Source organism: Populus nigra, chromosome 2 (assembly GCF_951802175.1).
Source record: "Populus nigra chromosome 2, ddPopNigr1.1, whole genome shotgun sequence".
In the NCBI taxonomy this organism is placed as follows: domain Eukaryota; kingdom Viridiplantae; phylum Streptophyta; class Magnoliopsida; order Malpighiales; family Salicaceae; genus Populus; species Populus nigra.
The window spans coordinates 35,254,038-35,326,126 of NC_084853.1; the positions used below are offsets into that span (position 1 = coordinate 35,254,038).

At 33.2% G+C, this 72,089-nt stretch overlaps 5 protein-coding genes across 6 annotated transcripts; 1 reads left to right on the forward strand and 4 right to left on the reverse strand.

The window, feature by feature from the left end:
• The first annotated feature begins 27,157 nt into the window (after positions 1 to 27,157).
• LOC133681923 (uncharacterized) lies at positions 27,158 to 28,786 on the forward strand. Of its 2 annotated transcripts, XM_062105123.1 has the most exons (5): positions 27,158 to 27,574; positions 27,749 to 27,964; positions 28,053 to 28,167; positions 28,275 to 28,329; positions 28,448 to 28,786. In XM_062105123.1, the coding sequence occupies exons 2-5, from the start codon at positions 27,779 to 27,781 to the stop codon at positions 28,650 to 28,652; spliced, it is 561 nt and encodes a 186-aa protein (XP_061961107.1). In that variant the 5' UTR covers positions 27,158 to 27,574; positions 27,749 to 27,778; the 3' UTR covers positions 28,653 to 28,786. The 2 variants fall into 2 exon arrangements, with proteins under 2 accessions (XP_061961107.1, XP_061961108.1); XM_062105124.1 differs by lacking the exon at positions 27,158 to 27,574 and having other exon boundaries at positions 27,586 to 27,964; positions 28,053 to 28,149.
• Positions 28,787 to 29,106: 320 nt separating this feature from the next.
• Positions 29,107 to 31,735, reverse strand: LOC133681921 (WD-40 repeat-containing protein MSI1). Its single transcript, XM_062105121.1, has 6 exons — positions 31,130 to 31,735; positions 30,719 to 31,045; positions 30,436 to 30,588; positions 29,920 to 30,044; positions 29,697 to 29,792; positions 29,107 to 29,531 (listed from the first exon to the last, which is right to left on the reverse strand). The coding sequence occupies exons 1-6, from the start codon at positions 31,472 to 31,474 to the stop codon at positions 29,303 to 29,305; spliced, it is 1,275 nt and encodes a 424-aa protein (XP_061961105.1). The 5' UTR covers positions 31,475 to 31,735; the 3' UTR covers positions 29,107 to 29,302.
• Positions 31,736 to 32,312: 577 nt separating this feature from the next.
• LOC133681922 (ribose-phosphate pyrophosphokinase 1-like) lies at positions 32,313 to 36,629 on the reverse strand. Its single transcript, XM_062105122.1, has 9 exons — positions 36,400 to 36,629; positions 36,036 to 36,221; positions 35,696 to 35,944; positions 35,467 to 35,610; positions 35,094 to 35,261; positions 34,691 to 34,760; positions 33,772 to 33,853; positions 33,082 to 33,241; positions 32,313 to 32,626 (listed from the first exon to the last, which is right to left on the reverse strand). The coding sequence occupies exons 1-9, from the start codon at positions 36,502 to 36,504 to the stop codon at positions 32,588 to 32,590; spliced, it is 1,203 nt and encodes a 400-aa protein (XP_061961106.1). The 5' UTR covers positions 36,505 to 36,629; the 3' UTR covers positions 32,313 to 32,587.
• Positions 36,630 to 41,530: 4,901 nt separating this feature from the next.
• LOC133681505 (uncharacterized) lies at positions 41,531 to 48,385 on the reverse strand. The gene is made up of 5 exons (XM_062104556.1): positions 48,104 to 48,385; positions 47,901 to 48,017; positions 47,555 to 47,589; positions 42,230 to 42,330; positions 41,531 to 41,884 (listed from the first exon to the last, which is right to left on the reverse strand). Exons 1-5 carry the CDS (start codon positions 48,280 to 48,282, stop codon positions 41,798 to 41,800), a joined length of 519 nt encoding a protein of 172 aa, XP_061960540.1. The 5' UTR covers positions 48,283 to 48,385; the 3' UTR covers positions 41,531 to 41,797.
• A 13,673-nt stretch (positions 48,386 to 62,058) lies between these two features.
• On the reverse strand, positions 62,059 to 65,110 carry LOC133682249 (protein NRT1/ PTR FAMILY 7.2-like). Its single transcript, XM_062105536.1, has 5 exons — positions 64,881 to 65,110; positions 64,417 to 64,549; positions 64,067 to 64,284; positions 63,376 to 63,944; positions 62,059 to 63,292 (listed from the first exon to the last, which is right to left on the reverse strand). The coding sequence occupies exons 1-5, from the start codon at positions 64,905 to 64,907 to the stop codon at positions 62,419 to 62,421; spliced, it is 1,821 nt and encodes a 606-aa protein (XP_061961520.1). The 5' UTR covers positions 64,908 to 65,110; the 3' UTR covers positions 62,059 to 62,418.
• Between the last annotated feature and the right edge of the window lie 6,979 nt (positions 65,111 to 72,089).

Here is a 72,089-nt window from a genome sequence, read left to right on the forward strand (position 1 = left end):
ATGAACTTGTGAAGCAACTGAGTTTAATAATTGTGGCGGATCTACGTTATTAATCTTAGGGAGAACATTCAATCAAATCAAACATAGACTGCGGACAATTATGTTTTCTTGATTAATCAACTTATCTAGTTCTTAAGGCTGCCATTGAATTAAATTACTAGTGCGGACACTGTGGTTGTTTGATGGTTAGGGCTAGTTATACGGCGGATCCGTTAACTAACCAATGTTAAGAAGAGATAAATATTCAGAATATAAATTGATGTTTCGTTTATAGTTATACGGCGACCGCGACATCGCAACATCCATTTGGTACTTTTGCATATCGAAGGATGCCTCTAGATTATGTAATGCACCAGCCACGTTTTAAAGAAGCATGCTTAGCATATTCAGTGATATGGTTGAACGTTTTCTTGAGATTTTTATGGATGATTTTTTTGTTTTTGGTGATTCATTTGATGATTATTTAACTAACTTGGAAAAAGTTTTGAACAGGTGTGAAGAGAAGAATCTTATGCTGAATTGGGAAAAATATCATTTTATGGTAATAAACGACATTGTACTTGGTCACATTGTTTCATCAACAGGAATTGAGGTTGACAAATCTAAAATCAAGTTAATTGCCAACTTACTAACACCAAAATCTGTTAAAGATGTTAGATCATTTTTAGGACATGCTAGTTTTTATAAAAGGTTCATCAAAGATTTTAGTGTAATATCTAAGCCATTGAGTAACCTTCTAATAAAATATAATATTTTTGAATGGACTGAACATTGTGAAGAATCATTTGTTAAACTTAAAAACTTGCTTACTTCTATTCATGTCATTCAACATCCAGATTGGTCATTACCTTTTGAAATAATGTGTGACGCTAGTGATTATGCCGTGGGTGCTGTCTTGGGACAAAGAAAAGATAAGAAACCTTATGTGATTTACTATGCAAGTAAAATAGTTCTCAAGTGAATTACACTACCACTGAAAAAGAATTACTTGCAGTGGTATTTGCATGTGAAAAATTCAGGTCTTATCTTGTTGGCTCACCTGTTGTTCTTTTCAGTGATCATGCAGCATTAAAATATCTTCTTTCTAAGAAGGATTCTAAGGCTAGATTGGTGCGGTGGATTTTGTTACTTCAAGAATTTGATATCACAATTAAGGACAAGAAAGGCACCGAAAATGTTGTCGCGAATCATTTGTCAAGATTGACAATAGATTCCACATCTGACATCACACAAATCAATAATTACTTTCCTGACAAATCTTTACTTTCTATCTCTACAATGCCTTGGTTTGCTAACATTGTCAATTTTCTTGCAACAAGAGATTTGCCAGCTCATTAGAGTACCCAAGAAAAAAGAAAGTTTTTGAACGAAGTGAAGAACTTTAATTGGGATGACCCTTACTTATTCAAATATTATCCTAATCAAATATTTTGAAGATGCATTCTCGACAATGAGGTAAGTAGTGTCATAAACGTTTTCATTCTAAGGCATGTGGGGGTCATTTCTCATCAAAGAAGACGACTTCAAAAATCTTACAATATGGATTTTATTGGCCCACCATGTTTAAGGACACGCATGTAACCTGCAAAACTTGTGAAAATTATCAAAAGTTAGGATCTATTTCAAAACATCATATAATGCCTTTAAATCCTATTCTTGTGATTGAAATCTTTAACTGTTGGGGTATAGATTTCATGGGTCCATTTCCTCCATCATTTGGTTTTGTGTACATACTAGTCGCAGTGGATTATGTTTCAAAATAGATAGAGGCAATTCCAAGTCAAAACAATGATCATAAAACAGTGATCAAGTTTTTGAAAGAAAATATTTTGAGTTGGTTTGGAATCCCTCGAGCAATGATAAGTGATGGAGGAACACATTTCTGCAACAATCCATTTAAGTCTTTAATGAAAAAATATGGAATCACACACAAAGTTGCCACCCCTTATCACCCTCAGACAATTGGATAAGTAGAACTTGCTAATAGGGAGATCAAACAAATCTTGGAAAAAATAATGAACCCTAATAGGAAGGACTGGTCTTTAAGACTTAATGATGCACTTTGGGCTTATCGTATTGCTTTTAAAACATCATTAGTTATGTCACCTTATAGGTTGGTTTATGGAAAAACTTGTCACTTGCCTGTAGAACTTGAACATAAAGCTTATTGGGCTATCAAAGCTTTCAATTCAAACCTTGATGATGCTAGCTAGCTGCGTAACTTACAAATAAATGAGCTTGAGGAAATAAGAAATAATGCATATGAGAATTCAAAAATTCATAAAGCAAGAATCAAAGAGTTTCATGACAAAAGAATCTTGAGAAAAACATTTGATGTTGGTCAAAAAGTTTTGCTTTATAATTCTCGTCTCCATTTATTTTCTAGAAAGCTAAGATTAAGATGGAGCGGTCCATTTATTGTGAAACATGTGTATCCTTATAGGGCCTTTGATATTGAGAATCCAAAGAATGATAATGTTTTTAAGGTAAATGGACATCGTTTGAAAGCTTACTTTGATAATTTTCCTAGTGAAAATGAATCCATTGGTTTGAATGATCATGTATATAAAGGTTGATTATTTTGTTTTTCTTACATTGTTTTTGTGTTTCTTTTTTGTATGACTCGTTTTGCTAGTCTTTCTCTAACCCTGGTCAAATAGCGGATAACGGTACTCTGTGACTCTTAAGTCAGTTCTTTCAGTTTCCCATGATAACTGATATTTGTGTATATATTTGTTCAATTCTTTGTTCCTTTCTCTTTTCTTCGCATTTCTTTTCCACTTCTCATCTAAAAAATGGACACCACTCTTGAAAAATTGAAAAAGTATTTTCTCGTTTTGCCTCCAAATGTGATTGCAAAAATTTATTGTGTAGGTGTGAAAGATTAAGGTTGTTAATGAACATGGAATTCCTGAAGATATTCATTGGATGATTGAAGCAAAGGTCCAATTATCAGGTGAGTCTTCCAATTCTTTTATTTCATACATGCCTAGGACAGGTAAAAGCACTTTTGCAAAGAAACATCGTGCAAAATGATTGAAAGTCTGTCACCAATGTGCCGGATTGACTTGTAATGCATAATGTTATTTTTTAGGAATGGTATCTATAAACCGTGAGGATAAAATACAATTCATTAAGGATGGCCTGAGTAAGGAGTCTTTAGATAATCTTCTATTAACTCTTAAGACGCATCCTAGTAGAGATGTGCATTGTGTTATTCATGATTTATGGCCTCATTTTCATAAAAAAAAACATGATCAACTTAGTCTTGGGAATCTGACTAAAAAAGACCTTGTTTGTCATTTTTTAAGAAAACTAGATGGGAAGCTTATCCCCGACCCATAGAGGGCGTTTAAGCTGTTCTTGGACGTAAAACCACGGGAAGATGTGAGCCACAATCACAACTACTTGTACATACACATGTTCTCAAAATAAACGAGAGAGAAAGAGAGAAAGTGCAACTCTAGCTGGCCTACATATAGGTGGTATGATTGCATTTTTAATTTCTCATCTATAAAATCTTCTCTTCCCTCCCTTCATTTCTACTCAACCCATACATTCAACAGATATAGAAGAGTGTAGAAATGGCAGGTTCCTCAAGTCATCAAATAAGAAATATTTGTGTTTTTGGTGGATCCAATCCTGGGAAAGAAAGGGAGTTTTTAGAATCAGCAAATCATCTTGGTCAGGTACTAGCTGAGAGAAAGATGCATTTAGTGTATGGGGGAGGTAACCTTAGGTTAATAGGATGTGTGTCAATAACTGCATTTTTAGGAGGCAGTCAAGTTTTGGGGGTCGTCCTCAAAGCTTTAGCAAAAGGGGACTTCATTGGAAAAACAATTGGAGAGGAACTATAGGTCTCCACAATGTTTGATCAAATGAATGCAATGTTTAACCATGCTGACGCCTTCATTGCCTTACCAGGTGGTCTGGGCACATTGGAAGAGATCTTTCATATTTCCTCTTAGGCTCAACTTCACATTCACCATAAACCTATAAGTTTGTTAAATGTTAATGGTTTTTATGATAATTTATTGTCTTTTCTTGATCAAGCTATGGAACAGAAATTTCTAACATCTTCGACACGACAAATCATAATCTTTGCTGCTGCTACTGAACAACTACTTGATCAACTACAGTCTTTCATCCCTGTAATTGATCCCTCCATGAGTCGCATAAATTGGTCAACTATGGAAAGCCGTAAAAAGCTTAGATTGGATTTGAGCCTTCGTTTGTGAAACCTTGTGTCTTTTGGTTTTATTAATAGCATATTATTTTGTTTTGTTATTTCTTATATTTGTTTAAGTGTGTTCCAGGTTTGTCAATGTTCGTTGTTTCAGGTGATGTCTTATATACTCTACCTTTCTATCTTAGAACATTGAGGACAATGTCTCATTTTGGTTGGGGGGAGAGAGTAGTAGTCCTAAGTTAAAAAAAAACTAACTTTTGTTGTTATTAAAACCATTTGACAAAACTGTTATTGTTATGATGGTAGAGTAAAGAGGAATTTTATTGACTCTTGAGACGCATCTTAGTAAACATTTTTATCAAGGTCTATCATAACACTTCTTGAAATATTCAGGTTTACAAACTCTTACATTTTTATCACTTGATTATGCTCATATACTCTTTTAACAAGTATGCTTAAACCTTCATTTTCACACACACACTTTAACATATGATTGTGGGTTGCACATTGGATTATTACATTAATTATGTTCATTTGTTACAGGTAACAACTAAGGGAAAGGGATAAGATATAATTCGTAAAAAAAAATTACATATAATATTGATGATAATAAAAACGTAGATAAGTTTGGTTTCGTAGTCTCCCTAACCTAAGCAATTAAGCCTGAAGGGGTGTTTTAACACCCAATACCCTAAAGTCAACTGATTTGGGAGCTATTGGCCCATTGCTTGTTACATGGGTTGAGAAGAAAAGCTTAAGGGAATCAAACATTGCACTATCTACGTATCAGTATCTGCAACCCGAGTTACTAAGCTCGTAGGGGTGTCTCAACACCTCATGCCCTAAGACCAACTGGTCTAGGAGTCATTAGCCTAAAACTCGTTACATGGGTTAAAGATGCATTGTGTTTTAAGTTATATGTATATATATTAAAAAAACATAACAAAAAAAAGGAAAAAAGGAAAAATAAAAGAAAATAAAAGAAGATAAATCACAACCCAAGGAAGTTAACCTTAGAAAAACATTAGAACAAAATTGTTTTTTCATCCAAGCAAAGCCCTATAACTATGTGTTGATATATTAAGCACAAAAGGAAGGTTTATTAATATCTTGTTTAAGAATTATGAAGCAGATAAATAAATCTAATGAGAGTTTATTTATTTGGATGGATTAATGGAAGTTGAATGATGAATGCCTTGTTTTTTGGATTTTTTACATTGTTTTTCTATTTTAACGCTTTAATTACTAGGGACTAGTAATAAACTGATTGGGGGGTGATTAGTACTTAAAAGTGCATTTTTATTAAGGTTTTATATCATCATATTGCACTTAAAGTATCATTAAATTCCTTAACTTAAGCACGTTTTATAATAACAAGTCTGATAGTATAAGATATCTTTAACTTATGGTAAATGCTCATTTCAAATGCAGGCATGTTTCACAATTCAAAGGATTGATTCATTTGTTTAACTATTGAAATTGAGAAGATAAAGAGAGGGCTAAGCTTGGAGAAGAGATGTTGGTTCAATTCAAATTGAAACATCATTCGGTTATTGGATCATAACTAGATCTATAGAACTTGGATTTAGGTCTGGTTTATATAGATGGAAAGCTAAGACACAGGCCTAAAACTTTCATGGAGAGCCCAAGATTCAAAACAGTCGTTTTCAAGCTCAAATTGTAGCAACAAAAGATATGTCGGAATCTGTCCTGCAACCCAGACACTGTTCAGTATTCAGCCCATATCTCGATTTCTAGAAGTCCAAATGAGCTCATTCTTGTTTTGTTGGAAAGCTGAGACAAATGCCCAGAACGTTCAGAGGACTATTTGTTCCAATTCTGACGTTACCAATGACATTTTGTTTAGACAAGAAGATAATGGTTGTCACCAAGTCAAAAGGTGACACCCACTCAATAATTAGTCATCAAATCAATAATTCCGAATTTTAGCCTATAAAAGGAGGCATTTACCATACATTTAGACATCTTGGTGTTCAGATCAAGATCACTCTCTCTCTTTGTATTTTGTAATGTTCAAGTTTTATGTTATGTTATATTAATCTCTTGTTTATGCTTTTCATTTTCTTTACTATAGTTAGTTAACTTATATCATGTTTATGTTCTTATATTGTTTATTTATGTTTTTCTTCTTCATGATGTTTAGCTAAGTTAATTTTGTCGAAGTGAAAAAGGTACAGTAATGGTGTAAAAATAAGTATAATATAAACTCCACATGGACTTTAATGTTTGATACTAACATGTTTTGTATTTGTTATCTTACTCAATTTTAATACCTTACTTGTTAAATGGTTAATCTAGATTTGTGTTATACAACCCTTGGTACAACAAATACTTGGCACTTTCATAGCTAACTGTATGGTATAACCGACACCTGAGCTATGAAAGGAACTTGATTTGTTGTTAACATAAGTTATCACCATTAATACCTGATAATATTTACAAGTATTGACATTACTCGAATAAGATAATTAATGTAATCATGTTAACAATTTATAATCCGATTGGAACCTCCTTTGTGTGTGATTTCCAGTCAAACAATAAAAAGAGTTTATACTATACTTGTTTGAAATACTATTAGTGGATCCTCTAACCTTGACAATTATTTTATCCTTGTTTAATCCTTACATCAATATCACATCTCAAAAGTTCTATTCAACTCCTTTTCATTTATTGTTTATAATTTTATATAGTTCACCTCCCTGCGGTTCGACCCCGATCTTATCAGGTTATTTATTACTTCGACACTCCTGCACTTGGGATAAGACATCAATCTTTTGATCATGTTAGTGTCAAAGGATTAAAACCATATACAATCTCAAATGGTGAATAGTTAGTGGTAGAATGCACACACTACGATTATATTCAAATTCAATAAATGATAAACAATCTTTCTAATTTTTAAGATTCTTTTGAATGATTGCCCTTAACAATTGAGTTAAAGTTCGGTTAACAACTTCAGTTTGGCCATCTATTTATGGATGACAAGTAGTAGAATATAAAAACTTAGTCTTTAACTTACCACACAAAACCTTCCAAAAATTACGTAAAAACTTATCTCAATTAGACACAATGCTCCAAGGAACACCATGTAGCCAGATGACCTCTCTAAAGAATAGGTCAGCTATATTTGTTGCATCATCAGTTTTATAGTAAGCAATGAAATATCTCATCTTAAAAAACAACAACAAATATAGAGTCTTTTCCTTTCATAAACTTAGGTAGACTTAAAATAAAATCCATAGAAACATTAACCCAAGGTTTCTTAGGAACATGTAAAGGTGTGTATAACCCATGAGACATTACTATAGACTTACCTTGACAACATGTTATGCACCTATCACAAATTCTTTGCACATCTCTTCTCATGTTAGGCCAATAAAAGTTTTCATGGTTGAGATAGGGGTGAGGGCTCCAAGGCGCACTCGAAAGGATGCATTATACTCCTTTTAATTGAGATAGGGGTGTTTGGGTGCTGGTCATGGTTGTTCTTATCGTTACCACCCCACAATTCCCACCTAGGATAGACTAGTTTTCCTCCACACTTTCCACCTAGAGTAGGTCGGTTTGTTTCCTTTAATTCTTTCCTAGCATAGGCCGGCTTAATACTATCTTTTTTTTGGGTTTTACATTCTCCCCTCCTAATATAAATTTCATCCTCATAATTACAGGGCCTCGTATTTTATACCTGACTGTTTGAATAGTTCGAGATACTTTTTTCTCATTTCGGACTCCTTTTTCCCAAGTTTCCTCTTCTATTTGAGTACTCCACCATAAGACCCTGATGATGGAAATCTTCTTATTTTGTAGTTCTTTCACTCCCCAATCTAGAATCCTTATGGGCCTCACTTCAAGCGTTAAGTCTTCCTTGACTTCTACTGAAACTTGGGATAGAACTCGAGTGGGATCCACGTCAGTGTTTCATAGCAAAAAGACATGGAACACATCGTGGACCTTGGCTAACTACGGGGGCAAGTCTACTTTATAAGCAACCAACCTAATTCGCCGCAAGATTTTAAAGAGCCCTATGAAACGGGGAGCTAGCTTCCCTTTCGATCCAAACCTTAACATGTTCTTCATAGGGCTACATTCAGAAATACTTGATCACCCACACTAAACTTGAAAGGCCTCCTTCTTTTATCTATATATTTCTTATATTTGTCTTGTGCGGCTTTTATCTGATCCTTGATGGTTCTTACTTTCTCAGTGGGGACCTGAACCAATTCCATGCCATATAACCTCTTGTACCCGATTTCTTCTTAACATAAAGGAGTTGTGTACCTCCTACCATACAAGGCTTCATACGGGGCCATTTTTATTGTGGCTTGGTGACTATTGTTGTATGTGAACTTCACCAGTGCTATGTGCTCCTCCCAGTTTCCTCCAAACTCCAACACACACGTCTTTAATAAGTCCTCCAAAACTTGGATGACTCTTTTTGATTGGCCATCAGTCTGGGGATGAAATGTAGTACTCATCCAATCTTATCCCTAAGGTGTGTTGTACGCTAGGCCAAAGACAGGGATAAACCTAGGATCCCAATACAAGATAATAGATACAAGCATCTTATAGAGCCGCATTACCTCATTTATGTATATCTTGGCAAGTTTGTCTACCGGACGGTCATCTTTATTGGCAGGAATAACGCAGATTTCGTCAAGTGATCTACGATCACTCATATTGCATCATTCCCTTTCTTTCCTTTAGGAAATCCCGACACAAAATCCATGGTGATTGTTATAACCCAATTCTGGGTTATTACTTAAAATTCACTTTTTTTTCAAAATAAAAATCAAAAAATAAAATAAAGGTTGGCAACGTGGAGAAAACAGGTTAGGGAATACAGCTTCAATTTTGGAGGAAATTCAAGGCCTAATCGTGCCGCATTATGCTAAAAAATAAATAAACAACGCAAATTCAAGGTCAAATTAAATGATTATTGGACGTATTTGCGATTTCTAATCCTACCTCTCTTCGAGTGCATTTTCGAGCCCTCACGCCTCAAGTAGTGTGTTTTCTAACCCTGCCTTCTTTCAAGTGCGCCTTCAAGCGCGCCTTCAAGCCCTCACCCCTCAAGTAGTGTGTTTTCTAACCTTACCTCCCTTCGAGTGCGCCTCTAAGCCCTCACCTCTTAGGTAGTGTGTTTTTTAACCCTACCTCTTTTCAAGTGCGCCTTTGAGTCCTCACCCCTTGGATAGTGTATTTTCTAACCCTACCTCCTTTCGAGTGCGTTTTCGAGCCCTCACCCCTAAGGTAGTGTGTTTTTTAACCATGCATCTTTTTTAGTGTGCCTTCGAGCCCTCACCCCTCAAGTAGTACATTTTCTAACCTTACCTCCCTTCGAGCGCACCTCTAAGCCCTCACCTCTTGGGTAGTGTGTTTTCTAACCCTACCTCTTTTCAAGTACGCCTTTGAGCCCTCACCCCTTGGACAGTGTGTTTTCTAACCCTACCTCCCTTTGAGTGCGCTTTCGAGCCCTCACGCCTCAAGTAGTGTGTTTTATAACCCTGCCTTCTTTCGAGTAATGCTCCTTTGAGCTTCCATCTCTTGAATAGTGTGCCTACGAGCCCTATCATGTCATCCCTTCAAGACATTTCATTTTTTTTGCCTAGGTAGGTCACCCATCACAATCAAACCTCTTTGAAAACTCTTTTCATCTTCCATTTGGGTCGGTGGCCCGTTACAATGAAACCATTTTGAAAAATCTTCACATTTCTTATCACTTCCAAAATCTTCCATCTGGACTGATTGCCCATTACAATGAAATCATTTTGAGAAGTCGTCGCATTTCTCACTAACTTCAGAATCTTCCATTTTGGTCGGTTGCTTAATTCAATGAAACCATTTCGAAAAGTTCTCTCATTTTTCACCTCTTTAAAAACTCATTTCATTTTTCACCTGGACTCGTCACCCATTACAACAAGACCACTTTAAAAAATCTTCATACTTTTCACCTCTTTGAAAAATCTTTGTGCTTTTCACCTAAGCAAGTCGCCCATTATAACAAGACCATTTTGAAAAATCTTCGCATTTTTCACCACCTTGAAAACTCTTTTTCATTTTTTCCTGGGTAAGTCACCCATGACAATTCGACCATTTTAAAATATTTGAAAAACCTTTCTGTTTGTTCTCTGAGAGTGCTTCCTAGCCTTCACTTCAAATACTTTCAGAAGGATTCATCATTTCTTGATATGGTGAGTTTGTTATCTCTCTTTCTTTTTCTTCTTAACAAAGCTTACTATCTAAAGTCTTTTACAAAACTTTCTATTGTAAGTATTGTAAAGAGGAGGGCAACTATCATAACCCAATTCTGGGTTATTCCCCAAAATTCACTTTTTTTTTTCAAAATAAAATAAAGGTTGGCAACGTGGAGAAAGCAGGCCAAGAAATAAGCTACAATTTTGGAGGAAATTTAAGGCCTAATCATACCCCATTACACCCAAAAGTGAAGAAACAATGCAAATTCAAGGTCAAATTAAATGATTATTGAACGAATTGGCATAAAAATTAAGTTCAGGGACATAATTAAATTTTTAATAGGCCAATTTGATTTAATCATGGGCCCAATTGATTTTTAATTATGTTTAAGAACTAATTTTGGTCCAATTGAAGGATTTAATTAAGTGCAAGGACTTAATTACAATTTAAATGGGTCAAATTAATTTTATTTGGGGCTTATTTGGTAGAAAATTAAGTTTGGGTGCCCAATTTGAGCTTAATTGAGAATATTAGAATTTTAAGAGACCAAATTTAATTGTTACCAAGTTAATTGATTGAAATCAGGGGCAAAATCACAAGAAAATTAAAGTTTTGGGGTCAATTAAAGGTTAAATTGAACAATTTCACAGCTAAGGACCAATCTGTAAAAAGTGTCAAACTATGGGCGCTTAATTCATAAAAACCGAGGGTGAAATTGAAGAAAATTAAAAGTTTAATGGTTAATTAAGGATTAAATTACATAAATCCGAGACCAGGGATCATATTGAAAAAGGAGTGCCAATCCGGGGTTAAAATTAATGTTTTTCTAGGGACTCAATTGCATAAAATTGAAAGTTTGAAGTCAATTAGGGGTGTATATGAGACAAATCAAATATTTGTGTTTCTTCACTTATTGAACAACTACTCCTAAAGATAGAAGAAAGCATTATTTCTAGTTTGTAGAGGGGAGAGTTTGTGTTTCTTCTCTTATGGCTGCCACCCTTCTTTCTTTGATTCTACTGCACTCTCTCCCTCTCTTTTAGCTCTCTTAATAGCATAAACTTAGCTATCTATTTATACACAAAATGTAAGTAAGAAAAATCAAAGTTCAAGTGTGAACATCAATAGATGGTGGTAATGTGAAGGCTGGTGGCGGCTAGCGACTGGTGGCTGGCGACTGGTTTGTGGTTGGTGGTTTGAGGTTGGTGGCTTGAGGTTGGTGGATGCCTTCCTTGACCTTCTGGATTGATTTACTAGATGAGCTAAATTGCTGAAATAAAAACTTGGATGTCGGTTTGGATGCTTCAGGATGTAATTTGGATTCGTTTCTTCACGAAACTTGTTTGCTGGCAGAATTCAGTTGTCATCTTTGAAAACTCATATCTCCCTCATATGACATCGTTTTTGGATGAAATTTTGAACATTTATAGGCCTTTGAGTCAGGAATCTAACTAAATTGAGTTTACATCAATCGGATTTCTACAGCTCCAGATATTTAATTTTGAATGACCAAAGGTCAACATTGGCAGAATGCGAGATTTGACTTTGAAGGATGTGATTTCCATGCTCTTCCTTATTTTATTTTTCTTGACTTATATTTCCAAAAAGGTATGGATGTTAGCTTTCTAATTCCACTAGAATCACTTCGTTTTGACTTTTAGAACTCACGCTCTGCACAAAACATCGACTGAGGGTCAAATCTGCCAATTACCTCAATTTACTCCTTTTTGCATTTTTCATCCAAAAGTGTCTTCAAAACATAAAATAAAAAATATCAAGACACTTTATACATAAAACATAGGCAAAACATTAGTTGAATGTGGGTGAAACTATCGAATAATATGGTTACATCATACCTCTATTCAATTTGGCATCTTCATGGCCATTTACAATATGGGGAATCGATATAATTGGGCTTGTCAATCTAAAAGCCAGCAACAGAAATCAGTTTATCCTAGTGGCCATTGACTACTTCACAAAAAAGGTGAAAGTTAGTTCATAAGCTCATGTAACCTAAAAGGTAGTAAAGAGATTCATTAAACAAGATTTAATATGTCGATATATAGTACATGAGAATATAGTGATTGATAATGGTCAGAACTTCAATGGAAGAATGATAGTAGAGCTTTGCGCAAAATAGAAAATCAAGCACTTGAATTAATCTCCATACAGACCAAAGATAAATGGTGTTGTAGAAGCTACCAACAAGAATATCAAGAAAATTATGCAAAAGATGGTATTCACATAAAAGAATTGACATGAAATGCTTCCTTTTGCTCTCCATGTATATTGTACCGCAATAAAGATGTCTACAGGAGCTACACCTTATTCCTTAGTTTACAAGATGAAAGCAGTAGTGTTGCTAGAAGCAGAAATCTCATCTCTAAAGTATTAATGGAATCAGAACTTAAGGAAGTTTATTGAGTTATGATAAGATATAGACAATTAAAGTTGATCGGTGAAAATAGATTAGTTGCAATCTATCATCACCAGTTGTATCAACAAATAATGGCTAAAGCATATGAAAAAAAAGTCAGACAAATGGTATTTCAGAAGGGTATTTAGTACTGAGAAAGATCTTACCTATACCCGGTAAAAATTAGAATAAGTAAGCACCTAACTACGAAGGCCTGCATATAGTGAAGAAAGTATTCTCTTGGGGAGCTCTATTGTTGACAAGAATGGATGGAGATGACATGCCTGGGCTTATGAACTCGACTTTATAAAGAAATATTATACGTAGTGTACTCATCTTCTTTAAATCAATAAAGTTTAGTTATTCATTCTCGTTACATCTTGTGTATTTTGCAAATGATCTCTATAAAGAAATCTTGCCTAGGCTAATGATTTTAAGAAAACAAAAAATCAATGATCTGTCAAGAGCAACAATTCACCTAGTAACTCCCTTGGAGATGGCTAAATACCCAGAAACCCAACCATTAAAGTTTGATGTGAAAAAGCTACATGAAACAAAGACGATGAAGATTTCATGAGTCATAAACTCAAAAAACATTTCATGCAAATTGCTATGGTAATGAGTTAAAATTTATAAGTCCTTACCAATCTTTTTTGAAATGAGGAAAAACCATTTTTTATATCCCCTAAAGATGAATATATCCCTTGCAGTCCTAAATTGAGCTAAAATGAAGTTTTTTTTCTTTGTAAGATAACCTTGTCTAGGATCATACCCTATACTGGGATCAAATATTAGAAAATGATGAGAATGAAAGTATCTAAAAATGCCCACTAACAATGGGAAAGTGGTCAGAAAACCTAAAAAATGTAGAATACCTATTAACGGAATCCATGAGATCTTGATTGAGGCTGCAGAATAGGAAAGCCCAACAAGCCCAAAAAGGAAGGGGCTTTGATAAATGACAAATCTTGAAAAGACACACGGGTGTCTAAAAAACAAGCAAAAGCTTTTCCTACAACTTCGACGAACAAAGAAAAGGAAAATCATTGAGGAACTTGCAAATGGAATAAAAAGGGCATTGGTATCTTGATATGAGCAGATAAAGAGATTTTGAGAAAGAAAAGACGATTAGGTGTTTAATCAAAGGTTTAGAGTGAAAAGAAAAACCTTGGAAGATCTTTTATCTCAACTTTTAAAAATGAAGGCTTTGGTATAGAATATGAAATAAATAACCCCAAATACCATTTGAGCCTATGAAGTCCTTTCATCTGGTATCCATGAAACTAAACCTTTATTATATGCCTTGAAAAGTCCATTCTAATTAAGCGAGCACGAAAGACAATAAATAGCTCTCAAAATGTAAGGAAACATTTATGAGAGTCATGATGAAGTGAATAACTATTCGTCTTTGTAAATCTTGCGATTTTTTTGTTAGGGAAAACACCTTAAAATAAAAATCAAAACGTGGATCACGAATTATTTGAAAAAAGCACACAAAAAATAATGTTGTCATAAGATAGAGTTTTAATTCATTCCCAAATAGGAAAAATATAATAGCATTCATCATCACCTAAATACTAAAAAAAAAAGGCTACAAAGGTAGCCCGACACTCAAGATTGAAAAGTAACTCGCATAGATTTGATCGAATAAACTGGAAGGGTGAGTCAGCAAGAGAGACCACCTCATAAATTACAACCCTCAGCAATATAAAAAAATGTGAAAAGGGGGGGGGCTGTTGCGATGTCGCGGTCGCACAAATTAATTACCCTAACTTAAAACACACAAGATAGTATAGAGCAAGCAAGGGGTCGATCCCACGAGGAAGTTTCAAGTCAGATTTTTATGTTGTACGTTATGTAATTGGGGGGATTTGGTTTGTGATTATCTAAACTATGGCAGCAATTAAACTAGCAAACAAAATCAATTAAAATCGAAACGTATCAAGAAAACAAACATTGGTCGCAAGCACACATCCACCAACAGAAATTAGAACTGATCCTTGAAACAAAAATTACAGTTTATGTTCTGAAATTTTATCTTTTCTTAATGCTGATAAATTAACGGATCCGCCGTATAACTAATCCTAACCAACAAACAATCAAAGTGTCCGCACTAATGATTCAATTTAATGGTAGCTTTAAGAACTAGATAATTTCATCAAGATTAACATACAAGTTCTAATGTTCTCCCTAAGTTCAATAACGTAGTTCCGCCACAATTATCAAGCTTAGTTGCTTCACAAGTTCATATATCACAACTCCGGTTTTGATATTAAACTTAGCAATAGATTGTTCACAACAATAACTTAGAGTCTGCTCTAGCAATCATCAACAACAATCATAGGAAATATGCATAGGAAAACAATCATACTCATTCATAACATAAACTGAAAATAAAAGGAAGAATAAATCTCACGGTTCTTGAAATCCGAAGGTTTGTTGTGTCCTTGCAACCAAGAAAAGAGCTTAGCGTTGCATAACTATTGAACAACTAAAGAATGAAAAGAGCATGATTTTTAGGTTTGTAGAGGAGAGAATTTTGTGTTTATTCTCTGCTGGCTGCTACCTCCTTCTGCTCTCCCTCTTTTTTGCTGGCTGCTGCCCCTTCTCTCTTTCTTTTTATATGCTAAGAAACCCTAGTCTCTATTTTACAAAATAGTCCTTCCTTAAGTTGGCAGTTTACATTTAAGTACTTCAATAACTATTTTTCCTAAAAAGAAGAAATAGCCTTGCATGAAATCTTCAAAATCTGGCTTAGAGGAGCTAAATTTCTGATATAAAAACTTGGATGTCGGTTTAGATGCTTCGGAATGTAATTTGGACTCGTTTCTTCACGAAACCTGTTTGCATGTAAAATTCAGTTGTCATCTTTGGAAAATCATATCTCCCTCATATGACATCATTTTTTGCTGACATTTGGAGCGTGGATAGGTCTTTGAATTAGGAATCTAAGAAAATTGAGTTTGCATCAATTGGACTTCTGTAGCTTCAGATATTAAATTTTGAATGGCCAAAGGTCAACACTGGCAGAATGCGAGATTTGACTTTCCAGGATGTGATTTCCATGAACTTTCTCCTTTTATTTTTCTTGCATTACATTTCTAAAAAGGTATGGATGTTATATTTTTATTGTCACTAGAATCACTTCATTTCGATCTCTAGAACTCACGCTCTGCACAAAACATCGACTAAACGTCAAATTTGTCAATTACCTCCAATTTACTCCTTTTTGCATCTTTCATCCAAAAATGCCTTCAAAACATAAAACAAAGAATATCAAGGCATTTTGTATATAAAACATGGACAAAACATTAGGTAGATGTGGGTGAAACTATCGAATAATATGGTTACATCAGGGGCTATATTTCAGAAGGCATGCATTGCATATGGTTTAACCGCAACTTTGAAATAGTGTTGGCATAGGATTTGTCAATCAAGAGGAAAGGCTGTGAAATCTGCATGGGTGAAAGAAAGTCAAGAAATGGCAAAGAATCTCATCCATAAGGTGTGGATTACTAAGGCCATAAGACAAGGCATTTATTTTAAGATTTCACCTTTTAAGGGTATTTTGTTTTAAATTTTGTCTTAGAAAAGTTTTGGAATGATCCAATGTAAATACTAGTTTTTGGAATTTGAAAAAGGATAGGTCACCTGTAAAAATAACTCAATTTTAAAATTTTAAAACGGGCAGGTCGCTCGTCAAAATAGATGAATTTCAAGAAAGCATAGAGGCTTGCTGAAATTCTTTTTTAAATTGAAAAATAACATATCGCCCGTGAAAATAGATCAATTTTTTAATTTTAAAATGGGCAGCTTGCCCATGAAAATAGACTAGTTTTAGAAAAGTATGAAGGCTTGTTGAAATTCTTTTTGAAATTTGAAAAAAAGTAGGTCACCCGTGAAAATAAATCAATTTTTGAATTTCAAGATAAGTAGGTCACCCGTGAAAATAGACCAATTTCATAGAAGTATGGAGGCTTGCTGAAATTCTTTTGAAATTTAAAAAAAGAGTAGGTTACCAGTGAAGATATGCTAATTTTTTAATTTTAAAAGGGGCAAGTTAACCGTGATAATGAGATCATTTTCTTTAACAGGTAAAGAAGTACAAATTTAAATAGGTAAGGACTCAATGAGAATTTTAGAAGGCTTAATTAATTTTATTAAGGATTTAATTACAAGAAAATTTGATTTTTGAAGTTAATCTAAGCTTTAATTAGAAGAAATTAAATTCTGAAGGTCGAATTGTAATTTTAAAAAGTTAATTTGGTCAAATTAGTGGCTTAGTTGCATAAATATTGAAGTTTGATGAGCAATTAAGGACTTGATTAAAGAAATTCAAAACCAAGAAGCATATTGAAAAATGTGTGTTAATGCAGGGTTGAAATTGATCAAATCAAGGGAAAAATTAAATAAATTAAAAGTTTGATGATCAATTAAGGGTCAAAATACATAATTTCATAACCACTAACTAAAATGAAACAGGCTTTAGGGCTGACAATTGAGTTTGGCAAAGGTGTAATTACATGAAATTAAGAGTTTATGAGGCAATTATATGTGCAATTAAAAGCAAATGGAAGAAAAGAGACTAAATTTCAATGTTCCAAAATCTCAAATTAAAAACCCTATTTTTTAAGGTTTGACCTGGACAATGCGTCATATGGCCATTGTGTATCTTTTTCTTTGGTAGTTTAGCTAATCGAGTAGGTATCTTCAAGCGAATGAATATGGTATTTCCGACCACCTCAAGAGCTATAGCCGCCACCATTTAATTGAGAAACACCCTCTCTACAAAGATCAGCTACTGATTAGTACTTAAAAGTGAATTTTTATCAAGGTTTTATATAATCATTTTACACTTGAAGTATCAATAACTCCTTAACTAGAGCATGTTTTATAATAACATGTCTAATAATATAAGATACCTTTAATTTATGATAAATGTTCATCTTAAATACAAGCCTATCACATAAATCAAGGGATTGATTGATGAGTTTAACTACTGAAATTGAGAAGACAAAGAGAGGGCTAAGCTTAGAAAAGAGATGTTGGTTCAGTCCAAACTAGATTATTATTTGGTTAGTGGATCATAACTGGAGCTGTAGAACTTGGATTTAGGTATGGTTTATATGTATGGAAAGCTAAGACATAGGCCTAAAACTTTCATAAAGAGTCCAAGATTCAAAAGGACCGTTTTCAAGTTCAAATTATAGCAACAACAGAGAAGTCGGAATTTGTCCTGCAGCCCAGACACTGTTTAGTGTTCAGCCCCTATCTCGAGTTCTAGAAGTCCAAATGCATTGATTCTTGTTTTTGTTGGAAAGCTGAGACAATTTTCCACAATTTTCCACAACTTTCATGAAGACTATCTGTTCAAATTCAGATGTTAGCAATGACGCTTTCTGCAGACAAGAATATAAGGATTGTTACCAAGTCAAGAGGTGGTCATACTCAACAATTAGTCATCAAATCAATAGTTATGAATTTTGGCCTATAAAAGGAGGCATTTGTCATGCATTTAGGCATCTTGATTTTCAGATCAAGATCATTTCCTTACTTGCTTTATTTTTTTGTAGTTTTAATGTTCTAGTTTTATTTCATGTTATAGTTTCATTAATATCTTGTTTTATGTCTTTCATTTTCTTTACTATACTTATATAATTATGTTCTCATCTTGTTTATTTATGTTTCTCTTCTTTATAATATTTAGCTAAGTTTAATATGTCAAGGTGAAAAGGTTTCACTAATGGTGTTAGGATAAATATAATATAAACTCAATATAGACTTCAATGATTATATCGATAACAACTTGCTATTAACATGTCTTATCATTTTTATCTTATTAATTCTTAATACCTTACTCGTTAAATGGTTTATCTAGATTTGTGTTGTATAACAGTTGGTACAACAAATGCTTGGCACTTTCATAGCCAACCGTATGGTATAACCTACACATGTGCTATGAAAGGAACTTGATTTGTTGTTAACATAAGTTAGCATCATGAATTCCTGACAATATTTAAAAGTTTGGTGTTACTTAAATAAGATAATTAATATGATCATGTTAATAATTTATAATGAGCTATTAATGACAAATCATCTGATTGGAACCTTCTTTGTGTGTGGTTTCCAGTTAAGTAATAAAACAAGTTTATATTATACTTATTTGAAATACTATTAGTGGATCCTCTAACCTTGACAACTGGTTTTATCATTGTTTAGTCTTCACATTAATCTTACATCTCAAAGTCCTCTTTAACTCCTCATCATCATCATCATCATCATCATCATCATCATTATTTATAATTTACATAGTTAACCTCATTGTGGTTCGACCCTAATCTTGCCGGGTTATTTATTACTTCGACACTCCTGCACTTGGGATAAGACATCAATCTTTTGGTCATGTCAAGTTTTTAGCGTCGTTGCCGGGGAGGTAAATTACTGTATAAATTATATATTTTATTTTATTGTCTTTACTTTTCTTTCCTTTTATCTAACTTATGTTTCTTTTGTTTTGTCTTGTTTTGTTTCTTTTTTGTTTCTTTTCTTTTCTTCCATTTTATTCTCTTCCTACACGTGCATAAGAGTTTAGTCACGTACATTAAATGGTAGACTTTGTAGGGTATCCTCATCATTTTCAGAAAATATGGCCAAAGAAGATAACCAATCGCTTCATAATGAGAATAATCGAGTTAGAACACTTATACACCACTTGAATCCCACAAGAACAACTGCACCCTCATGTATAGTTTTCCCTCCTGATGCATCTTATTTTAATTTTAAGTTAGGCATTATTCAACTTTTACCTTCTTTTCATCGCTTAGATTTAGAAAATCCATACTTGCATTTAAGGGAATTTGAGGAGGTTTGTAACACCTATAATGACTTAAATTGTAGTATGAACACCATCATATTAAAGTTTTTTTCCTTTTTCATTAAAAGATAAAGCTAAAACATGGCTACAAAATCTTAGGTCAAGATCCATTCATGCTTGGGATGAAATGCAACGATAGTTTTTGAAGAAGTTTTTTCCATCTCATAGAACAAACCCTTTCAAAAGACAAATCACCACTTTCACTCAAAAACCAGGAGAAACATTTTACCAATATTGGGATAGGTATCGAGACTTGCTTAATACTTGCCCTCATCATGGTTTTGAAACATAGAGATTGGTTTCACATTTTATGAAGGGTTAACACCTAAAGATAGGCAAATGATGGAGTTGTTGTGCAATGGAATTTTTGAAGATAAAGACCCTGATGAAGCAATGGAGTACCTAGACTTGTTAGCTAAAAATGCTCAAAATTAGGACACTACAGGTACTTGTGAGGCACCAGGTAAAACTCAACCTCATACATCTAGTGGAGGTATGTATAACCTTAAGGAAGATCATAACCTCCAAGCCAAATTTGCATCTTTAGCTAGAAAAGTCGAGGCACTGGAATTGAAAATGAGTGGTCAATTGAAATTTATTCAAGATATTGTATGTCAAATTTATGAAACGAATGAATATGTAACCAATGATTGTCCAACTTTGCCTTTTTTCAAGGAATGTCTCCATGAACAAGCCAATGCTTTAAACACATTCCAAAGGCCAAATCATAATCCATACTCACAAACGTATAACCCTGGTTGGAGAAATCACCCAAATTTCAGTTGAAAGAGTGATAACAATATTGCACAAACTTCACAACCACCGTTTCAAGCACACCATAATTTCCAAAATTCTCATGGATATGCATCTCCTTATGTTCCCCCTCCTAGAAAAAATCTTGAGGAAACTTTGTGTGCATTCATTGAAAAGCAAGAGACAATCAACACTCAACTTGCTCAAAGCATAACATATTTTAAAGATGCTCTTGCAAAATTCACATCTGCTCTCAGTTTTCAAGAGAAAGGTAAGTTTCCATCTCAATCACAGCAAAATCCCAAAGGGCAATACAATGCAAATGCAAGTAGTTCCAGAAGTCAACACATGGATCAAGTCAAATCAGTCATCACTCTTCGTAGTGGTAAGGTTATTAAAAAATCCACTCTTGAACCTTGTGAGAAAGATGATGAGTTAATCTCTGAGGGTAAGGAAGGGGTTGAATATAAACATTGCAAATAAAAGACTGATTCTTTGCCAGCACTTCCATTTCCTCATGCCATGACCAAACAAAGGAAAGTCAATCACAACTCTGAAATCTTTGAAACTTTCAAACATGTAAGGATCAATATACCTTTGTTGGATGCTATTAAATAGGTACCTTCTTATGCTAAATTTTTGAAAGACTTGTGCACCGTGAAGAGAAAACTGAATGTGAAAAAGAAAGCCTTTTTAGCCGAACAAGTAAGTGTCATTCTTCAAAACAATAATGCTTTGAAATATAAAGACCCTGGTTGTCCTACAATTTCTTGTTTTATTGGAGAACATAAAATTGAAAGAGCTTTACTTGATCTTGAAGCTAGTGTGAGTTTACTTTCATATTCAATTTATCAAAGTCTCAATCTAGATGAGTTAAAACCAACTTATGTAACTCTCTTACTTGCTGATAGATCTGTAACAATTCATAGAGGAATAGTTGAGGATGTGTTAGTACAAGTTGATAAATTCATTTATCTTGTGGATTTTATTATCTTGGATACACAACCTGTTGAAGCATGTAATTCAATTCCAATTATTTTAGGACGTCTATTTCTTGCAACTTCTAATGCATTGATTAATTGAAGGAATGGACTGATGAAGCTATCATTTAGAAACATGACATTAGAGATGAATATTTTCAACATTTGCAAGCAACCTGGAGATGATAATGATTTACAAGAAGTAGATCTTATTGAAGAATTAGTTTATGATCAATTTGAATCTACCTTGAGTAAAACTGAGTTTGATAAATCTGAAGAATTTCAAATGATTTATTTTCAGGAAGAAATCAAGGACAAGAAAGGCACCGAAAATGTTGTCGTAGATCATTTGTCAAAATTGACAATAGATTCGGCAACTGACATCCCACCAATCGATGATTACTTTCCTGACGAATCCTTACTTTCTCTTAGTCCAATGCCTTGGTTTGATAATTTTCTTGCAATATGAGATTCGCCAACTCATTAGAGTACCCAAGACAAAAGAAAGTTTTTGAACGAAGTGAAAATTTTTTATTGGGATGACCCTTATTCAAATATTGTCCTGATCAAATATTTCGAAGATGCATTCCCGACAATGAGGTAAGTAGTGCCATTAAATTTTGTCATTCTAATGCATGTGGGGGTCATTTCTCGTCAAAAAAGACAGCTGTAAAAATCTTACAAAATAGATTTTATTGGCCCACCATGTTCAAATACATGTATGCATATTTTGACAGTTTTGGTTTTTTAAAAAAAAGAAATGAGTTTTTTAAATATAATCTTACATAAATAAATAAAATTTTGCTTGTTGCTTATGGCCCAATCCTTACAAAAATTGCATTTTAAAAAAGGAGGTAAGAAGTTTTTTTATAACATTGTTTTAGAAAATTTATGTGCATTTTTTTGGAATTTACAATAAGTTTGTAAATTTCCTTAAGGTTTGGCATTTATTTCAGTAATCCAAAAAAATTTTAATTCTTGAAAATTAATATTAATATTCAGGTATAAATGTTGGACCTATCAGTAGACTGGTATTTAAGTACTAAGAGTTAATTAAAAAATTCTTATAATTATTTTGGATATTCACCAATTTTAAATGGGATTATTTTTCACCACAATATACAAGTTGTGGACAACATTTTCTCCTTCTAGGATAGGTGAACCCTGTCATGACATCTACATGGATTATTCCTATAAGAATTTACCTGGACATACAAGTTTATAATAAATTTGAAATGTCATATTTATTCATGAGTGTATATCTTTGTTCTGAGCCATAAATGAACTACCAATTAGGAAACCATCAACACCTTTAAACTATATCCAAACCACATAATGCAATTTACCTTAGGTAAGGTGCACTAGGGATGCTCATACATTTCCTAGCCACAGCCAATACCTTATCCCAGAATTTCAGATAAGACCAGTCTATATGGGTCTTCTAGTGACTCTGAACCAAACAACTAAGAGGCGATTCCTTAATCTTAACACCACAACATCGCGTGCACAAATGCAACAACGAACAATCTAAAAAGAAGTAAGGTTCTTCTCATGACAATCAAGAAGGAAAAGGGCAACTTTCTCTTAATCGCTTCCAGATAACTATTTTTTGAAGCATGGAATGATTTTCTCAAAGTTGTAAGGTCAAAAAATCTCAAAAGGTCACTAAAGGCATAGTGAACATTATGCAAAGGCCTACATGTTACATGTTGGCTTAAATAGGTTAAAAGCCAAACAACCGAAAGGATTCAAGAATTTGATTAAAATAAGGGGGTATATTTCAAGATAAGTAAAATGCATACATAAACATTATAAGCATATTTGCAGGAGTTTTCAAGGAAGATTTCTTAAAAGCAACCAAAAAGGTTCAACAAATTTGAACCATTAAGAATTCAATCTAAGGATGACTAAAAGTGCATGGACAAAACAAAATTTGAACCATCTTGGAAAAAGGGAGGCCAAAGTCCTCATAAGAAGATCCAAAATACCATCATTCATGAAAAATCTTTGATATTTTTCAAACCACGGGCAGGTGTAGAGACCATGGGTAGGTCACTCGGTCAAAGACCACAATTAGATTACCTAAACACAAATAATGAACAGGTCACCTGATCAGAGACCAAGAGCAAGTCACTCGATTGGAGACCACGAGCAAGTTACCAGAACAAAAACCACAGGCAAGTTACCCAATCATGAACCATAGGCAATTCACCCAATCAGAGACCATTTGTGATAAATCCTAGATATTTTTCACGTCACAGGCAGGTCACTCGAACACAGGCCATTCTATCTTCGAGTTTGTCAATCTTTAAAATGACTAGATCTTTGAGACAATCGCTTTATAAAACCATCTCTTGATTTTTATCTCAACTTGGGAAAACTTTCATACATTTTTTTTTCTTTACAAACTTACTTTCTAAATTCCCTTACAACATTTTATATTGCTAGTATTGTAAAAAGGAGGGCAACTATCATAATCCGATTTTTTACCCTCATTTTCTTACTTGTTTTAAAAAAATCCAAAAAATAGCAAAAGAAAACAACAAAAAAATCCAAAAAATATATATATATTGATGTATTTGCATCGTTTATGTCATTTTTAGTGTCTTTTCAAAATAATTAAGAAATCAAAAATTTACTTTCGACGCGTTCGGTTTTTAACACACCCATTTCAAAATCATTAATCAATTTCATAGAGTCGATGTTGACATTATCTTTTTTTTTTAAATATCAAAATAAAAAATAAGAAAAATAAAAAAAATTAGAAAAGGAGAATAAAAATGCAAAGGAAGAAAAATGAAAGACTAGAGTAATTTTTTAGTTGTTTGAGAACCAAGCAATTGGAAAGAAAATCACAAATTATTTTTCCTATTTATAGGTAGTTGTACCACACAAGAAGGAGGGGAATTTTGAGGGAGGCCATTACAATAAAAAAAGCTAAAAGAAAATACAAAAAAAATAAAGAACTCTCTACAGCTTACACACTCTCCTAAAAGTAATACACAAAAAACCTTAAACCCATTATTTCTAAACTCAATCGTCAGCCACGGTCCTACCTTCTCTTCGGTAGTAACTAACAGCAAAAAATTAAGCTCAATAACCATCAGCACGGTAACATCTTTTCCCTTCCCCAAATCCACGCCATTCAGCTCATAATCTCAGCTCCCAACAAGGACCCATTTTCTTCTCATTTTCCAACAACCTCCCTCAACTTTCCCTCCTCTCCACAACATCAGCACAACCCCTCTTTTTCACTATCAAGCTCACCACTCAACAACTCCTTTATTTTTAGGCTAGACGAGTATTACTGCCTTTAAGCACAAGCCAAAAATAACCATCTTCCCCAAACTTTCTTCAAGCCCCAACATACCAACCACTAGAACCAAAGAACCACCACCTTAGCCAAGAGTCCAATTTCCCCTCCCCACGAGCAGTCCCCACATCAACGACCACAACTCTAGCCTCTCTTTACCATGACCCAACCACGCACTGTTAATCACATAAGCCCAACATCAGCAATTGCTACACCTAGTTATAGTCCTTAGCCTCTCCTTAAGTTCCTCATAATTGGCACCCCATCAACAACCTTCAACTCAACAACCAAAACCAGCCTTTCTTCCATCATCAACCATGACTTCACTTCCCAAAGAAAACACATACAATTGTGACCCTCGGCCACCCATTTTGGCCCAAACCATAACCACGACCATTAGTTTTTTTTCTTTTGTTTCCTACGCTGCCTTTTCTTCTTCTTCCTCAACCACAATAAATTACAACATCTCCATCAATCACTTGCAGTAGGAGCACCACAATAAAGCCAGATCTCTCTCCTCATATAGTGTGAAGGAGCACTGCCGATGTAGGAGAAAAGAGGAGGCAAAGAAGCTTCAAATCCAATAGCTCATGCTCCTCCAGCAACAGCGATGTATAAAGCCACGTGCTGGAAATTGTGGTGGCGCATGGATACTCGCACCACCACTGTTCCAGCAGACCTTCAACCTCGATTCGAGTAGCTTCTGGACACGCTGAACATCTTGGAAGGTCAATTCATAACCTCAAATTATTTTTTGATCAAATTGCTAAAATATTGTGAAATTTTGGACAAAATGCTTATTGTTGTGTATAAATTTTGGATTGTTTGGACATTATTTGATTTGAATTGATGTATGTTTTTTATTTGATATGTTTTGTTGAATTGTGAGTTTTTTTTTGTGTGATTGCCCTTTGAACATTAAATGTTAGTGCATAATTTATATTTGGATTTGTGTTGACTTATTAGAATCAGAAAGAAATTTGAACAAAGTTTGTGAAATTAACAAGATTCATGTGAGTTTTTGGTGTTATTTAGTTTCAAGTTGATGAACGATAATTCATCTTTAATTGATATCGTGGTTAAAATAGCTTGATTAAAATGTATTTTTGTGTTTTGCCAAATATGGACTTTGTTTAATTTTAATAAATTTTCAAAATCTTTAAAAGATCATTTTGCGATTAATTTTGACTTCCTCACATTTTTTACCCTCACATATTTTATATCTAAAATTGTGACCTATAGGTGAGATGTTTTTTCGGTATTAAATAAATCAATTTCTTTCCATAAAAAACAAAAAAAAAATCTTTCTTTCAAAAATACAACTTTATTTTAAATTGCATATGGCTAAATCTCTCAAAAATTTAAAAAAAATCACATTTGCATAAATAATATTAAAAAAATACAAGGCATGATTTAACATCTTTAAATACAAAAATTCAAAAAACATAATAGTTTTGTTGATAAATTTGCATATATTTTTGGATTTAATAACCAGTTTATTAAAGTCATGAGAACTTAATCTATATTTAAAAAATACCAAAAAAACATATTTTGTTTCTTTTAATATACGGAACTATGAACTTATACGTAAAATGTATTCCTGATATTGAATAAAAATACACTTTCTTTTATTTTTACATTTATTACTTTAGAATAGTTAGGTTTTAACCTGATAAGATAAAGATCTTTTTACTCCTTACCAATGATGACTTTTCTTAAATCTTAGACTGACAAACGGTTAAAAAACACAACAATACCTTATTTTATATCAAATAAAAAACAATAAAGTTTATCTAAAGTAAGATGTATTAGAGATCATACATCATCCTTATATATAATCAGTCTTCTTATCTAGACTATGAAACTAGTTAGAATTACTAGTAATCAAATACAAGGTGATGACTCGATTCTTTTTTAACTGATAAAGATCAAGAATTTTTTATTTTTTTCACCCACTATAAAGATCTCGCTTCGGTAAGACAATCACCGCAACACCGTACACATGTGACAGATTGCATCAAGAAACTAGTCTGGTTTCTTTATGAACCTAGCACATTTCCTTTCTTGCAACATACCAGAAGAAAATATCAACTATTAATTAGCTAGTACTTTGTACATATATACCAATAGATATAAACAAAAACACAAACATGATTATGAGAATTGAATGCAAAATTAACAAACCCAAATAATCTTTGATGAGAAAGAGAAGGATTCCATAGATACTAGCAACCAATTTAGACAAGATGTATATTTTTAGAATATTGTTTTTATTGTCGATTTTAAGAGAAATTACTATAGTAAATTAGAAGGTCTTTTCTGTAATTTAATTTTTATTATTTTGTAGCAATTGAATTCTATTTATAATTTAAATTAATATCTCTTCATATTCTAAACTAAAGAATTGATTATTTGGTTCCAAACAATTCCATTCCAAACGTTGCAAGAAAACAAAAAAACAAAACCGTTAGAGAAACAAAGGGAAACCTTGTACTGTTATGTATCTGAGGGGATATTATGAACGGGCTTCTGCAACCAATACTTTCTCAACAAGCGAAAGATCAGTGTCAGCTTTTACATTCTGAGTTCATTTGGCTTGAAGCCAGCAATGCAATCGGTGCCTTCCCTGCGTTCCCCTCCCTCCCCAACTCTGTGTCATGAGCCACTGGTTTACTCTGTCCTGATACTCCCTCGGCTTGATTGTGTCCATCAATCTCTTCTGTAGCCCGTTTGCTTCTCGTTTTGGCTTTCGTCAAGTGGAATCAGTTCTGCAGATACTGGGTTTTCTTAGGGGATTGGGGGAGGGATTTTGTAAGTTATTAGGGTTTAAGAGGTAATTTTGTGTTTAGGGCTTTCTTTTCCTTTTTTTTCTTTTTATACCATTTGTTAGATATATAAATCCCAAAAAGAAAAGGATTTTTTTTTCAAGTAAGGTAAATTAATACAGAATCAATTATGATAAATTAAAAAAAGATTATCAATATGTCTGTCTGTCGATGTGCCACAGTGGCAGTAGGTGTAAGTAGATGAAACGATAATGGCAGGGAGCGCGGCGGCGGCGACTCTGCTGACGGCTGTCTGGTTGGATCAACTAGAATTGGACAGCGCAAAGAATAGTAAGAAGACAGCGGTTGTTGCTGGAAAACAAGAAAGTTTTGGTACAAGTAGAAGAAACCCACTCCACCTTTCCCTCACAAAGCCATCTTGGATTGTCAGAACAGAGGTATGTAACTATCAATTTCATTTCCGTTCTTCCCCTTTTCTTCCCATTATAACTCCCTTCACTGCTAATACTTGTATACTTTGGACAGTCAAATGTACGGAAAGAAGTAAGGAAGAGGCCAGACCCACCTTGTGAGGTCTGCCATGGAACTGGTAGAGTTGATTGCCCCCATTGTTCTGGACAAGGTGTCAACCAACCTCCCAGTATCTCTTTTCTTTTTATTCTGATATGATAATGATAATAATGGTGTTTACTGCCATTTACATGCATTTGATTTAAAATTGGTTGTAACTCTATGTAAATTCTGTAGGCAGGACTAACTGTGTGCATTTAGCAATGCTTCCTGAAGGTGAATGGCCTAAATGGTGAGCTATCAGCAGATTGATTTCTTAAGTGGATTAATGGAATCAGTACTGCTACTGCTGTTAATATATCAAAGTCAACAACTCCATTGTAAAAGCAATTACACTTGTTTTGTTGCAGGTGCAGGACTTGTGGTGGCAGTGGCCTCAGCTACTGCTCCCGTTGCCTTGGAACTGGAGAGTATAGGTATATCATGGGCTTCCACTTCATGATGGCTTCTGATGACACCAAAAACCAACCGCAGCAGCATCAGACACCCGCTAAGAGTACAGCTGCCGGGGGGACTCTCGACGGAGAAGATTTGGATTCAAACCATGACATCTGAAGATTCAGCAGATAATTTTGGCCGAAGCAGCTTCCAAATTTGCATTCTGTGTTCAGGTTGTGTAAATTTTAGATTTGATGTGAAGAAAGCTGCTGTCACTGTAACGAAGAGATTGTTTATCATTTTGTTTCAAATTGCGTTGCGTTAAGCATGTTTGGCATAAAAAAAAAGTAAACAAAAAAATCATTAAAAATTTATGTTAATTCATTTTAAAACAAAAAAATAAAAAATAAATAAAAACACCGCACACAGTAGCTTTTTCTAGCATAGCATCGGACGTCCATGAATACATACTAATCCTTGGGACACATTGTGTGCCAGGCTTAAGAAGAATCCCACTGAAACTTCTTCTGTTATATGATTTTCTCCAGCAGTAGCTTCATCTTTTAAACCAGATTATGACCTGGGCAACGCCGCAGCTAAGCATCATCCAAACAACGCACAAGCAACCACATTTGCAAAATAAATAAAATAAAAAAGCTATTTATAGGTTATTACACATCAGTCGGAACAAGGATCGAAAAAAAGCCTCCATACACGGGAGATCTATTGGAGGCTAACCAAAAACAAAGGGCGACTAAAAAACCAAATAGATCCTACAAGCACCCGTTGTGTGATTGATAATATACTATTAAAGCCTGGTAAATACACTAGGAATCTTTTGTTGATTCATCTGCTGGTATATCATCTTCATCATGGTAGATATTCTCTGCCATCTGCCATATTTGAAGGATGTTATCTTCAGCTACACTAGCAACAACCCAATCTTCACATGGGTTCCATGAAAAATCTGATATTTTACTGGTGTGACCACCATGAATGAAAAGCAATTCTGGAGGGCCATCTTCAGCATCCTCTGGTGTCTGCTCATCATCAATCCTGCAAAGGTATAGCCCCACATTAAACAAAGCAAATGTAGCTCAAAACAATCCTCATGTGGTGTTGGGTTATCCAAATAAAAGCTCAAAGCAAACCTCAAATCCGGCAACAAGTAAACCTAAGAAATATCAACTAACAGCTCACTGGGTTTTTTCAAACACAAACCTGCTAAGATCCCAGACCATGAGCCTTCTACCAAGGCAACAAGAAGCTAAGATAGTCTCATTCGTTGGATTCCACCCGACTTGGAAAACCTCCTCCCTGTGTACATCACGGAATAAATAAAGTACAGAAGATATTAAATAACAAGTTTTGAGGTGATCTGTACATGCATCCATGCTGCAAGTGAGTGCCACTCGTAAACAATACACACCACAGATATGCTTACTTGTGACAGTTAAATGTATGAAGTGCAGTATTGATCTTCCGTATGTCAAATAACTTGACAGTCTTATCAGTAGACCCCGTTGCCACAACCCATTCATTAAAAGGATTAAAAGCCAAGCAGTTAACCTAAGACAAGAACATAAAAAGAAATCACATCAAATAAAATAAAAAAAGAGATATAAGCCTCATGGCATGTCAACACTGGCAAACAGCATGGTTTTTAGAATAAGAATAAAAAAAAACTCATCAGCTTTCAAAGCAACAAAAACTCGCATGTGTATGAGGAATCCTTTTGACAAATACGAGTTCACCTACAATATGTCATACAGAACCTTCTGATTGCAAGGCACAAGTTTTTGAGCAATTAATAGCACAATTACAGATCATTTCACATGGAACATGTCAAGTCACAGGTTTCAGATAGTAGAGTTGCATATGAAGGTAAAAAACCATGTCTTAGCCACTGAACAATTAGTTTATTAATTCACGAAGGAATCACAAAAATGCTATGGCATACCTCACTCTGGTGAGCAACTACGGAATGGACAGGCTTAGTAACAGATGGAGTTCGGAGATCCCATATAAGCAGGTATTGATCATCCCCAACAGAACCAAACAAATGTTCATGTCTCAGATGCCACGCTACATCTTCTACAACACCTTCGTGAACCTATAAGACAGTACTTTAAATCATCACACACATTGGCATATCTTTAAAAAAACACAAAAATTTATGCTTTATTTCTCAATAACTACTCAAAAAGAAACATCATAGTGAACATATGGGCAAGCAAACCAACCTTAAAGATTTGCATGGCATCAAGAGACTTATTCTTAGGAGTGGTGTTAATGTCCCACAAGCAAATTTGAGCATCATCAGAACCACTAAGCAAATACCCTTCTTTAAACTTACTCCAAGACAAACCATAGCCTTCAGTGCTGTGACCCCTCAATCTCAAATCAGGAGTACAAGCACCATCAAGAGGCGGCTTAGATGGGTGCTTGCTATAGTCAAAGACATAAACTTCAGCACTAACAGTCTTGGTAGCTATCATGAATGGGTTTTGCGGCATATACCGCGCCCTATTCACCTCCCCATCATGATTTATTTGCTGAATTATTTGCACCTACAAAATTAAAATCGATCACATCAAATCTGAGAAACAAAATGAAACCAAAATCTTGAAGAGCCACAAAAACAAAAGCAAAACCTTGCCATTGGCGGCGCCAAATCCGCCAAAATCGGAGCGATCGTCATCGTAGTGACGGGCGTCGTTTTCGGCGTCGTCAAGAGGAAGCTGGACCTGGGCAAGCATGAGATAGTTAGGCTCGTTCTCGGAGGTGTGAGTGCCAAGAATCATCTTTTGAACGGAGTAGTCCTTGCCAGGAGGCTCCTCGCGATCGGGAAGCCATTCGACAGTGAGAGAAGGCCATTCGAGGGCATGAGTGATGACAAGGTCGTAGAGGAAAGGTGTGTTCTTTTTCCATATCTTGTACTCTTCGTTTATCAATCGTTCTTCTATCTCTCCCCTCATTTCGTCTTCGTCTTTCCCCATCACCCTCTCCTCTTTATTTCTTCAACTTGGATATGATATGCTACTCTTCTTTTGCTTTTTAGGGTTTCTTTTTGTATTTTAATTTGGGGATTGTTTTTTAGAAAGAGGGTAGAGTTAATTCCCGCCAAGAAAACAAAAGGGACAGACAGATTAAATCAGATTTGCAAAAAGAAAACAAACCCTAGCCTCAGGAGGTTTTCCATATCAGTGACGGTGAGGTAGTGAGTGACTGTGAGTCTGTTGGGGGTTCGCACTGTGGTAGAGTTATTTTTATCAAAATAATAGATTTTTTTATTTTTAAAAAATTATTTTAGATACATGATAAAAGAATAAATTAACTTAAAACCAAAAAAATAAAATGGTGGCTGTAGCCGAATGAATTTACGAGCACTGCGGTATGGTAAATAAAAAAAGATTAAGTTTACAATTTTTAACTTGTCCTAAAATGATATTTTTGACTTTTTGACCGTCTTGAGTTTGAGGAGAAAAAGAAAGAAGGAAAAGGAATGCTCAGCTGCTTCATGCAAGAAAGGAAGGGGTTTTGCTTTCAGTAAATAAACTAGGAATTAGCTCTTCAGCAAGCAGCCATGCATTCCGACATCATCCAGCGCAGATTACAATTCATAGGCCTTTAACTTCACTGAAGCACCAAATCGGCGAGCATTGCCAGGTGCAGAAAACACTAACTAACCCAACTGGCGAGTCATTCTCAATTCTCACGAGAATTTTTCCCCGAGCAAGAAACCAATCCATGTTAAATATAGATAACAACGGTGGAGCTGGAGCTTCCATTGATACGAAATCAACCCAACACTGATATACCTTTATGCATACATCATTTATAAAGCAAAAATCTGTTCCAAAAGTTTCTCATCAAAACATTCGGGAGTCAAAACATTCGGGAGTATAAGAAACATGGAAAAAACCTAAACAAGGAATCTAATTCAAGCTACCAAAAATCTGCCAATCAACCCCATGTCCTCCATACAAAACTAAAGATATGACTTCTCTAAACATAAAGTTGTTTGAGTTTTCTACAATCCAGTAACACTTCCCGAGGACGAATCTAAATTTGGCAGTAGTTCAAGCTGGGAGACACACCATGTAAATTGATCAATCAATGCCCAAGCTGGAATAGGGTTCAATGCCACCCTGACAATGAGAAAAAAACCGAGAATGAATCTGATCTATTGGTACCATTAAGTTATAAATCTATGATCTGAACTCCCCAAACTACAATGACTTGGATAGAACCCTAAAGGAAGAACGACACATGGCAAAATGTGGAGCAATGGCAATAGTTGAGAATCTATCAAAAGAATGGTAAGGATATTCATTTTAGTTTTTAAATTAAAAAGGAATGGCTTTTTTTCTTAAATCCTTGGTTTTTTTTATTTCAAACTTCTTGACTACAATTTGGGCTACACTATGTCAGCACCATTCATTCTTCCAGATGCATGCATCGCCAAGAAAAGAATAAAACAAAATCTGCAACACATTGACACCTCATGCAGGAAGAAAAAATGAAAGAATTTCATTGGGGTGGAGTGTTAATTTCACTTGTAATTGATCATATAGATCCAATTTTACTGAAAGATGCTACTCACAGAGCAGTCATCATGAACACGCCATATGGTCTCGCCCAAGAGGTTTGCTACTGACAAGACTGTGAGCTGGGGAAAATAGTTCTGCTCTGACACTGGAATCGTGTTTGTTATGATAACCTCTTGAAAAAGACCACTCGATAACCTCTCAATGGCAGGAGGGCTGCAAACAGAAAAAGGTAGTGAAAATCTGAGCAACAACAATCAGATGCATGGTTAACATGCACAGTTGCAGGTTTGCTGAACATTCGATCATATGCTCTAATAATTGATAAGAGGAAAGTATCTATGATCTACAGAAATCAATTTGACCTATAGAAGTTCTATCTATTGGTTGATAAATATATGGCTGCTGTCAAATCTGGTATGTAAGTTTGACTTCATTTGTAGTGATCGGAGACCACATGGAGATAGTATGCTAGTGTTACCTGCATATTATCTACATCCAATGCATCATTAGAAATCCAAGCTATCAATGCTTTTCTAATTTTTTAACCCAACACCAATGCTGTCCAAAATGTGCACCAACTCTTTGAGGAGAAAACAATTTTCCTAGAAATAATGCTAGAAATTTAGCTTAATTCTTTTTTACAAAAAAATTTACTAACTGATGTGTCAATTTATTAAAGATATTAGATAATCTTATACTAGCACGCATTACATAGATTAGTGAAATGGATAATATCCAGATACCTGAAAACAGCATGTGTAGTGCATGCATAGACCTCCCTTGCCCCCTCTTGATGTAATAGAGCTGCACCTTTGGTAATAGTTCCTGCAACAAATAGTGCATAGGAAACATTTAACAATGAATAAACAAGAATTTGAAATGTTAGGCAACTAACATAGGGTAAGATCACCAGGGAAAAAAAAGGCAAGAACAATGGCTATCAGCATCTGATCAAATCAAAGACTAGACTGGTTCGACTGTGAATCAGAATCTTTGCTTATTCGTCGGGACCATGTGAGAAATTGAAGAGGGAAAAAGGTGAAACACCGTAAATTTTCATAACTTTTACACATAAATTACACATTGGCTATTGAATGACCAAATGCACTTTACATTTATACTGTTATAATTATTACCCTCTAGTAACACCTTCGAAATTTATATTTACTTCTGCAACTTTGAGCCTGATTTTGGCACACTATACAGACAAAACTGACTTCAGTAACTTTGACCCTGTTTTTGACACTATAGCAGACAAAACTGAATTATGGAACAAATACTTAACCAGATAAGATTAAAAAAATCCACCGTTTCAAAATACTAGGCACAAAGATACTGTTTTAAGACTAATTTTTAAAGATTTCCTGGATAAGTTACTTTAAATGTTAGATTTATCACTAACAGATCAAAGGTACAATTAGTTTACCAACAGCTGGACCAGTGAAAACCATGACCTCAGCCTTCTGTGAGTCATCTTCATGTGTGGTACTGATAACTTTGACTACAGTATCCTAGTGATGCCGGAAGAAAAGGCAAACTACTAGTGTTTATTTTTTTTCCTCTTCCCAAACTACGTCACCTAGGATATAAAGGCATAGCTTCTGCAGCATGCATTTTCCAATACATGATAAGGACAGCAAATAAGATTTGAGCAAAACTCACCAGCTGTGTCAATCATGTCATCTACCATAACTGCAACTTTCCCCTTCACATCACCAATCAAATTCATCACCTGAAAGATGACATTCAGCAGACAGTAACATCATTAAATACAATCTAGTGAATTCAATGCATATGAAGAAATCAGGTTGTGTCCGTTTCAACCCCATAAAAAAGGAGGAAATAAAAAGAAGGGAACATGATATGGATATTTCAATCCTCAACGCATGAAACAAAGGGAAAAGCAGATGGTGGTAGGAATTAGGGGAGCACTCGATCTTCAACTTTAAAGAGCATGGCTGAACCTAAAAGCATATAAACAGTGCTTCTATCTTTATCTCAATTCTCAATACAACCAGACCATCTTGAAGCATAAGAAAAGAGCAGCATATTTGGCATATTTTACCTCTGCAACATTGTGTCCATGACGTCTTTTATCAACAATGGCTAGAGGTGCATCTGATAATTTCTTGGCAAAAGCACGAGCTCTTGCTACACCTCCAACGTCAGGGGAGACCACCACCAAGTCATCAGAACATATAGTCTTGCTAGCAAGGTAATCGAGTATCACAGGCTGGTGATGCACAAAAGAAAAAACAAATAATTACCATTGAACAGACAATTACAGCAATTAAGGTTTTCATGGCTTTCTCACTGGTCCATACTGACAGCATAACAAGAACTGTTAAAATAATTTCAAAACTCTATATCATACTCCAATAGCTATATCTTGGAATAATGCAATGAAATAGCCGTCGAAGGTAGAGTGGATTCTTTACCTGACCATACACATGATCCACAGGAATGTCAAAATACCCCATGGACTGCCCGGAATGAAGATCACAGGCAAGAACACGATTTGCACCTGCTTCAGTAATCAAATTCGCAACAAGCTTGGCAGCAATAGATTCTCGCCCTTGAGTCTGAAAATCCAGAAAGTTGAAACAATGAATAAAAAATTAACTAAGAAACAAGAGTATCTATCGATTCAGCTCCCGGAAGCATTACCTTTCTATCGGCCCTGGCGTAGCCGAAATAAGGAATAACAGCAGTAATATTCTTAGCAGACGCCCTGCGACAAGCATCAATCATAATCAGCAGCTCCATGAGGTTCTCATTGGCAGGAGGACAGGTGGGTTGGACAAGAAAAACATCACAGCCTCTGACACTTTCTTGCAATTGGACATAAATCTCCCCGTCCGCAAAACGCTTAATTTTAATCTTGCCAAGCTCCAAACCCATGTAGCAAGCAATTTCCTATAAAAAAAATTATTGGATAAAGATTAACAGCAATAATCATTCCAAGAAGTAAAAGAAAAAAAAAACAAGAAGAAGAAGAAGTAATTACCTGAGAGAGAGCAGGATTAGCAGTGCCAGAGAAAATGCGGAGCCTGGTGTCATGTTTGTTGAAAGGTGGAAGAGTGTTATCTAAATGGGAAGTGGCAGTGGAGGATAAATGATGAGCCGAGGTGTTGAGGAGCGGGATGTAAGGCTTGCCGTTGGCAAACTTGATGGGCTCCACCAGATTACACCTCTGATACAGAAAATCAACGCATCAAAAGAGTATTCGTAGCAGCAGCAGTAATCAACACCAAATAAATACAAAAGAAAAGAAAGCAATTATTCCAAGAATTCTTTAAGGGATTAATAGTATGGTAGATCAATCAAGAACTGAGAAAGGGGAAAAAAAGGAAAGAGAAAGAGGAACTTACGACGGCGTGACGGAGATGGAAGTTAAAGCGGGGGAAGGGGGAGCGGGGGTTGTTGGAGGAGAAAGAAGGAAATGATGAAGTAGGACACTGAAGCAGTGATGCCATTACTTGCGGAAGCCTTCTTTATTTCTTGCTTTTTTTTCCTTTTTCTTTCTTTCCAGGTGTATATGCGTGTAGAGAGAGAGAAAGAGAGAGAGAGAGAGAGAGGAAGAGGTTTTATAGCTTCATTAGGTTCTCAGCATTCATTCTGTTGGCTCTCCTCCACCAGTGACTAAATTTTGTTGATCCTCTCTCTTTTCATTTTTCTTTTCTTTTTCTTTTTCTTTTTTCATTTCTTTTTTCCAGTTCTTTTAAAATTAAAATTTCATTATTGTATTATAAATCACTAAAAAGAATGGCCTTCTCAACGTGGAATGACAATGTTTAGACAGTTAATTCATAATAATAATAATAATAATAATAGTTATTTTTTAAAATATTTTTTATTTAAAAATATATTAAAATAATAATTTTTTATTTTTTAAAATTTATTTTGATATTAGCACGTAAAATAATATGAAAAAAAAACTAATTTTAAATAAATAAATAAAATTTAATTTTTTTCAAAAGCGCTTTTAAAACGTAAAAACAAACGGGCTCTTATTGTATGTTATTTGTTCTTTTTTGTTCAATTTGGTCCTCAAGCTTTTATTTTAGGCAATTTGATCCTAATTGAAAGTTAATTACTTTTGATTTCTTAAGCAATAGTGGAATTAAAAGATGACCGAGATTTAAAAGGCACCGATATAGGTGCATGTCCGGAGTTTTTGCAAAAAATACACTTAGGTTTTCCATCTTTAAAAACAATACAATTTGTACAATTTAGGTCCTTTTAATTTTAAAATTTCAATTTTTGTACAAAAATTAATTTTTATTATTTTTGTCTCCTAGTTAGAGAGAGGAAAGAGAGAGACTGTTAAATTCTAGTAATGAGAGAAAAAGTCATCATCCATGCCATTTCTGACCGCCAAAATAGCTTCCACGGGTTTTATACGATGAAATGGGGCTTGATAATGTTTGTTTAGAACCTAATGTCGCTTGAAAAAATAGATTTAAGTAAATAAAGCCAAATCTAACCCGTTTGATTTTGGATTTTTGAACTTGAGTTAATGGATTGGTTTGTAAGTATTTTAAGAATGTTTAATCAAGTGTTTTTTAGTTGAAATAGTTTAAAATTTGGGTTTTTTTTTTTTTTTTTGCTAAAAACAATAATGCCCTTATTTTCCAGCCATTACAATTATGATTGGAATCTAAGCTCACAGATGGCACATCATTCACTTCAGCAGATGACATGTCATTCATGTATTTTTTTTTTCAAAAAAGTAGGAGCAGGCGACAAATATGGACTCTTCCTTACATGGCCCAAGCATGTTGGGTCATAAGACCGCGCACTTGGGCTTTTTTTTGAGCTTTTGTTAATATTTTAATTTTATATTTAGGTTAAAAAAATAAACAAAAATATTATTGATCATGGTTGAGTTCATAACCTAGATCTCAAGTTTAATGGGTTAAGCCACAACATCTCGGCTATTTTTTTTAATTGAAACTTTTTTATATTTCTCTTTTTAAAATATTTTATTTATTTATTTTTCAATTAATATCCCTTCTCTATGATTTTTTTTTTTGTTGTAGGTTATTTAACATTTTTAAAATAGAGATTTTAAAAAAATAAATTATATGTACTTAATTTTTGAAAGGATAATTCTGATTCATCTATATTTTTTTAAATCTTTTAAATAGATGAACTTTATTTTAAAAAATAATATACATTTATTTTTAAATAATATATTTATTTATTTTAGCTTTTCATAATATTTTTTTATTCAATCAATTTCATGTGCAAGTCTATTTTTATTATTGTTTGATTAAATAAGAAATTAAATTTAATAAACAAACTCGGTAAACATGACTAGGTAAATATCATATGTTGCAAGATCAAATATTTTGATTTATATTTGTCTCTTATTTTTTTAGTTTCGTTTTTAATTATCGTCAATGATTTTTTTTCATTTATTGACATAGATAATTCTTGATTTTTTTTAATTAGATTCATGCATTAGTTTTTTTTAATTTATAATTAGGATTTTTTTATGTAAAAAAAAAGACATTGAAAAGCTTGCATGTCTATTTTTTTGTTGAAAAAAATATTCAACCCACGACGAAGCGCAAATAAAATCACAAGTAATGCATTTACGAGAGTTGGGTGTCAAGCGCATCTTTTATTGTGAAAGAGACAGGTTTTTTTTATTTACTTTTAATGAAATTATTATAATCTTAAATAAATTCCAAATATTGGTCTTATATTTGATTTTACGAGTGTCTGTTTTTGTTATTATATAATTAAGTGAGAAATATTTTTAAATTTTTTTTTTATTAAAACCAATGGAGTTCATCATTAAGATCTTGAAGTTGACAGATTAACTTCAAGGTCCGAGTCAATCTAATATGTTAACATCCCAATATTAAAAAAATATATCATGTTGAATTATTTTTTTCTAATTCAAACCACATTTTTTACCGGTTGTTTGAGTAATCTTTAGACCTGCCAAGTTGACAAGGTCACATCAGGATAGCTCCTATATGGTTTAATTTTAAATTCGGGTTAGGCAAGAAGTCGGATCGAAAGATTTCAATATTCACTTGTTGGGTTAAGTTTAATAATAATGTCAAATAATTTTGATGTCCTAAATATTTTTTTTTATATTTTAAAAAATAATAATTTGGATTGCCGATGCATGTAATCTAGTATTATCTAATTTGAGAGAAAAAAATTGAATATTACTTTGTATTTGTGAGTGTCAATTTGCAGATCATAAAAAAAAAAAGGTGTTAATACCTTAGGGCAAAATTAATCATCCTGGTGGTTATTCACCCATGTGAGCGGGTATGAAAAGCATTTATATATATATATATATATATATATATATATATATATATATATATATATATTAACAAATGAGAAAGGAAGCCGGGAAATATATTGGTTTTTTCATCAAATTTATTTCTTCAGCAATTAATTTTTTATTTAATTATTTATATTTTCATATGCAATAGTTTAAGATAAAACTCAATATTTATTTTTATATTAACTATTAAATGTGATATTGTAATCACAAATCACTATATTCCTTTTATCAATAGAAAAATTCTTTCATCGGCCCAAACCCTGTTAAATATAAAGTAGGAACAAGGAAAGTATTATCTAGACATTCTTTCATCAAATTTTTATTTTATTTTTTTGGTTTTTAGATTAGTACTTAGATTGTTTTCTCCATTCGATTTGGTACCTTTTTCTCTCTTCTTTTCATTTTTTTTACAAATTGGTCCTTAGACTTTTTTCTCTTTTAATTTGATTTTTTGGGCCTAATTGTATTATATAAAATTTTCAATTAAATTAGAAATTAACTAATATATATTAAAAAAAGTTGGGTTTTTCCTACCTACTTCACTATTCATGGACCCTTTTTTTCCTTTTTTGTTTTTTAAATATATCATCAAATTTTTCTTCTTGATCGAATTTTTCCTTTTTTGTTTTTTTTTAAAAAGTTGGGTTTTTCCTACCTACTTCACTATTCATGGACCCTTTTTTTCCTTTTTTGTTTTTTAAATATATCATCAAATTTTTCTTCTTGATCGAATGCTTTTGTTTTTTTAAAAAATTTTATTATTTAATATTTTATTGATTTTGAATAGGTTGTCATAATTTATTTTAGTTTATTTTTTATAAGATTATCATAGTTTTAAACAAACATATTGATATTTAATTTTACAAGCGTTTATTTTTGTTACCATATCATAAATAAAAAATAGTTTTTAAAAATAAAGATTTTAAACTCGATGGAGCTCATGATCCGGATTATGTGTTTGGAGAGTTAAGCCACAAAATCTAAGTCGATCCAATATATTGTTGTTTTAATAATAAAAAAAAGATGTAATCCTGAAAAATTTTTAAAGTCAAACCACACTCTTACTGATCATCTTGATTGCCTTTAAACACGTTAAGTTGATTGGGTCCAATAAGAGCAACCCCCGAGTTAATTTCGAACCTAAGTTACGCAAGGAGTCAAGATTTTGAGGTTGACCTGCTAGGTCCGGTTTAATAACAATATCAAATAATTTCTTTGTTTTTAAGTTTCATCTTTCAATTCACATCTGGTTAATTTTGAATTGGTCTTTATAATTTTGTTTTAATTTGTTTTCTATGAGATTATCGCAGTCTAAAACAATTGTCCCTATATTTGGTTTACGCTCAATTTTATGGGCGTTTATTTTTGTTATCATATTATTAAGTAAAAAATAGTTAAACCCAGTGAAGTTCGTGATCTAGGTCACAGGATTAGCTGGTTAAGCTGAGAAACCTGAGTCAACCTGCATATGTAGATGTTTTTATTAAAAAAAATATTATCTTTAAAATTTTTCAAGTTAAACCATACTCTTTACTGGTCATCTATTGCGTTCAGACTCATCAAGTCAACAAGATCATGTTAGATCAATTCTCGCTTGAGTTAATTTTAAACCCGAGTTAAGTAAGAAGTCAGGTCAAGAGAATTTAAGATTGACTCAATATGTTGAGTTTAATAAAAATATCTAATAATTTTTTGTGGCCTAAACAATTTTCTTACTTTTAAAATATTTTTAATCTAACTAGCTATGAAATTAATACATTGCCATCCCAACTATGAGGTTTCATGTTCTTACCAAATACATATTTCTAATATGAATGGAAAAAAAAAAAAGCAAAATTTAAAAATGTGTTAATTATTTATCATTTTATATTTGGAATGTAAACATCCATGTATTTATTATCGTTGGATAGCTGTAGAAATGGGATAATTATCAAATAATAGGAAACCCATTCTTAATAATGATGAAATCTCCACTAAACAAATAACAAGAACGAGAACAAGAACAAGAACAAAGTAATGGAGTTATTGCCCATTTCACAAGTATCGAAACCTAGACATTGAATCAAGGATAGGGTCTAACAACCTCTCACCCAAAATATTAGTGAAAAAATACCGATATTTCAAGATCAGAGCGTAACATCCCACCAAGAAGGCTGATAATAAACAAATAAATAACAACCAGCAAGGAAATCAAAAGGAATGGATGATATTAAAATGTCAGTAGAGTCATTTGTAGCATGAGCCTCTCTTATCAGCACAAGAAATGCAGAACATTACACATCCTAACAAAAACCTTTCTCTAAATACATGTAAATTGACAATCTTATGCAAGTCGCTACTGGCTATGTAGCAAGTTAAGGACTTTCCAGAGGCCTCGCGTGAAATAAAGGTGAAATCAGCCAAGTAATCATGGAGATTTGACTGGAAAAGGATGCAACTCAAGAATTTAGGCATTATGAAGATACTCCATATGGGAGAAGTGCAGCAGCCACGGGCCTCCCTTCCTCATTCAGTATGTTGTAGGTTGATGCAGCATTCCTCTGCAACAAAATAAAGCTAAGGTATCATAAAAATTGTAGTGGAAGTCAGCAACATTTCATCAAGTTTAAAATGCGGGAGGAATGCATTTGACATCTGTCATCAGTTTTTCTGGGAAGGTTATCAGGTTTTTCCTTTCCAAACAGAACATTTACTGCTATTTAATCATCCAGAGATTACAAGAAGGCAATTTACAATTTGGAAAATTCCATAAACAATTACAAAATTCATATGGATCAAACAAACCTGGTATGTAAGTTTGTCATTGTTTAAACTCATTGCTAGTCATTTCAAAATTTTGGTTTACTTTTTCTCATACATAGAAAAAGCTATATAAAAAAGAATACCGAGTCAACAGCTTCCAACTTCATGCCAGTAGACCGAATGAAGCGCCTGAGTTCAGGATCTACTGGTTGAGTGTATCTTCCACAACCAATAATCAAAATCTCTGAAACAAAAATTCACAGGTGAATCGGCTAACAAAGGGAGTCAGGAGTCAAAACAACATTTATAATGAAACCAGCAGAGTCACAGTAAGATATGACAATTTTCCACACCTACTTGAGAGAGCATTTCATATCTTTGGGTGATAAATCTTGAAAAGAACTCTCAGTGATCCAATTATTATATGTTTGTTAACAATCAAGTATAGTTAGAAAAGTAAAGTCCAAAAATTCACAAACACTAAGTGAAACTTCTAGTTAAAATATTCCCCAATTATTTCACACTGCTAGTATCACAGGTAGTCATTTTATGAATCAAGTCATAGAAATACTAGTGAAGGAACTTATATTATCTAGTTACCAGTCCAACATGGCATTCCCATTCAACATGACCATGCTACATCCTAAGTTCCTGAATTCACACTAGGAATAAGTCTGCCCCTTATGTACTCTGTTGCACTCTTAAGTGGTAAATGCTGCATTATATTTATCAACATTCCATGTATATTGGTTTGACTGTGCACTTTTCAAAAACCATTTTCCAGGAAACAAGGGCGAACATTTTTTAAAAGGAAACAGAGATCAAGCTGGGCACATCATGGTGCGAGGAGCAAGTAAATAACACCACAGGAAAGCAACAAAGAAATCTCCTTTGCTATGCCTTGTCAAACAATAAACTCATGCACAAGTGCATGGTGGATATAGCAGGAATTTCATCCATAAGTATGGTGCAACGCATGGATCCTGCTAGTATTATTAACCTCAGAAACATACCATTCAGGTGAGACATGCTGTCACTACACATTTTGACTAGATGTCACTAATAAAAGTCTTCTAGCCAGTTTGCCCAGTCTCCAAAAATACATTTGTTAGCATGAAAGGGGTAAATTAAACACAATTCATATATAGGACCCTCCCACATCCAACATCCAATTAAGCACAATTCATATATATTTTTCACTAGTCATCTCTTTTTCATCATTACTCTATCAATTATCACACGACAAATTTTAGCTCATTGTACGGTAATCTAGTCCACTTAGACTCTACCCATACTCACCAATTCAGTCATGTTTGCCTATGACTAGGTGTTTCCTTCACTTTAAAAGGATTTCCCCATTCTTACTTGTTGTAAACAAGCGGAATATACATAAGCAAATGAGCAGAACAATGCAAAATAATTATAGAAAAAATCACAATCTTTATTAAACTCTTGACAAAGAAATTACACAAGCCCCTTGTGTGTACTCTATGCACATAACTTACTTCCTATATAGCATTTTACAGCCTATTTAAAGAACAAAATATGCAAGTTACAAATAAAAACTGTCTCGCTAATTTCCAACAAGCTTTTTAATAGATAATTACAAGTTTAAGCTAGTTTTATTCCAGCAAGTAACTGCCGATAACTATTGCAACTTTCTTGGTTTGCCTCCCACAAACAATTAGGTCACTCTATCAACACCCATGTTGCTATAATTATCATGTTTCTACTTGTCTTGGACAATCTATCATCCAAGTCAGAATTCGTGCAAGACATTAATCCAATGCTCGCACATAATGTTGTATGCTGTCTACTAATTTTGTCCTTCTCCATACAAGCTGTCAATACCCACGACATCCTTTGTTACAACGTTTTTGTTGGCATGCCCTTGCAACTAGGTCTCTAACAAACCTCCTCTACTAGAAAAGTCTGACACCCTTGTCGGGGTATAGAAGCTAAGTACTTCTGTACTTTGTCTTCAAACTACCACAAAACTTCTTGGTTCTTCTCCCACTTCACCAAGAATTTGGTTCGCCAATTTTTCTTATGCATGACCAAGAATGCGGTGATTCAGGATTGTGACAATCCTATTGTCAAAGTACTTCTAAATTATAGGAGGTGTCCGCTGGACTTGCTTCTCACTAGATTTTCATGGAATGATTTTAAATAGTTCACAAGGAATATATGATAAAGTTTTAGCCACTCCAGTAACTTTTAACCTAAATGCAACCCTCTATCCCTATTCTGCCTAATGATTTTCTTCTAAATCTGCAAAGTTAACTTGAACATCACCTTGTCACCTTTGTCAAACTCCAGGGGTCTCCTCTTCAGGCCTACGTACTTTTGCATCCTCTTGCTCACTTTACGCAAGTTATCATCAACCTATTCAAACAGCTCAAGCCTCTCCTTAGCAAACTTGCATGTAGTTGGACTTTTCACACCAAATCTCTATATCACTATCTCCACAAGAGTTTGGGGTTGTGCTCCCAACACCAACTCGAATGGACTTGCTTTTTAGGGTTGTCCTCCCAACACCAACTCGAATGGACTTGCTTTTGTTGCTAAAGATTTGAGGAGGTTGTAGCATAACTAAGCACTATCCAACAACTCTAACTAGTTTCTTTGCATTGTCGTCACATATGTCTCATGCACTCCTCCAACAAAGCTTTCATCTCTTAATCTACCCATTTTTAGCCTAGTTCCACAAGTTAAACGTGTTGTCCAAAATTTGAGCGTGAATCAAACATCACAATTGTTGACAATGTCCAATGAAATTCTGAAATATTTCACCACATTTTGGTAGAACCCCACAACTACCTTAGCCTAGCATAGTGTCGCAGTGGCAATGAATTTTGCATACTTAGTGAACATGTCCACGACCATCATTACAACATTCATTCCATCATCTTTCGAAAACCCCACAACAAAATCTATCAAGACCGATACCTAAGGTCTTGCTGGAATTGGCATAGGCTGAAACAAGCCACTTCTTTTTGCCGCAACACTTTGTCTTGTTGGCACATAAGACATGTCTTGCTTACAACTCTATGACTTCTTCCATCTTCAGCCAATGATATGTTTGGGACAAGAGAACCAACATTTTTCTTGTCCTAGATAGCCTACTTATTATGGGTCATGAGTCTCTGACATGAAGTGCTTCCTCAGCTTCCCACTCAGAACATATATCTAACCCCCTTTTGCATTAAAAAGGCCATTCTCCAACCAACATTGTCATATTGTCCCTTCTCATATGAGGTCGATTAACTTCGTATAGGTTATGTCTTCCTTGGTTGCCTAGTGTAGTCTCTCCACCCTATCAGACTCCAACTGCATAATAGCAAACACTCGCCTACTTAGAGCATCCACAACCTGTCAAAAGAATTAGTTGTCTTTTAAAAACATTTGACAATTACCTTCTATATTTGTAAATATCTTATTCTTTCCTTTTTTAGTAAATACTAGTTGTAGGTTAGTTGTTCGGAAAATATATATATGGTAGGTTAATTATTTTATAGGAGCTAAAATTTAACTTGTAATCATATTCAAGATAAATAACGATTCTCCATAAAGGGAACATAACTTTTCATGCTCAAAATTTTCTAAGTTTGTCACGGTATCAGAGACTTTCTCAGCACAATCCTAGTTTTGCCTTTGTTTGTCTTATGTGTCTCTTGTTCTTAAGTCCATCTTAGTACTAGAGCAATCCCTTATTCTCAGTTATTCTAGATCAAACAATCTAAGCATCATGACATCAAGGGCTGGTGTCAAGATACGACGAGCCTTTTGAAGTCATGGAAAAGGTGGGAGCAGTGGTGTATAGGCTAAAGTTACCGGAACGGCTGAAACTTCATCTTATATTCCACGCAAGCTACTTGAAATCATTTCATGAAAATCCAAAGAGAAGTAAGTCACAATGTGCACCTCCTACGATTCAAAAGTAGTTTGACAATGGGAATGTCAAAGTCCTAGACCACCATAGACTTGACCAACATAAAAAAATCAATGAATGGAGCTCTTGGTGAAGTGGGGCGAACACAAATTTATGATAGTTTAAAGACAACGTATAAGAGTACCTTGCATCTATATTTTGACGAGGGCTTCCGGTTTTTCTGGTAAGAGAGGTTTGTTAAAAGTCTAGTTGCAAAGTCACACCAATGAAAACACTACCTAAAAGATGCCACATGCATTGGCAACCCACATGGACAGTGGCAAAATCAACAGGTATCGTAAAACAGTATGTGCGAGCATTAGGTTCATACATTGCGTGAATTTTGACTTGAATGATGGATTGTCCAACACAAGCAAAAACACAACAATTCTGACAACATGGGCTTTGACAAATTGGCCTAATTGTTTGTGGAAGGCAAAACAATGAAGTTGCAGCAGTTATCGACAATTATTTATTGGGATAAAACTAGCCAAAACTTGTAGTTATATATTCAAAAGTTTACTAGAAATTGGCGAGACAGTTTTCATTTGTAACTTGCTTATTTTGTTCTTTAAATAAACTATAAAATGTTATATAGCATGCAAGTTAAGTCCATAGCACACACATGGTTGTGTAATTCTTTTGTTAAAAGTATAATAAAAATGATATTTTTTGTATAATTTTTGTGCATTGTTCTGTTCATTTGCTTATGTATATTCCACTTGTTTACAACAAGAGTGAGGAAATCCTCTTCGAGTGAGTGAAACACTTAGTTGTAGGCAAACACAAGCGAATTAGTGAGAAAAAGGTTTGAGTATAAGGGGATTAGATTGTCACACAATGGGCTAAAATTTGTGTGAATATTTTGTCTTTATGACAATTAGTATGGATTAATGTGTGCTATTTACAACTTAAGTTGTACCCTTTTTAGGCAATCCCTTGCAAAGTGTTTTCCATTGCAAATAAAGCAACCTGAATTTGGCTATGAACCCTTTGCCCTTCACCTTTGCTTTTGATTGTCCATTGTAAGTAGCATGCTTGGATTCATCCCCATAAAATGTCTTCTTTTACGTCTCCTCCTCTTTGGATTTCAACGAAACTTCAACTTTCCCCTCGATGGTCTCTGCACTAAAATTCACTAGTCCTTCCCCTCATTGGCCTCTAATTAAAATCCACCAATCCTTTACATTCTATGATTACAAAAGATATGTTTGAAACTTTCTACCTCCTCAACTCTAATTGTGCCCACAGTTGGAGTCCCGACAAAAAATTGTCTACCAAGCCAACTTGGGATCAAACATTCAATATGAATTTAATGTTTAATGTGAACAAACAATAAAAATACTAAATAGCACGAGAGCATGCAAAAGTAGAAAAATGAGCACGAGTTGTGTTCCAGATGATTTTCTCTCATCACATTATTTGCGATTTTAAGCAGCATGCAATGAGCCAAGGAATAAATCAAGTAAAAGTGCTAAAACAACACTCCTATAGAATCGCATTTATATAATGGTATTGAAGTCTCCCACTCTCTCACCTGGTATAGGCCGCACAATTTGAAAGATGGATAAACTGCAAAATGGCCACAACAATGACGAAATGTCACAAAAAGGAGCAAATAAAAAGCCTAACATTTGAACTTTCATTGCGAATATGCACGAGTTATCAGTTTACCAAGAAAGAATACATGGTTTTGAACATTATAAAACAGTAACTAAAATCAGTTTGGGCTAACTAAACTTAATAATCTTTATCAATTCCCCTTATATGTGAACAAAAAAGTACCCTCAGCACTGATTGATGGGATGGCTTAATAAAACAAAGATAAAAAAGAAACCCAGAAAGGAAGGAAAAAAAAAGGAACGGAAGAGAAGAGACGAGACCTGTCAGGAGTAATCTGAGAGAAGGAACTGGGTGCCCAAGAGGTGAGCAGGTTGCCCACACAAAGCAAGCTACCTTCATACTCCACCCCATTCACTCTGAATCCCGTATCAGTATACCTTTCAAAAAAAAGAAAAGGATTTTGATTATTTGAATAAATTATAAAATTGATTTACTAAAATATAAAGGAAATCATTAATAATACCCTTGAAAACGGAGTTGGTCTTCAGGGACGTTGTCGATGAGATTGATCTGATCGTAGAGAGAGAAAGCGCGTCTCAGCGATGGCAACTGCTTTATTCTTGGCTTTGGGCATTCCTTTCGGAGACTTTGTATCAGCTTTGGAAGTGTTGTAGTCATCGCTCTCTGTCTCACTCCTCCCATCTTCACTCTTTCCTTCAACAATGGCTGGCTTTGGCTTGAGAAGGGTCCTTTTTTCCCTTCTTCTTTAACGCGCTACCCGCCGACATGTCAACTTAGCGAACCATTTCTGCTAGGTGTGGATCAACGACATGCCGCTCCTTTCCTCGCTTGAAATAACATTTGGTTTGACCCACATCCAAAGGTTCTAGTGGCAGCAGAGAGGTTTTTATTTATGCAATTGGGTCCTTGTGACAGATACTTCATTCATTAACAAAACCACCTTGCCTGAAAATTGGAGGGGGAAACCTCAACTTAGTCCAAACCTATATACTCACTTTCAATTGCATCCAAATCTGTAAATTTTAATAATTAAATCCAAAACATTTTCTACTTTTCTCAATTGAATCATTTTGTTTAATTTTTTTTATACAATTTACGTCTAATTTCTATGTTTTATGTACCAGAGAGAATTTGATGAAAAAGTTGATGAATAGTTGAACACTTATATTTTCATTCTAACATGCATATTTATGCATTGAAATGATGTAAATTTCAAGAAAATTTGGCAAAAATATTGAATAACTTTACTTGATTAAGACTTCTTATCCTTTACGAGAATTAACAATACAATTGCATGGAGAAAATAATTAATTATAAACTAAAAGCCAATGGGTTTTTATTATAGTAATTCATAGTTGTTTTTGTTGTTTATTTTTTTTTTAATTGCATCTTTTTATGATTAATTTAATGACCAATATCTTATAATTTATAGTAAAAAAACAAAATTAAAAGAAAAAGAACCAAACTGTAAAACAATGAAAAACTATGTATCCAATCTTAAATTCACATGAAAAAGCTCTTTGTAATCCACCTATTTTTCATGTTCTTCCTCTACAATCTTTGTAGTTTTTTGTGTCTAAATTTTTATTTTATTTATTTTTCAGCCCATAGGTTTAAAGATGAAGAGAGAAAGTTGTTAAAAAATACCAAAAAAGAGAGAAAATCATCAGTTCTCACATTGCAGCAACAAAAATATCATTCTTAATTTCAACTGGTTCCATTTTACGAGGTAGGTTTCATTGAAGTGTTTTTTATCTTTCATCATACTGGAAAAAAGCAAATTAAAATTAAGACATAATTTTTTTTCTAGTTTGTTTTTGGATAAATTAAAGGCGTTTTGAGACGAGGGATTGATTTATTGATATTATAAAGATATTTATTATGTGAAAATAAGTTTTTGAGGTTCAAAACTCGAACCTTGATTTTTCAATTATTAGAAGTTACCGAGAAATATTTCAAACAACCTATTGTCAACTAAAAATAATAATAAAGTGGATGATGTGTTATTCGCTCCATAAAAAAAAATCAACCCAGGCATGTGTAGACTTTTAGGCAGCTGGCTAGGTACACAAGCTTGGCCTACTAGGTCTATTAGCACCTAACCTCTTTTGTTTTTTGTTTTTGTAATTTTAATTATTCTTTTATATATATATATATATATATATAATTTGCATTGATTTTTATTTTAATTTAAATTAAATTAATAATATTTGTCTTTAATTTTTAAATGTTTAGCCAACCTTTTTTAAATAGCGATTATATTTTTTTAATGATTTTTTATTTTTATAATGTTTTAAATAGATTATTGTAATTCATCTTTAAGTTGTTTTCTTTTATATTTGATATAAATAAATTGTATTTGCATAATTTATTTATAAAAATAAAAATAATTTATTCTTGGTAAGAACAATAATCTCCGAGATAAAAAAAATAAAAACATATAAATTAAAATAAAACATCAATTTAAATATTTGCATACTTATCTATTTTTTGTTTTAAGGACTTATCTATTCCACTTTAAATATAGATTATCCTTTTATTTTAGTATTTAATTATTATTAACAACTCTTTTTTAATTTACTAGTTTATATATTTTTAAATTTATTTAATTAAGGATAACTAGCACCATTACATTTCTCAATTAAAAAAATCATGATGCAATAATACGCATCAACAACAGTGGCACTTTCTTCTACAATGTTAAAAATTAACTTGGAATCCTACATGCAGTGTAGTGTGAATACTTTTTAACATTTATTGGTGTATGTGGTTTTCAATTTATTTTATTAAATATATACACTAAATTTTCAATTCATAATTTTTTTTTGTTGATGTCAAAAAACATGATGACAACACATGCATATTTATTTTTATATATTAACAAAAACTTTTGATCTGACTTGCGATAAATAATGAATCAATTGACTAGGCACTTCTTCATTAGAATATTTTTATTTACAACCCAATTACTATTAAACATGAAGATTCTCATTTAAATTTATATCTAATCCTTTGAATTTCATTCAATTTGTTGTTTCAAAATTACAATTGCAAATTGTCATGTCCATATCCTAAATATACATTTTTTTACATGATAATACTTTTTCAGCCAACCCATCAATTAATCCCAAAACCAAAGATCAATAAAATCTGTCAATATCAAATCACCTAAGCTACTATCATTCTTACTATACATATTTACAACCATATCACCTAATATATATTAACCTATTATATCAACCATCCCCCCCCTAAGAAAAAAAGAATAAGAAAATAAACCCTCTATATTAAAGAAGGGAAAAATCAACTCAAAAAAATATTGGAGTAGACATGACATAAGAACCTTTGGGTTTGCTTTCCTGCTTATTGAACTAATACAAAACCCATAACTTAGAAACTTGCATATGTAAAAGCAGACAGGAAAGGAAATGGTGTAGTAAAAGCATATGTTATAATTGCTCGTTTGGGAATGCGATGCAAACCGTGTTCCCTTAATTTTTTTTAAAAAAAATTTGTGATTTTTTTTTATTTTCAGGTTATTTTAATGTGCTGATCTCCAAAATAATTTTAAGAAAAAAAAATATTATTTTGATGCATTTCTAAGCGAAAAACACTTTGAACCGCAACCGCTACCACAATCTTAAACATGTCCTAAATGTGCATGTTTGCTTGCCAATTACAAAACGTGTGTTACTTGTCCCTATGCTTAAGGTTTTTGCTGCTTTGTGTTATAGCCTCCAACTCAATGATCCTATCTAAATTATATTCTAAAAGATATTGTTGGTTATTGAGGATATGGTGAAGAAGAAACCCATACATGAATATAGAAAGGTACAAAAAGTTAGTATGAAATATCCTCCTTACATTCTATGTACTTCAATCTTGATAGAAAGAAAATAATGAGGCATTAATTGCTAGAGTAAGAAATGTTGATTTGAGACAAAACTATCTAGATGTCATGCCTGCTGCATAAATATTCAAATGTTGATTTGAATCCCCAGACAACATCTAGATATGCTCAACAAAAAACATTAATTCACATCATATTGGTACAATAGAAAGTTAGTACTTGGTAACCAGACTCCTTTCATAAAGCTTATTCAACAATGTTGTAAGGCAACACATGCCAAAGAAAAAAATCTCAAAAAAACTCATCAAACATCCTAAGTTGACAACTTTAAAATCACATCAACACAATTGATTCTATTAAAATATATAATTATAAAGTTGTTATTTATAAATAAGACAACTATATGTGATTAATACGGTAAAAAAATATAGATATGAAACCATAAAATAATGCACGTAACATAAACCACATGTAAAGTGGTCCAAGGACAGCTCTGCTAATACAAGCAACTCTTTTTGCATGTGATTAGACATATAGAATAACCAATTCAATACTAAAATTTATGTTTAAAGCAAACCTTATAACCTGAAAAAGGTTACAACATATGTAAGTGCAATTCATGTAATGATTCTTAATCTTTATATTTAATGAAAACCATAAAACCTAAAGTTACAACCTATCTAAGCATTCCATAAAGTTCACAAATATGCATTATTATATGAGATACAATGACCATAGAAAGACAAATTTGATTATAAGATGAACTTAATAGTCAATTAATTGAATAACTATCAATGTTATTGATATTGTATAAGAATTTGCTCATTGGATAAAACTTTAAGTTAAAAGGTTTGAAAAATCAAAAACAATGTCATTAATGATTTAACTGGAAAAAAATGCATGACAATTGCAAACATTAGGGAATCTTTTATAGAAAAACAAATGAAAAAACTAAAAAGAATGGAAAAGTCTTTTCATTTAGGACCGGAACTTACAATTATAGGCCAAAAGCCTTTATGAAACTAGATATATGCAGTTCCTTATAGATACTACAATAGTCCTTTAACCAACAATAACAACAAGAGAGTATTTTGAACCTAAAGATGTCATAAAAGATAAAAGAAAAAGAAAAGAAAAAAGAAAGAAAAAGCCAAGTAGATGTCATTGAAGAGTTTGAAACCATCAATTATATGCCTAACATCCAACATTCCTTTAAAAAATAATCACTTTCAACATTCTTAACTGCCAATACTTGCTAAAAGTTGGTATAAGTAGTGATAAGTTATAAGGTATGAAACATAAAGACAAATGTATAGGAAAATTAAACATTATGAAAACAAATCAGAGACCAGTTTCATATGTGGTATTATACTAAAATTGATGAAAAAAAATGCTTTCATGGAAAAGTACTTTAAATCATGGGGCATACATGTTATTCTAGGATTAAGATAACAATAACACTTAAAAGGAGAGCGTGAATTAGGTGTTTCACTAATAATAACAAATATTACAATTAACTCAATTAAATACAATTAACACAATTAACCAAAAATATAATTAAAGTAAAGAGTATAGGAATAGACATTGCAAACTCGATTTTTAACGAGGTTTGACAAACTTACATCCACACCCCAAGTACTAAACCGGTCTTAAGTATTATATTCTTTACTAATCCAAGCTAAAGATTACAATGTCCTTAATAAATCTTCACCAAACCCTTTTTTCTCCACTTGAATAAATACCTTCTTTAAGATTTTTTTATCTTGGTGAAGTACCTCACCAATGGCCAAGACTTTTTTCACTTAAACTCTTAAAGGATTGCAATTGTTTAAAATGTAATAACACTATCTCAAAAAGTAGATAATAAAATTGAAGCTTATATCTTTATGGCTTACTCAATAACATTTAGAATGTATAAAGGTGTTTAAGTATGTATAGTAAATGTGGGAATTTATACTCTTGAGATTGATGATTTGAAGTCGTTTTTGCTCTTAAAATAGCTTCTATATAATATATATTCAAATTTTTTACTTAATTCTTCAATTAGATAAATTATATATATATATTTCTAGTAAAAACTAGTCATTTTATAGCCGTTACTATTCCTCTAATAGCTAAAAGGCCAACAGTTCAAATTGGTCAAGTCAATCAGTCGACTAGTTCCTGTAGATTCTCAGGTGTTCATCTCTAATGAAAAAGCAATCAATTGGTTCATTTGAAATGGCCAAGCGGTTTACCAATTCAACTTAAAATCTAGTTTTAACAATTACAAGCCTAGTGAATCTTGAACCGACTAAATGCATATCAATCCTATAATACATGCAATGTGAAATTTGTAAATTCATTTTAATTTATGCCATCAAATAAGATATAAATATTTACATAATAAACACTAAAATGAATCCTTAAGAACTAAGTCTTTATTTACCTTGTTTCTTGGACTTATTGATTTGTTTCTTCATTTAATTCTCTATACTTGTTGATGATCTTCATATAAACTTGTTTAAACTTAATCTCAACCAAGTATATCATAAATCTATTTTTATTTAATTATTATCATCAAAATATATAAATATTAACATGTGACTCACAGGTCAACAATACCTTTTAGTAACATAATCATTATAACATAGATATGTGAGGGCCATAAATAGGACCAACGGAAGAATCATAAAGTTCAATGAAACCTAGCCAGAAGTTGTAGCTTATCTGAAAAATCAAGATTCTATGGAGCTAGAAACATTTAAAACATAAAAGTTAACCCTATTAGAGGATTAAAATCCTTTTTCAATTTTAAATAATAATGTTTCTTTGTCACTTTTTATGAGAGAGACTCCATTAATTGGCAACTATTCCTATAATTACTTAATGGTTTTCCTTTTTCATCTTAGAATGTGTTCTTACTAGATGTTGGCCTTAGATCTATATTTAAGGAAATACTTGTTTACTATCTCTTCACTTAAGTAACATTAAAGTGATATTCATTTAAAGTGACTTACTCATTTTGAAGTGTTGTGGGATCATTACTAGGAAAACTAGAATAAGCATAGCCCATAAAAGGTTGCATCTATTATAAATCAAAACCATGTTTCTATGTTAAAAGTCAGACTTATGAGTGTCTATAGCTAAACTCCATCATTAGCATTTTCTATATTCCTAAACATATGTTATAGTCAATGAATAGCTCGAGTTCCATCAGATTTGTGATTTGAAATACCTAATTTTAAGGAATCATAATTGGTGATGATGAGAATAAGTAATAGTGATTGTGGCCCAAAAACAATATTATTTCAATTGAAATTAGACAGAGAAGATTTTAGATGATTGTGATGATAATCAGGGTTTGGTACTAACTTTGATGTGTTGTTCTATATATCTTAGTAAATGGAAAATTTTAGGTGATGCGAGCTCGAAAGGTAAGAACTCTTGAACCCATAAACTTTTTAGAGACTTGGTTTTATTCAGAAATAATATTGTATGTGTCCAAGGTTTCTCATACTTTTGGTTTTTTATTGAACTCTTCAAACTTATCAAAGAATTTTATATTTGTGGCATTCATCCTTATACTTTTAGTTCTTGATTCGTTGTAATCAAAGGTTTATAGTTTTTTATCTAATAACTTAAGTTTCTTGGTTTAAGTAATCATTAGGTTGGATTATTTTAAATATAATTCTAGTTTCTATCTTATTTATGGGTTTAAAGATTCTTATCCTCTGGGTTCATATCATTAAGACTTTATTTTTTTTAGAAAATCAATTGTGATAAATTTGCAAAGAAGAAGAAGAAAATTGATCAAAACACTTGGAAAATGTTGTAGTTTTCAAAATGACACATCATTTTTTTTTTACTTTCCATTAAATGACTTCCTAAAAATAGTTTTATATTTGTAAGAATTCTACTAATAAGCTTCAGTGAAAAAGACTTGGTCATATCTTACCCTGTGTTTCCTAGATTTTATAAATTTAATGTAATTAGACTAAATTACATTATATAATATATAAGATGAGGACTAAATGAGAAACTTTTTAAACAAACAGGATTCAAAGCTTCACTTATTGGGTCTTTCTTGGTTGAATCTATATTTCCTAACATATTGTTAGTTTCTTTGCCTTTCTCTTATTTAGCTTATAATAGTTATGTTATCTACGCAATGTCACAACATTTAAATCTTTGAGCAAATTTGTAGATAAAGAGTATGAAAATAAATATAGATAGATTTGTTATACTGTGATACGATCCAAGTAAGGTCAGATTCAGATTTTGATGTAAAATTTTTAACCATTTAATTTTACATTATTGAACATAACTCTAAATTAAACTGTTGGATTAAGCTGAAACTTTACTAGAAGATTTCAAAGGTATGTTTCTATGTTGGGGTAAAATTTCAGGTGAATCGGAGTTTGGAAAGGACTTACAATATAGGTCAGAACAAGCTGTATAAATTTTGTTTTTTACTTTCTTTTGACTTGTGGACTTCCTATTTAGCATGAATCCCTTTCCTACAAGGATATAAGAGCTTGTTTTGGGAATTTTCTAGTTTCACAAGGATCTTTAATGAGCTGCAACATAATTTTCTAGTGTAGCAAAGATTCATTAATGTTCCAGAATTCTTTTCTTATAAGGATTCCTTATTCATAATAGCTACACAAGGAAATGAGGGATTGTGGTATTTAATGACAAATTAGTTATTTTTATTATTTTCTTTCATGTTTGGGCTTAATTAAAACTTTGTTTTTAGCTAGGATCCAAGGCTTGTTTGGATCAGAGTTTGGGCTTACTAGTATAGATTTTGGGTCTTTTTTGTATGTGGGTCAAAAACTGAAGCCCATAAGAGTAGATCCATTACGGTTAATTTTCAAAACTATTTAAACACTTATAAGCTTAAATTTCGGTAGCCATTAATGAATAATACTCTTGATTTTTTAGTTTTAACATGTTAGAGTGATTCTTGCATTCTTCAGTTCTTGAACGAACTAAATCTGACTTATCAAAGATTAACTGGCTTCGTGATATCATTCTACTTCATTCCATTAGTATTGGTGTCTTAGGGGCATATTTCCATTGTTTCACACTCCTATCAAATCTTTTTTGACTTTCCAAGATCAGATCTTTATCTTGATTGTGGGTTGTGTGACTACGTCATCACAAGGTTTGCAATAGTTGGTATCAGAGCTAGGTTTTGAAATCAGGTTATATCCTTCTTATTTTCGTTATCTATTTGTTTCGTATCAGTTTCTTTTTGTCTATTTTTTTTTGTTTTGGGTCAGTATTTGTTTTGTTTCTTATGTTTATTCTTGTTATTTTGTGTTTATTGCGTTCTATTTTGAGTACAAAAGAAAAAAGAAAAAAAAGGAAGCAATCATAAAATGTAATTTGGGTTAAGACAGGTTTGTACACATTTGTTTCATGGTAGCATATCAAAACTTATTGTAATTAACTCAAAATTGATATTCTTGTTATTTAGAGTGAAATCGCACTAAATATCAAGTTTCAAGTCATTGGACATCATTGGGCCTAAGTTCTAAATTCGTGTTTTAAAGAGGCTATTTCGTGTCCATATATCAAATCAACTCGAAATCAACTCAAAATTTATATTCTGTTTACTGGGATCCTAATCACAAAATAAATTAAATTTGAGGTCATTTGGATATAGTTTTCTTTAGGTTTCAGAATTGGGTTTTGTCTTGTTGTAATGGGTATGTTTTGCGTTAGCTTTCAAAACTTATTTTGTTTTTGTTGATTTCGTTCATGCCAGTATATTATCATCATGTTTGGGATATTTGGTTGTTGTTTAAGTCATTTTCATCACCTACACATCTGTTTGTTTACAATCAGTTCTGGTTTTAACAAAAGTCAGATTTGCAATTTCAAGTCTAAATCGGTGTTCAATGATACAATCCAAGTAAGGTCAAATTTAGATTTTGACGTAAAAAATTTTTCTATCCAGTTTTACGCTATTGAGCATAACTCAAAACTAAACTATTGGGTCAAGCTGAAACTTTACCAGAAGATTCTAGAGGTATGTTTCTATGTTGAGGTAAAATGTCAGGTAAATCGGAGTTCAGGAAGGACTTGCAATATTGGTCAGAACAAGCTGTACAAATTTTATTTTTTACTTTCTTTTGACTTATGGACTTCTTATTTGGCAAGGATCCTTTTCCTACGAGGATGTGAGACCTTGTTTTGGGAATTTCCTAGTTCCATAAGGATCTTTAATAAAATGCAACATAATTTTAAGTATGGCAAAGATTCATTAATGTTCCAGAATCCTTTTCTTATAAGGATTCCTTATTCATCCTAACTACATAAGGAAAGGAGGGTTGGTGGTATTTAATGACAAATTAATTATTTTTATTATTTTCTTTCATGTTTGGGCTTAATTAAAACTTTGTTTACAGCTAAGATCCAAGACTTATTTGGATCAGAGTTTAGGTTACTAGTAAAGGTTTTGGGTTAGTTTTTGTATATGGGTAAAAAACTGAAGCCCATTAGGGTAGATTTTTCAGAATTATTTAAACACTTATAAGCCTAAATTTTGGCAACCATTGATAAATAACACTTCTGAATTTTTCAGTTTTAATGTGTGAGAGTGATTCTTGTATTTTTTTAGTTCTTGAACAAACTGAATTTAACCTATCAAAGATTAACTGGCTTTGTGATGTCATTCTACTTTATTCCAATAGTGTTGGTGCCTTGGGGTAGGTTTCCATTAGGTCACACTCTTATTAAACCTATTTTAGCTTTCTAGGATCAGATCTTAATCTTGATTATGGGTTGCATGACCACATGATCACGAGGTTTGCATAAGTTGGTATCAAAGCTAGGCTCCGAAACAAGGTCATATCCTTATGTTATTTTTGTTTTTTTAGTGTTCCTTTAAGTTTTTCAATATTTGCATCGTTCATCTTCTTTTCTTTATATCTGCAACATCTAAGAAAAAAGAAGTTATATTTCATCATGTTACTGTCTCTAATCATATCAGTAGCATAAACAAAAGAGAGAATAAATGAAATTTGAAGGTTGATTCAATTCTGCTGCAAAAACACAACTCTTAGTGAACCATAAGAAAACTACCTCAGAATCAATTTAAACTTCATATTCTATCTACGGGGGTGAGATGGCACCATATATTAAATTTGGGCTTATTTTAATATCGTTAACTTGAGGTTTTAATTCGTGGTTCAATTCTGCCGTAGAAATACAACTCTTAGTGAGCCATAAGCAAACCACCTTAAAATCAATTAAAAATTCATATTCTGTCTATTGGGGGTGAGATTGCATCATATATTAAATTTGAGCTTATTTTGATATCGTTTGCTTGGGGTTTTAATTCGTAGTTCAATTCTTCCGTAGAAATACAACTCTTAGTGAACCACAAACCACCTTAGAATAAATTAAAACTTTATATTCTGTCTATTGGGGGTGATATTGCACCATATATTAAGTTTGGGCTTATTTTGATATCATTTTCTTGAGATTTTAATTCGAGGTTCAATTCTACCGCAAATTGATCATACAAGGGGTTTGGGTACCTAGACATAAGAGAACGACCTATAAATAGAGATTTGTTGTTTGTTTGATATCAAAATACTAAATATTGAATTTGAGATCATTCCAATATCATTTGATCTGAGTTTCAATTCTATTATGTAAAAATTATGTAATAGGTTATATTTGCGTCAAGTTCCAAAACACAATCCTTACTATTTGTTTTCATCCAAATCTTTCTCTTTTTATTATAATTGGGTTATTTAGGAGTCAAGTAATTGTTTTCGCTAGTATTCGCTTTTGTTTTATTTTGTGGTTTCGTTTCGTACGAATTTGCATTGCTACTCGCGAAATCATAATCATAGTTTTGTTTTGCTTTGTTTTCAGTATATTTATTGATTCTTAAGTCTGAAAATTATAATTGGATTGTGTTGTGAAGGCTACTAACTTTGATTTGTTGATTTCAGTTCCTAAATAACTAAAAGAAAGCAAGTTGTTAGGTAAAAGATGTAATTAACTTATTAGAGTGAAAGCCTTGATTTGTGTGTGAAAAACGAGAGGTGTGAGCATATATTTTACGCCCCTAACCAAATTCTACAGATTCAAAGAATGTCCGAAAACAACAAATCAACTACACAAAATGTTGATGTCTCTTTCTAATTGTAAGTCATAGGCCAACAACTTGAGCTCATGTCTAGAACGTACAAGGATCTGAAAGATGAGGTGAATTCGATAAAGCAACAGAATAATGGGGTTGATCGCCGAGGAAATACGGTATATAAAGTCATACGGAATGTTAGATCTGATTTTGAAAAGTTTGTTAATGAAAACACAGATACGGGTGAAGATGACTATGATTTTGGATCTGTTGGCTAGGAATCAGGTCTGGACCGAATAGGGCTAGGAGGAATGTGAATTTATGTGGCATGAGAAATTATGAAGATATGGACGGGGACTTGGACACTATTAAACAGAAAATTCCTAACTTTCAAGGTAAAAATGATCCCGAGGTATATTTGGAGTGGGTGAAAAAGGTGGATTGGATTTTTTTATTGTCGTGACTATTCAGAGACAAAGAAGCTGAAAGATGTTATGGATTCGATGAAGCAACATATTAGTAGGGCTGATCGGAGGAGATTTAATATGAGTAAGGAAGAGAAACGAAGGTTAATAGTTTCAAATGTTTATGATCATAATGCTTTTATGAGGTAACTGACATTGAATAAAAAACACAAAGCAATCTATAAACAATTTAAAATCATCATTAACAACAATCATTCCATTTGTTCAAAACAACAGTTGTAATAAAGTGAATGCTAGTAACCTAGAAAAAATATCAGCCCAGCAAGAAAGATCACAAAATAAAAAAAAATGAGCATAAACATTGTTGTTGCCCAATTTTTTATCTATGTTTTTGATAAATTTTTAGAAAAAAATAAAAAATAGCAAAAAACAACGAAAACTAAAAAAAATGCATTTTGGATATATTTGCATCGTTTTTAGCATTTTCAATGTCGTCTCAAAAGAATTTAAATTTTCAAAGGTATTTTGAATGCGTTCAACTTTTAACATGTTATTTTTACAATCATTGATTTTCATCGTCAAGTCGATATTGATATTGCTTATTTTCAAAGAAAATACAAAAAATAGAAAAATCAAAATTTACAAAAAATAAAGAAATTGAGAAACCAATATGTTTGTGGCCAAGCCACACTTCTCTTATAAATACTAGTGTACACAACACACACAAGGAGGGGACAATTTTAAGACAGAGAAATTTAAGGCAACCACAAAAAACCCTAAACCTAAATTATCTCTACCAAAGACAAGTGGTCGCACCCCCAAGCCATCTCACCTTTTCTCTTCCAGCAGCCGCCGCTTCTTCCCATTTCTAATAGGCCAGCCTGTCCCCTTCTACCATTTCGACATCTCCAATAAAAGCCACACACTGCCCTCATCCTTCATCTTCCTAGTCCTTCCCACATTTCCCCTCTCAGAGCCCCCCGTGTCTTGGCCTCACTAGAACCTCCCTCTCTCAGCCAAGGTCTTCCAAAACCAGAGCCACTAACTCACTCCATCTTCCCTTTATACCCGGCTAGACCTCACAGATCTTCCCCGTCTCCAGCGACCCCTTCACTGTCATCCACATCAGCATTGTCCTCATCGGAGGCTAGCCCTTTTCAAAACAGATTATGAAAGCTCAATTTCTAACCGACCTAATATTGAATGATAAAATTGAAAAGAAATTCCATTACACAAAAACGACCCGAGTAAACTCGAGATTAACCCGTTAAGCACTATTCCTAGGACATGAGACTTGATTAACCTAATAGAAAGCAAATGAAACAAAAGATGAAGCCTAATTCTTAATTAAACCAATATTAAATGATAAAGTTAAAAAAACAACGTTAAATAAGGAGGAATAAAACCTCAACCAATTAGATTAACCCGCCAAACCTGTGATCCATGTCTTGAGAATGAGATAATCCAATAAAAAAAATATAATATTAAAAAAATAAAAAAAACATAAAAATAAACAAAGACAAATGTACCAAAACATGTGGGGGAAAAACACTATTATTACAATAGTTTCCCCAAATGCTTTAGATTATAGGTAATAAAGTTTGGTGTATATTTTATTTTGTTGTAATGGTAGTGTTTGTTGAAAATTAGGTACAATTGGTCGATGAATTACAACTCAATTAGTCTTAAACTTTCACACGTCAAAAAATTATTCATGGATTAGATGGTTTAGCATAAAAGTTCTTATTTTTCTCATATATAAAGAATAAATAACCAGCTAGTTTCCATGAACTAGAGAAGGAATGCCTATGTGGAAATCAAAGGGTGTCTTGTCAATATACTTGGAGTTGGAGCGACTTGCAATTTGCATTGTACGTTACAGCTAAGAAGTTAGGCAGTTTTGTAGTTTATTACGCTTTAATTTGCTACGCAAGCACGACACTCTTCCTGCTATTTAATTTATGGACTAGTAGTGATCGATGTCGTTTTGCGAGACCGACATGGAACGAAAGAACACGTTTATTCTCTTGAATGTCAGAAGAACACACGGTGTCTGTATATATATATATATATATATATAATTTAAGGATTTGAAAAAACTGATAAAAGAACGCAAATTACAAAATGCCACTGAGAAGGTTTTACAAAGGGATTATATCACTGCTTGCTGGGATGGAAATTTACACCAGCTAGCCCTTTTTCTTCCTCTTCTTCCTCTTAGACTCTGAAATCAGATTTTAAGCCTTACAGGCTGGTACTGGCTAGTAGTTCCACAATTTCTCGAGCTCAACCTGGACAAAGTGAAAAATATAATGCCCTTGTCTAGTCTCATCGCTGAAAATTAAACCCTCCTATTCACTATCATGAATCCCTCACCCACTTTTCACTTTATTTATGACACAATATATATAGATTTCTTCTGCCTTCTTAAATTCCCGCTGCAAGGCCGAATTTGATCAAACTCTGAGGTCTGCCTCTTCATTGCTTAATATACTATCCGCTTCCTGCTGCCTCTCAAACTTGATGTACTTGTACCATCTAGCACAGATAATGTACACAACAAGATCTGCGGTTGTCAAAACTGCCAAGAGGAAGTAAAATCTGTCTAGATGACCCTTGTTGAGGTTTCCTGGGATCCATCCTGGCATCTCATCTCTGGTAGATATCTTCATTACGACTGTTACTAGCAAGCTACTCACATAGTTGCCTAGAGATATTGATGTCATGCAAAGTGCACTGCCAAAGCTCTTCAATCCATCAGGTGCTTGCCCATTGAAGAATTCCAATTGCCCCACATACATGAACACCTCAGATGCTCCTATCAGAACATATTGAGGAATTTGCCAAAGTATGCTCAACGAACTCGCACTTTCGCATCTTGGACAGTCTTTTCTTGCGTACTTCAACCTGAATAGCTCTACAATCCCTGCCGAAACCATTGCAATTATTGCGATAACTAGACCAATCCCCATCCTCTGAAGCTCTGTCAGGCCCTTAGGGTCCTTTCTTATTCTGGCAACAAGGGGATCAAGAACTCTCCTATAGATGAATATGAAAGCCGCAACACTGAGTATGTCGAAACTAGACATGCTTGCTGGAGGAATGTGGAATTTCGAAATCGTAGTTTTCATATCAGCACCTTGTTCGACGAAGAGTGATGCCATTTGAGTGAAAACTACAGAGTAAAGAATCGTGCACAGCCAGATAGGGAGGAGTCGTAGGATGCATTTAAATTCTTCAACTTGAGTTACTGTGCAGACACGCCATGGATCGTGAATGCGATTCTCTGTATAATCCTTGGATGTAATAATTGCAGCTCTATCCAAGAATCTGGTAAGATTTTAGTAATTTATATGAGTACGGCGTATTTATGAGGGAACATTAATTTTCTTGATGAATAGCAAATAATATACCTGAATCCTTGGGTGTGTAGTATCTTTCTATCCCCATTTTTGGAACGGTCCTTTGGGACATCCGATTCAAACTGATCATCATCTTGATTTGGTATCCTCTGAACCTTCCATTTTCTTGTTGCAGCAACCATCACCTGGCAACACCTAGAGAGGGGGTTTCCCTTGGGGGTGAAGTGTCTATACCTGGGAGTCCCAATGAGAAACAAGACCAGTGCCAAAAGAGCAGAGCCAGCAGATGACCAGAATCCTAACGCCCACATGCCCCGGTCCTCAAAATAGCCCAATATGGTGTTCGAAAAGAGAGAACCAAGGTTGAGAGCCAAGTAAAAGTAGCTAAAGAAAGCTATCTTAGAGTGGCCTTCTTTAGGGTCCTCTTCATCAAACTGATCAGCCCCAAAGGTAGCAATGTTAGGCTGGTAGCCTCCATTTCCAAGGGCAACAAGATAGATGGAGAAGTAGAAAAAGACAATCTGGTATGTTGAATGGGATCCACATGGAGAATGTTCATCACCACAGCCCCTCGGCTTTAGTAAGAATAAGTAGGAAGACAGTGACAACAATACCAGACCCTGCATGCCAAGGGATAGAAATTAATTCCAGATGAAATAATAAAGAAAAAACAATAACTCCTGATTAAGCGAATCAAGTTAACTCATTATCAATGGAATTGAGGTGGGGATTAATTACTTACAGTGACGAAGATGGCCTGGAAGATAGCACAAGTCTTGTACCTCCCCCAGTAAGAGTCGCTGAGGAAGGCGCCGAGAAGAGAGAATATGTAAACAGTTCCAGTCCATTTGCTGACGTTGTTTGCAGCGTCGGCATTGTCTTGACCCAACACTCTTGTCAAAAACAGAACCAAGTTCACTCCTACCCCAAAGAAGGCCAACGTCGCCAGCCCTTGATTCACTGCATATGCATGCATAATTAATTCATTAATGAAGCTTGATTATCTAATTGTTTCTTAATTGCTTGAACAAGCTAGTGATTAGAAGAGGAGATAAATATTGATCAGCTGTTGATTAATCGGTAGCTCCATACCTAATATGAGGATTCCAGCGAACCAAGTCCCAGTCCTCCCCCGGATTGCAGGATCGCCATGTCGATCAACGCTTCCATCCCTAGTGCAAACCTCCTGCTCCTTCTTCACGAGCTTTCCCTTCACGCTTCCTTCCTGCAGGTTTTAACATGCATGCACAGTACTATTATATATGGGCCAGCTGATGTTGATTAATATTTAATTACATTAAGAATTAATTATATTCAGAAATCAAAATGAAGCCGATAAATTAATTTCAATATAGCGAATTTGTTTTTTAATTACTAGATTGATTTTAATTAGTCTTTAATTAAAGTATATACCAGAATCAGAAAATTGCCAGTAATTCCTAAGCTGCCCGCTGGAAGAGCATGAATTCATTTACACCTACACCTAGCCATGAAAAACATAACACAAGGAGAGAGGTTGCAAGCAATGCAGAGAAATTACAATAAGCTTCACCAACCTCTTTGCAAATATTTAAGCAGGCCATGTTAGAGCTGCCTTAACTCTGATCGATCACTATGTATATATTTTTTTCAGAAATGCAAGGCGCGCAATAATTAATTAGAGCTGCAGAGAGGAGATATATATATGAATTGAGTTAAGGAGAAAGGAACTCGATAATCATAAGGAAGGCTGGCTTTGATTAGAGAGGAGGGAGGAAGGGAGGGATTTTTTGATGAACTCGAAGTGTGTGAAGGAGAAGATGGTGCATGCACTCTATATATAGAGGATGGCATGAAGCAACTAACGGCTGAGATTACATGGATAAAGTTAAGGAAAACTACTCCAACTGTATATGAAAATGAGGAAATCGACAACAAGTTGCTCATCTAGTCAGAGATTGTTTTTTAATAATTAAGAATTTAAAAACTTACATATTCATTAATAATATGATGTTTTTTAAAGTTATTTTTTATTTTAAATATATTAAAATATTTTTTTTTCAAAATTCTTTTTAATTTTTAACATCAATATATTAAAAAAAAAACTTTCAAAAGAGCATCCAAACACTACTTCCTTGATGCAAATTGTTTAAGATCAGTAAAGGTTTACATCATTGTTAATTTCAAGATTCATGAAATCAGTTAAAATACACGTAAGCTGACCTAAACAATATGATATTTTTTAAAGTTATTTTTTTATTTTAAATATATTAAAATAATTTTTTAAAATTTCTTTTTAATTTTTAACATAAATACATTAAAAAAAACTTTCAAAAAAGAGCATCCAAACACTAACTCCCTTGATCCAGATTGTTTAAAAATATCTTTATTGCCAAGGGAAAAAAGGGAAGTAGCGTGAGAACGTTGAACACAGTCATGCAGAGTTCATTAGCATCGGCTATATATGATGAATCATCGATGACTAATATAATATTGTCTCATTCACGTAATTAGGGACAGGCGATGCTGTTAAGCATTAGCTGTCTTTGATTAGGACATGTTTGAAACATGCATTTTCTGCGTGATGGCCTTGGTTTTGATCTCCTTTTCCATCTCTTTAAGCAAAACCCTCCCAGGAAAATGCCTAGTCAGTAAGATGGTTCCAGGCTACTAGGAGTCGACAAGCGAATCTCTCTCTGTGGTTGTGACCGACCCCTCCGAGAGGAGGAGGCCCCTAGCTATATTGCTGCTTAAAATGCATGCAATTTGATGACAAATTACATGCTCATGCATGTTTATCAGTCGGTAATCATGCGTTATAAAAAAATAGTACAGTACTGAACGCAATTTTCAATCATTAATCATTCATGATGTGCTGTTTTTAGCTAGCTAGCTAGCTAGCTAGCTAGTGTTGTTTCCATCTGGGGGAGTGTCTTGTGTGTTTGTTGAAAGAACAGAGATCACCACGAATTACATGCGATCCAGAAATTCCAGTGCTGGTGGTATTGCCTTCTTAGTTCTTCGGATCGAATCGTACGAGTGTAACGCCATGTTTTGCTCCTAGTTGAGAAGATGATCTTGAGAGTTTCTTGAATTTTTCTGAGAAATATCGGGACTTGGATCCAGTTGATCCGTAAGAGAATAATTTGGTACAGAGCATGTGGACATTCTTCTCTCTGCTGGCTACCATGCATGTTGTTTCAGGCAGACAACATATTAGATTCATCTCTGCAGCTCCCATTATGCTCTATATATTTATTAGTCTGATTCAGTTTTTTTTTTTTTTTACCGTGTGTCTGTTTTTTAAAATATTATTTTTAAAAAGTTAATTTTTTTATTTTTTTTATTTTTGCTGTTAAAAAAGTTGGTCAACAAAAAATTTGATTTGGTTTTCACGAAATTTTCTTTTTTTATTTTGAGAGGAAAATATTTTTCGGAAGTTATGAAAAATTTAGAAATATCATATTATTTGCTGATTATATCAAATTTAATCTTCAAATTTTTGATTGTTGTATATATTTTGTTTTGAATATTTATTTTTTAATTTCATCCCTTATAATTTAATTTTTCTATTAACTTTGGTCCTCCCTTATCATTTTTTAATTAAATTTTTTTATCTATCAAATTTGATCTTTGTTCTTTGGATTGTTACTTATTTTATTTGAAATAATTTATGAAATGTTAATTATTATTATTTTAATTTCTTCATCTTTTAATTTTTTTTATTTTTTAGATTTGATTTCTATTATTTTGATTATTATTTATTTTATTTGAGATAACTTATGAAATTATATTTTTTTATTTTATTTTCATTTAACTTTTTAATTTGTAATATTTGTTACTCATTATTTTAATAAACTTGAAAAGAATAAAACATTAATAAATTATTTTCTAGTTTATTTTTCATGACATAACCAAACACTATAAAATATTTTTCAATTTATTTTTTATTATACTATTAAATATCTAAAAATAATTTAACTTCCCATAACCTACTTTTTAAAAAATTACTTCAGCGAACAAAATGAATTTTAATTTGAGGATTTTTATTGGTTACTATTTTGGAGTCTGAGCACCTGCCAGCACCGCTGCAGTGCAGTGGTGAAAGTTGTTTAGCTTTCGGCCATCAGTCGTACTGGTGGAGTCCAACTGTGATGGGATTTATAGTGCATCCAGCTGGGATATTGATCAACTTCATCTAATTAACTATAATTAATATTAGATTAACTATAATTAATATAAATGCTACGAAGATGCCTTGGTGACGGTCCAGGAGGCCGACACTCTGAATTTGAACCGCATCCACAGTGTTCGGTAATGTGTTTTTAAAAATATTGAATTTTTTTTTTTAAAATTAGTATATTTTTTATATTTTTAAATTATTTTAATATGTTTATGTCAAAAATAATTTGTAAAAAAATAAAAAAAATATTATTTTAATACATTTTAAAATAAAAAATACCCACCATTACATTTCTAAACATTCACAACGTGTTGATCCGTGGCAATGAGAGTAAATTAAAATACAGCTCTGTCTGTTTACACCAAGCGTGAGCAATGCTAAAGCTTAACTTTTTTAGCACTACACGTTAAACACATCAATCACTAACGAAAATATTTGAAGTATTGATGGATTGAAAAGACAATTTTAAGGATATTTTATTTTTATTATTTAAAAGTATTTTATTTTTAAATTATTTTAATTTCTTGATGTTAAAAATAATTTTTTTAAAAAATATTATTTTAATATATTTTCAAATAAAAAACACTTTAAAAATAACTATTATTACATTCATTAAGAAATTGGTTGAGTATATTAGTCTCGCTTAACATTTTTCTAGTTAAAGAAATTAACTAATATTTTTTTAGAAAAAACTATAAATTCTCACACCTTTTTAAATTTTATGTATGAATATTTAAAAACACTGACAATATTAGAATGATAGTTAATCAATATATTTATAATTGAATTTTTTTCTTTTTAGATTACATAATTTTATTAAAAGCTCAAGTACATGTGAAAACAGTCCTAATCAAGAGGATTTAAAGACTCTTTCATGATAAAGTCAATATCTTTATAAAAAAAATAATAAATGACTTAAAAGAGTCTTAAATTCAGTTCTTGAGTTTTAAGATAATTAATACTCTGAAATCTATATAAGTTTATCTTAAGATATAAAAAGTTATGAACTTTTACCTTGATGGTTTATGATGTATTTATACTCCTTAAACCTTGTTGTTTTTAGAGAAGGAAAGGACCAAAAAGTTCTCTGTTTTTGGTGATATTAATGGAGGACAAATATTCCTTACATATCATTAATGAGATAATAAGTATGATAGATCCTTTAAGAGATCTTTTGTACACCTCTGAGTATAGAAAAATCATTACATCGGATATGAATGACTCGTATAACTATTCTAGATGAAGAGACATGATATTTTATAATGTCTATTGTTGTTACCCATTTTTGGGTTCCAACAAAAAAAAATGAAAATACAAAAAAATATATATCAAAAGAAAAAATATTTGGAAGAAATCCAAAAAATAATAGAAGCGAGAAAAGGATGGTGGAATGCCGAAAAAAGGCCAAAATTGGTTAAGGGGGTACAAAAATGCAAAAAGTTGAAATTTGACAGTATATTTTTGCCTGATGAGAGCCCTGTTGACAAGGAAAATTCAATTTGAGGAAGAAAAGTCCAAAATCAGATGTTTATGGACTTAATTAAATCTTATCTAAGGTTTAATTGAATTTATGGAGTGTTTGATTACAAGTAAAATTGATTTTTAAGCAATTTGGCTTTTATTGGATGAAACTAAAGTTCTGGGGTCTAATTATAATTTTGAAGAGTTAATTTGGTCAAATCAGGGGTTTAATTGCATAATTATTGAAGTTTGATGGCCAATTATAGACTTAATTGAAACAATCCAAAACCAAGGATCAAACCAAAAAAGGTGCTAGAATCAAGGGATTCAATTATAATTTATCCAGGGGTTTGATTACAAGATTGTAAAAACATCCAAGGACCAAATCAGAAATATCATTTAAAATGGCAAAACAGTGTCGTTTCACTGAAGACTGTTCACTACTTTCTTCATCAGCAACGGTTTCATGCAGCTGGCTGTTCACTGCCTTCTTCATCAGTAACAATTCCATACAGCCGGCTGTGAGACATTACAGCAGCAACAACGCCAATTCATTTTAATTATGGGGCATATGTCACGATTGTCATCCCTCTGTAAACGTTATCAAGCTGGCCATTACCAGCACAAGGTCTCTAGCCTATAAAAGCAGGAGAAATAGAGGGGTAAGAGGAGGAGAAAAAACAAGAGGGAAAACAAAGAGAGTACAGTGAAGAGAGGAAAGAAAACCGAGAAAGGGAGACGAACGAAATACAGAGAAAATAAAAAAAGACAGAAAGAAAAAGAAGAGAGCAGAACAGGAGAGAGGAGAGGATAGGGAGGAGAGAACGAAGAAGACGACATAAAGAGAAAAAAAACGAGAAATAGAGTAGACGGGGAAAGAGTTTGATATGAGGGAGATGGAAAGGAACAAAAAAACAAGAACATAAAAGAGAAGGGAATAACAATAACCTTAATCTCTCTGGTCTCTCTCTCTCTCTCTCTCTCTCTCTCTCTCTCTTCGCTGTTTGGAGCAACGCCATCGTCAGCCTCTCACCATCTTCCTTCCCCTGCTGCAACACCTATGAAGAAGAAGAAGAAGCCTGCGCCTCTGCACAGACAGGAAGAACATGAGCAAACAATGCCCGCCATCGTCTGCAGCCACCAGCGCCACCATCAACAATGACACAACCACCATTAGAAACAGAAGAAGAAAAGGAGAAACAAGAGACAGAAGTGGGTAAAAGAAGGAACACATAAATAGAACTATCGTCCAACAGCATAGAACCGGCAGCTCCAGCTCCCGCAAGAACGGACGACCGCCAAGTAAGCCTCCACTTCTCTTCTTCTACTTCTTCCTCGCCCGGGTTGCTGCACTGTTCACGTTGCATGTGAACAATGGAGAGTTCTCCGCTGTTTTTTTTGTTTACTGGGCCAGGCAGTGCCGACCCAGCCCAAAACAGGTGAAAAAAATTTCAAAATTTTTTTTAAGAAAATTTATGATTTCCCCACGTATTTTTTATTGCATTTTGATCAATATTGGTTTGTATTTTTATACTATAGAGATACAAATCCGATATTAAGATACCTGGTTTTTGTCAAAACAAAAAAAATAAAATGTTTTGTTTTCATACATACGGCCAAGTATCTCAAAAATTAAAAAAAAAATCATCATATTGTATTTTCATACAACAACAAAAATTTTAAAAATATGTATTAGCATGCATTTTGACTTTAATAATCAGTTTATTAAAGTCGTGAGAATGGGGCCAATATTTTAAAAATTCCAAAAAAAATATTTTGTTTTCTTTTAATATCTAGGGTTACGACCTTATACTTAAGACGTATTCCGTATATTAAATTCTTTTGTTGAAGTTAGAATGGTTAGATTTTTCCCAATAAAATAAGGATCTCCTTACCGAGAAGAACTTTTCTTAAACCACAGACGGACCAATAACTAGAAAACACGACAAGACCTTAGATTTTATCAGACAATAAAACAATACAGCCTACCTTAGGTAGGGCGTATTTGGGATGCTAATACCTTCTCTTTACGCAACTAGTCCCCATATCTGATCTCTGAGACCAGTTGGGGTTCCTAGTGACCAAAATACTAGGTGGCGACTCCCATTCTATTTTTCCACAGATAAAAGACAAGAATTCCTTGTCTCTCCATATTTGCCAGATAAATAGATAAGATATAATTTTAAGCATGGATGTTTTCGCCGCGACGCCGCACACGTGCGACACCTACAATACTTTTAATTTAGGGGATCATCTAGGATCAAACATATAGCCTTAAAACTTAGTAATGTTTGAATCCAAATGCTTTGGGTTTGACATATTTGCTAGACCACGCTATCTTGAACTTGTCTGACTGTCAAACCCAAGTATTTTGGGTCTAACATATTTGTCAAACCCATACTATCGTGGGTTTGGTTGATTGACAAACCTAAGTTTTATGAGTTTAGCATGTGTGCCAGACCCATGCTACTTTGGAATTGATTGACTGCTAGACTCAAGTTCTTTGAATCTGATATGTTTGACATGTTATTTTGGACTTGACTGATTATCAAATCTAAGTTTTTTTAGTTTAACATGTTTACCAAATACATTTTGTTTTTAAATTTTTTTCTATTCATAAAGATATATAACAAAAAATACTCTCTCTCTCTCTCTCTCTCACACACACACACACACAATTTCAAGCACAATTAAGATCTTCACTACCTAATCCATGCAGTGGAAGATTATATATATTAGTTTAAAGCAAGGTTGTCAATTCTATTCTGTTTCGTCTGGAATGATCGAAACATTTCATATAAATTTAAAAAACAGAACAAAACAGAATAATTTTCATCTCATTTTAAATCTCGGTCCGTTCCGGATTTTTCAGCTACATTTCGGTCAGAATGTTCCGGTTTCATTTCACATGTTCCGTTCCGGTCTTGAAAAACCATGGAATCAAATTGAACCTGGTTCAATTTAACAATTAAACCATCCAAGTATAAAAAACTATTTTTCATTACTATTTTCAATAACAATAATAAAAATAAAAATTATTATTATTGTTTTCATTTCAATTAAAAAAACAAAAAATACCTATCAAAACAGAATCCACGACATGAGCTCAAAGCAGGTTGATGTCGCGACAGAAAGTGGGATA

Bases quoted from the DNA above. Each gene is read 5' to 3' on its own strand.
- LOC133681922 (XM_062105122.1), bottom strand. From the start codon at position 36,504: ATGGCATCACTGCTTCAGTGTCCTACTTCATCATTTCCTTCTTTCTCC. The intron at 35,945-36,035 runs GTAATTACTTCT...TTTTTTTTATAG, and splicing joins CTAATCCTGCTCTCTCTCAG to GAAATTGCTTGCTACATGGG. The intron at 34,761-35,093 runs GTAAAATATGCC...GTCATCTTTCAG, and splicing joins ATGGACACAATGTTGCAGAG to GTGATGAATTTGATTGGTGA.
- LOC133681505 (XM_062104556.1), bottom strand. From the start codon at position 48,282: ATGGGAGGAGTGAGACAGAGAGCGATGACTACAACACTTCCAAAGCTG. The intron at 48,018-48,103 runs GTATTATTAATG...TTTTTTTGAAAG, and splicing joins GACCAACTCCGTTTTCAAGG to GTATACTGATACGGGATTCA. The intron at 47,590-47,900 runs GTCTCGTCTCTT...GCCATTTTGCAG, and splicing joins TCTCAGATTACTCCTGACAG to TTTATCCATCTTTCAAATTG.
- LOC133681923 (XM_062105123.1), top strand. From the start codon at position 27,779: ATGGCAGGGAGCGCGGCGGCGGCGACTCTGCTGACGGCTGTCTGGTTG. The intron at 27,965-28,052 runs GTATGTAACTAT...TACTTTGGACAG, and splicing joins CTTGGATTGTCAGAACAGAG to TCAAATGTACGGAAAGAAGT. The intron at 28,330-28,447 runs GTGAGCTATCAG...GTTTTGTTGCAG, and splicing joins GAAGGTGAATGGCCTAAATG to GTGCAGGACTTGTGGTGGCA.
- LOC133682249 (XM_062105536.1), bottom strand. From the start codon at position 64,907: ATGGCCTGCTTAAATATTTGCAAAGAG. The intron at 64,285-64,416 runs GTATGGAGCTAC...ATGCATATGCAG, and splicing joins CGCTGGAATCCTCATATTAG to TGAATCAAGGGCTGGCGACG. The intron at 63,293-63,375 runs GTATATTATTTG...AAATCTTACCAG, and splicing joins CTACACACCCAAGGATTCAG to ATTCTTGGATAGAGCTGCAA.
- LOC133681921 (XM_062105121.1), bottom strand. From the start codon at position 31,474: ATGGGGAAAGACGAAGACGAAATGAGGGGAGAGATAGAAGAACGATTG. The intron at 31,046-31,129 runs GTTTTGCTTTTG...TTAATTTTGTAG, and splicing joins TTGGCGCCGCCAATGGCAAG to GTGCAAATAATTCAGCAAAT. The intron at 30,045-30,435 runs GTATGCCATAGC...TTCTTGTCTTAG, and splicing joins TAGTTGCTCACCAGAGTGAG to GTTAACTGCTTGGCTTTTAA.